The 62,608-nt window shown below is 39.0% G+C and overlaps 1 protein-coding gene across 11 annotated transcripts; it reads left to right on the top strand.

Annotated features, from left to right (window-relative positions):
• The first annotated feature begins 6,881 nt into the window (after window positions 1–6,881).
• On the top strand, window positions 6,882–55,894 carry rbm47 (RNA binding motif protein 47). 11 transcript variants are annotated; one of them, XM_047365089.1, is made up of 8 exons: window positions 6,883–7,087; window positions 8,491–8,641; window positions 43,562–44,429; window positions 44,744–45,074; window positions 45,460–45,483; window positions 46,244–46,450; window positions 50,784–50,968; window positions 51,700–55,894. In XM_047365089.1, the coding sequence occupies exons 3-8, from the start codon at window positions 43,593–43,595 to the stop codon at window positions 51,949–51,951; spliced, it is 1,836 nt and encodes a 611-aa protein (XP_047221045.1). In that variant the 5' UTR covers window positions 6,883–7,087; window positions 8,491–8,641; window positions 43,562–43,592; the 3' UTR covers window positions 51,952–55,894. The 11 variants fall into 11 exon arrangements, with proteins under 11 accessions (XP_047221049.1, XP_047221045.1, XP_047221050.1 ...); XM_047365083.1 differs by having other exon boundaries at window positions 6,884–7,087; window positions 46,241–46,450; XM_047365084.1 differs by having other exon boundaries at window positions 6,884–7,087; window positions 8,494–8,641; window positions 46,241–46,450.
• Window positions 55,895–62,608: the final 6,714 nt, after the last annotated feature.

Here is a 62,608-nt window from a genome sequence, read left to right on the forward strand (position 1 = left end):
GGCCTCAGGAATCTTTTGCAGGTGTTTAGAGTTAACTCGTTGATTCAGATGATTAGGTTCATAGCTCGTTTAGAGACCCTTTTAATGATATGCTAATTTTGTGAGATAGGAATTTTGGGTTTTCATGAGCTGTATGCCAAAATCATCCGTATTAAGACAATAAAAGACCTGAAATATTTCAGTTAGTGTGCAATTAATCTAAAATATATGAATGTTAAATTTTCATCATGACATTATGGAAAATAATGAACTTTATCACAATATGCTAATATTTTGAGAAGGACCTGTATATATATATATATATATATATATATAGAGAGAGAGAGAGACAGAGAGATATACACATGTTGGGCCCAGGCAGGGAGAACAGGGAGAAACGTGCAGTGAACAAAAAAGACTGACCAGAAAAAAGACCAGAATGCAGTATTATCACTTTTTATGACAGCTCCAAGAAGGACACACGCATGAATGTCTTATTCTCGCTGGCCAAGTAAAAGACTACATCTACGAAGAAAACCTTGGATCCAAAGGAAAGTATGGTCTGCTGTTTGGGTATCCAGGGATGATACCCAGGCCAAAAATAAAACTATCCGCCTGCAACTGGCTGTTTGGGCTCCTGCAGAAAAGAAGTTGAGCCAAAGATTCTCCAAGAAGAGACAGTGTCTCTAATTATGAAGTGGTTTTCCTTCCACTGCCCTGTGGAAACGACTTTTGAAACAGTAGCTCCACACGCCTGACATTTTCACTAGTCAGAGCAGAAGCTCGCCCTAGCCACCAGACCAAGAGCAGCCGTTTTCTCTGTTCATCGAACCTAGTGAACTCGATGTGCTCTCTTATTCATCAGAACGGTTCTCTCTAAGAGGTTGTATCTGGGGTGACAAAATTAGTTTAGGGTAAAACAATTAAAATATTGTTTATTCCATTTTGTTTTGATGCTTAAGCTCTGTTGGGCCAGAGCTGAGGCTATTAGAGATTCAAATATCTCAACCATTGGTTTGAGCACCGATGGTGAACTTGTTCCATTTTATGTGTTTTCCCTTCATCTCCTCTCACTAACTTGCATACAATTTGGTTAATGAAATCCGTTTTACTCTCATTTGTTCTTTTTTACAATGTTTTTGTAGTTTATTGAGTTTCTTTATTCTTTTCATTATTACTTAGTAGTTTTGTTGAATGTTATTACCCTAGTTAAAGACTTTTTTACCTGAAAGTTGAAGCATTTTGTAGATTAAAAGTTGTTTGTGTTTATTCTGTATATATGTATAGGGTTTGCTGTTTGAGAACACAGATGTGCGAGTTCACTCCTTCATCGATTGTTCTATAACACCACACCTCACCAGACAGGTATTCATAAAACAATGCCTGACAGAGACTGAGAGCTGTTTGGCTACAATGTCCTGATTATGAGGTGGTGACCTGAGATGATAATTTTTATTACAATTACTAACTTTAATAACAATTGCCTTTGACACTTATGAATAGTCATTAATAGGCAAACCTATTGTTCCACAACACACACATGTGATGAACAACCAGCTGGAGACACTTTTTGGTGGATTTATTCCATATAGACAGGAAAGTTTCTCCTCCTGTAAAGCAAACCAATCTAAAACCAGATAAGAGCAGCCGTGTAATGATGGCCACACAATAATTGTACTTAAGTGCAAACATATATCTGAGCTTGAAATTTTAGCAGGAGACTGCAGAATAATGGTTTCGTTTAGAGCACAAGGTACCTGACAAAAAAACTCTCCCTTTGTATCAAAGATAATGTCATGAAAAAGAAACAACTAAAAACCCATAGAGTAGATGTAAAAGTGTGTGCAGGAAATTGATTTCCTTGGGCTTCTTGCATGTTCTGCTGTTTTGTCTTCTTTTTGAAGGTTTTGGATGAGGGTAATGTCAAGGCGCTGTAGGATCAGGGTAAAACCTTCAACTTGTACCTTTTATTCTTCCATCATCCAAGGAGATCTTACTAAAGCTGAAAGTTGCAGCACAAAGTCCAAAACATGACTGATCCACACATACGTTTCACATTTGTAGATGCATTGTTTTTATGAAATTTTGCATTTGAGTTTCAGCAATCTTTGGTGTCTAAAAAGCATCACATTAGTCTACAGGTATATTTGAACCTTTTGTCTCTGTGCTTAGAGATGACAATAACAGACAAATCTCTGATTGTTCTTATTTTTTTCTTTTATGAAGGTTATATTTGTGCATGCAAAGTAACCTCCAGAACACACCAGACTCACTAAATCTTCATGAAGGTTGTCTGCTATCAAACAATGTTTTTTTGCTCTCGGGTAATCATTTAGCCAAGTAATATCTAAAGTCTCTAGTACATAATTATGGTGTTTCTCTCCTCAACCTGACATCTACAGTTTGTTCCTATTACAAACCCAAAAAAATAAACAATTAAAGTGCTCTTTAATCTGCTGACAGCTGGTCAATTACAAGCAAATTCTGTTAGTTTTATGTAAACTTCCATACAATTTTTATTAAAGATCAGATGTGATGTGATGCCCAAACGTTTGCCAGTAATTAGGTGTTTTTGTAGGATTGTTGGGGTTTATGCCTATCTCTAGCATGGCGAGAGACACCCTGTGTACACCCTGAATAGGTTGCTATTCCATCTTAGGGCAACAGAGACACACAGGATAAGCAGCCATGCACACACCCTCACACACGCACATTCATACCCAAGGACAGTTTAGAATGACAGATTTAGCCCACAGGGATGTTTTGGACAGCGAGAAAAAGCCAGAGCACACAGAGAGAACTCATGCATGCACAGGGAAAACATGCGTACTCCACACAGAAAGACTCCAGACCGGTGACAGTTCTTGCTGCAAGGCAACAACTGTGCCACAGAGCAGCCCAGCACGAAAAACAATAATAGTGAAATTTAAGCATCACATAAAAAGAAAGAAATGGTAAAACTGCTAATAAATAGTTAAGATATGATAAAAAGGACCAAATACCCTTTATGGGAAAGCTGTAGTAAACTTGTAAAATCCTGATTTAAAGAAGCGTAAGATACCTGCACATGTCAGGCAGTCGGTTACTGAGCTGAGGAGCATAGAAACTAAATGTGAGTTTCTTTGCTTCTCTTCCAGTGACTGTCAGTGTGTAAAATGATGTTTTGCTCACCACATATTGCTTTGTATAATTTGACTTTATGCATCCAGTTCACCACCACATACAATTGTGACACGATTGAAGTTTTCCTGAACCTGCTTGATTGGATCCACTTGTTGCGAGTGAATAGCCACACCAACCCATCTCTTTGTCCGCCTTTGTTTTCAGTCATAGGAGTATCGATGGAGTATTTTCCTGGGAATCCATGCTCTCCATGTCTCACATCTCCATTGTGTAGCAATGAGGGCAGAGTTTGAGCTGCCTATTGTGGGCAAAGTTTACTTTGTTTACACCTTGTGAGAAGAGAGTGAATGCTTACTTGACTTGCTTGTATTGTATTGCGTATGGCTCGAGAGCTGTAAAGGATAACACAGAAGAGATTTTGTATCCGTGGTCCATACCAGAGGCCAATTTTCTGACTGGAATCTGTGTGCCTGGTTGTACCTGTTTGCCAACTTGCAGATATTTCCATCTGCTGGAGCTTTGGTAAACTGATTTTTTAATTTTATGATTCACTTGCCTTGGAATAAAACATTTTCATGACCATTTGCAATTTAATACACATATTAAATCTGTACAGCATTTTACAGCATATGGACAAGACCTGTCTTGTCCATATGCACGCTGCAGTGTCCAATGAACTGTCATTTACCACCAAAGATGAAGTATCTCTGTGGAACTGGATGTTTTCATAATTTTTTGTGTGGTGCTTTCTGCCAATTTAAAAGAACAAACAATGCATTAGCAAACCCCAAATAACCACTGTGACAATTCCAAGTAGGATTGTTCAGCAGGGAATCACTTATCCAGGCACTTTACCTCTAAAAAACAAAGATCACACTACTGAAACAGAAAACATTGATCAGTAGCCAAACATAAGAAAATCTATCCCTCCAATGCACAATGCTTCATTTGTTCATTTTTGTTTACTATGGTAGCTGCCAACAGTAAAACTGCCTTAAGAAATGTTTAACTAGTGTTTTTGTAGGAGAAGCGTTTTCTGGATTTAGCTGATTTAGAAGACAAGCTGCTCTTTGGCTGAGGCAGGTATATCAAGTATCATGTTGACATAGGAAGGTATAAAGGACCAATAAAATCTGGATGCGAGGTTTTTCTTATGTCTTCTTTCTGTGGTTGTTGGCTGCTGTGTTCCATCTGACCTGGCTTTGGCTTCAGTTTTGGACTACGAGAAAATCCTTCTGCTGTTTATGGCTAACAAAGGTCCTCAGGTGTTTGATGCTTAGGGGTGGAGCCCTGTTGATTAATGATTAACTGCAGGTGGAGTACTCATACTAATGGACTGTCTCTTTAAAAGAACTGCTGATGTATTGTGATTTTTTTGACTCTGGTTTATGCTTCAGAATTGCTTAAGTCCATGACGTGTCAATAAAGACATTTTAACCTGATTTCAGGTTGTTTATGGTTTTATCTTGCAATGTGTCTAATTGCAAAACTGGATTTTACGTCCCCTGCCATCTATACAGCTGATGTCTGTCTTGAATGAAATGGTTTTTCATTCTTTAAAATGGTGAATAGTTATTTGCAGCATTTCACAGTGAGTGTTGGTTTCTTATTTGTGCACATGCCTGTGGTAATACTGAACAGTATTTACCTAAAAGCAGTTATTGCACTCATTGTTTAAGTCTTTGTAATGATCATGGTGGGGGAAAACAAATAACACCAGGAGCTATTCTTAGATATGACTATATAAATGTGGGTTTGGTTTTGGAAAACATTTCTAGAACATGATTTGATAGTTTGTTGTCAAATTTATTTCAGCTCAGTTTACACATCTCAGCCTTAAAACTGCAAAGACACTCTGGTGACAATCTGGGGATGTAAACAGAGATGACATGTGTTTAATTTAATCTTTGTATAAATGCAGCTGTTCTGTGAAGGCCTCCAAGACTTTTTCAAGAACGAACAATATCATGAAAATCAATGAACACAGCAGGCAGATCAGGGAGAAAGCTCTGAAGAAGTTTAAAGAGTAAGAATATAAAACAATATGCCAGGCCTTGAACATCTCACATCATTATTTAATCCATTGTCCGAAAATGGAAAGAGTATGGCAAATGTACCAAGACATGGCCGTCCATCTAATCGGAAAAGGTCAGGGAGGAAGAGTACTAATTAAAGATGCAGCATAGAGGCCCATGAAAACTCTAGAGGAGCTGCAGCGATCTAAACCTCAAGTGGGAGAATTTGTCCACTGGACAACTTATAGTTGTGCCTTTCACAAATCTGGTATTCATGAATGAGTGGCAAGAAGAGAGCCCTTTCTGCCATAAACCCACAAATACAGGACGCTTCTATGCTCCCTCTGGCCATTTATAACGAGTGGAGAGGATAAAATCCCTCAAAGCTATGAGTTTTCAAAAGTAAAGCTGATGGCAAGGAATTACAGAAGCTGTGGCACATCATCAAATTCAGTTCTTTGCATTAAATCTGTTTCAAGTTCTCCCTATAGCATACTTGTCCAAAACAATAATGGGGTTCAAATTCAGTGTCAAAATCCTGAGGTTGGCTGAGCAAATTATTTAAAATTAAATTGTCACAACCCGAGCCTTCTTGTCAGACCTGATTTCTGGGTCTTATTTGGCTTTTAAATCCTGCTGGTCAACCAAACAATAACTTTTTAATACATGATGACCTGTAAAGCTGACCTGCCCCAGCCTGACAGGTCAGCGGATTTCTATCCCTCTCAACGTATTGGTCCTTTCACAAAACACCTTATTCCTGCCTTGAAGTATTTTGTAGAGGGCCAATGGATGGAGCTAAATGCAGGAAAAAAAGATGTATAGGCTGCAAAAGAATTATGACTGGGATGAGGGTTTACCTTCAGGATAACAACTCTAAAGATCCACATCAGCCACAGTCACACTGGAATGGATTAGATCAAAGCTAATTCATGTCTTAGAATGGCCCAGTCAAAGTCCATAACTAAATCTAATAAAGAATCTGTGGCAAGGCTGAAAACTGATTTTTAGAGATGCTCTCCCATAAAATCTAATTTCATTTTCATAGTTTGTACACAAAAACAAACCTGGAACAAAACCATCCTCTAAATCTACACAAACAGTGCCTTGCAAAAGTATTGAAAAGTATAGCACCCTAAACACAGTAAAACATGGTAGGGCAGCATCATGATGTAGGAATGATCCTGTGTCAAGAAAATTGATTTTCACATGATTATCTCCATCAACTTTAAATGGGGTTGAGCTACTTTAATGGGGACAGTTAATATAAAGGCACATCACACTTAAATTATACACTTATACTTTTATAAATTTTCCTTTCACTTCACAGTTATACACACATACTCTGTGTTGTCTATCTCGTAACACCTCAATAAAAAGTGACAAAATGTGGAAAAAATTCCAGGGTTTAAAATACTTTTGCAAGGCACTGTACCTGCGGTGTGGCTTTTTTACTATTGTGAGTGCATGTTTTCCTGTATCTGGCCTTTTCATTTAAGGCTTGTGAGATGTGTTAAGTAAGCATTAAAGTCAAACGCATTGAGCAACTAATCCAACGGCCCAGCCTCCTCCCTACCAGAGTTCAGGCACTGTGTTGAAACGTTATTTCACTGTGTGAGCACTTCTGACTCAATCTCAGTTTCCTATACACACACACACTTGCAAGTTCCCTACTGTGTGAGTGAGTGTTTGTGTGGGGGGGACTTTATCTGAATGTTTGCTTGTGTGTCAGTGTGTGTGTGTGTTGTTACTCTAAACAGGGATCGTGCTTCCTCACTTCTCTCTTCTGTCCTCACTCTACTGGCTGGCCGACTCGCCGCGGTTGTAGCCCTTCAGCACATCTCCCTCGCCTTCTCCGTGTCTCCATGACAACCTGCTGTCATTAAGACGTCAAAAGGTCACCGAGCACCTGAGATCAGGAAGAGGGAAGCGCCTGGTCCCACCCGCATCCAACTCTTTAAGGAATCTAGGTAGGCAGACGCATTGGGAGACACACTGTTGCACAATGTTGAATGAGAGATGAACACTGCTCTTTTCAGGAGTGTTGAAACAGAGCTACATGATCAAACAAGTATCTTTAGGGAAAGAAAGAGAATGAAGAGTGAAACAAGGCTGCATGTGAAGAAGAACGAGAAACTCTAGCTGTGTCACTGTTTTACTTTCAGTTCAGTTGTGAAGCAGCAATCTCTTTAAAAGTGGGAGCGTGTTGATGTTACACATATAGAGCTTCAGATTATTGTGCAAGTCATCTAAACGCTGACAGTAAAACACAAGAAATGGGACTGGGTGTCTGAGAGGGGCTGTTATTACAGAAGGTTGTCATTATGGAGGGATCCACTTTGCTGACGTCAAAGAACAAGAACAGTGGCCAAAAGACAGCGTGTCATCATGACTTCATATATTCATGAGGCAGTAATAAGCAGGTGGTGGATCAGAGAAATCATGTGGTGTGAGGTTTGGGATCAGGTGTGAAGGAAACCCCTTTGGAGGAATGCTGCTCTGGCTATTAGGACACACACTGACACACACACACAGGCATACATTCAGGCAGGTTGAACAGGGGCACAAGAGGATAGCATTTCCCATCCGGAATGATAGGAGGGAGGAGGTGTCCCGGGAGTTTGAGCCGTTCTGAGTCTGGTTTGGTGAGTTTCAGGGGCAGGTAATGTGTACACCGTACACACAGCAGCAGAGGCAGAAGGCAAACGGAAGGAACGATAGGATAAGATTTCTCACGAAAGGGAAGGAGAGGGAAGAGAGAACTGAACACTTCAAAGAGTTTTATTGAAGATCCAGAAGCGTTAAGGTTGAGTTTAGCATCACATGCAGCCCTGACTGGAGCGCTGCATCAGCTATGGTTTGCTGTAAAGGAAGATAGATTCTGGTGTCCCATAGGATCAAGAAGGTATTCACTGGGATGATTAGTGGGACTGTGTGTGTGTACTCTGAACTTTTTCATTTCTTCTACCTCCCTTTGGTCTCTCCCCCAACCCAGCTCTGAGGAATGTGGGGCTTATGTCAGTGAGAGTCAGGTACAGACTCACTAATTACCGCTGCCCTTCCTCCCTCCATCCATCCCTCCCTCCCACTCTCTGTTCTCTCCTTCTTCTCTGTCACCTCCTGCTCTCTCCTCCACTTGGAGACCTTGTGCCTTCCCCCCGTTCTCTTGTCTCCCACTGTTACGTCTACATGTGTTGTCGTGACTGGAGCAGAGGAGAGGACAAACAGAGAGGATCTGAGTCAGGATCTGAAAAAAACACCAAAAGGAGAAGAGAAACTCTGACTCGTCCACTCTGGTTGTATGAGTGTTTGGAGTTGGTTTCAAGTGCCTGAGATTTGCTCTCATTGTTCTTTTTATGGGGCCCTGTCACAGAAGACAGGAGACTCCTTGACAGCCAGCACGAGGTGAGAGACAAACCTGACGGGCAGCGCAGAGGAGGAGGCTAAGAGAAGGAGAAAATGAGAAAGTGACAACTTGATTCGTTGCTTTTTGAGTGGTGGAAGAAGAATCAACAGCAATACAGGTTGGCTGAAAATTCATCACATGAGTTTCTTTCTGTTCTGCTTCTCTTTTCACTCTTGAACCCAAACAGATCTGGTGTAAGAATATCTGTTGGGGACATTGTGTGTTTTCTCACCTGGATGGCTCATACCATACACACACAGACATACACACAGTGGGTATCTGGAAGGACATTTTTTCAGCTGGTCAAGTGATCACACTGACCCAGCTGACTGCTGTAACCTTCACGGCAAGGTTACACGACGAGGTCTGGATGTTTATTTATGTGTGTGTGTGTGTGTACGGGTGTGCGTTTTTAACTAATGTCTTGTCTAGCCATTTTATATGTGTGTATGTGTGTTTGAAAAACTGGTTGAGCAGGGCGCCAGTCAGCCTTGGGTGTCCTGTTGTTGTACAAACAAGATTTAGTTGCGTGCTTATGTGTGTGTGTGTACATACTGAATCTGCAGTGTGTCTCTTTGGGAAAGTTCATATCCAGCTGATATTTTCAAGAACAGATGTCTCGTCTTTCTCCATATGACGATGTACAGTTTCATGGCAGCTCTCCTTAGCCAAAATCTGGCAGTTTCCCAAATAATGTCTAAAACTGTGGTATGGTATGTTTTTCAATGTAATTTAAATTTCGATACAGCTTTTAATCCAAACAAAAATTACACAACAGGTAGGATACAAAGCAAAACTGAGACTGAATAGAAAACTAGAGGAAAAATTCAAAGGAATATGTCATATGTTTTGTCAAATAACTTGCAGACTATAGCAATGATAGAAGATGACTTTTAGGAAAGATTCAATTCAAATCCAGTCCAGTTAATTCCAATAGAATCCAATTATATATTTAGATACGGGTCCAGCTAGACACAGTCCTATTCATGGTTGCATCAGTGGCACTGTTCAGGAGAGACAAAGTTAAATACAGATGTACTAAGCCAGAAATACGTTCTATGGAAAAGAGAGAACACAAAGGTAATAACAGTAACAGATCTATCATTGGCTCTATCCAGAAAAGAGACCTCGCTAAACACATTAGCGTTGAGCCAAAGGTACTTTCTATGAGAAAGAAGTGCAAAGAGAGGAACCTAGTTAATGTCGATAATGGATACATCAATGACTCTGTCCAAGATTCACTTCTAAACACAGACACACTGAGCCAGGATGCACTTTGTGGAAAAGAAAATCACAAAGTCAATGGCAGCAACAGCAACATCAGTGGACGCATCTAGGAGAGATCTAAACACAGAAGCACAGATTCTGGCTGCTTTCCATGGAAAAGATAAAGCAAAGTGAATACACAAAGTTAGAGGCTGTCATATTTCTATTAATGGGAATTTCTAAAAGAGAGACAGGAACACTGAGTCAGAAGTACTTTTTAGAGGAAATAAATACAAAGAGAGTACACAAAGTTAATGGCAGTATTTATTATGTTAAACCATGTTGATTCTGATTTGTATTGCAATGTCATTGTGTTGTTACTTTCATTGCAACCAAACAATTGAGGATGGGGAGGAGAATATTATACATAACATACAGTAGATGTAGTCCTTGTCTTGAATGAGTTTTTAGGACAACATCTGTGGCACATCATATGGACAATCTACCTTGGCACAAAGAACAAAACTTAAGTGTGTAAATCAGGGGTGCCCAAGTCCAGTCCTCCAGTGTTACCATCCTGCAACCTTTATGTAGATGCATCCCTGCCTGGACTGGACTTGGGCACCCCTGGTATAAATGACTGTACATATAGGTATAGATCTGTTTTATTTTTAAGCTGCACATTGATTAAGACACAAGAATGACTAGGAGGGTCTCCAAGCAATCCCTGTAGACTGAGCCTTGAGTTGTTCCCATCAAGAAAATTACCAAAGAATGGTGATACAGTTCCAGCTTCTACAATTTTGACATATTTTTTTACTGACCTTGTGTCTCTTTGCTGTTTTGTCAGACAGGTTGTTTAAATTTTTTTATTTTTTTTATTTTAAAAGCTAAAGGCTGCTTTGTTTCCATATCTCCTTAGGAATTTCTGAGACTTTAACAAGATACTTTGTTGGCCTGCCTCTGTGACATTACGTCACACATGCTATGACACATTTCTGAAGTTAGAATTGTTTCAATTTGTCTTAACGTTTTCAGGCTGATGTTTGAATTACTGCAGCAGATTCCTTGGAAGTCAGTCTGTTGTCCTCTACAGTCATGGAGGTACCGATTAGTACTTACTGTAAATGCTTTTGCTGGTTTCTGAAAGGTGTGTTTCTGTTGTAGCGCTGGTCAGACCTGATGAGGTGGTGACATGTGGTTTCTTCATGCTACATCATGCAGGACCAAAATTAAAAATAGATAAAGAGAAATCGGCTGACGTGTGACACTTTCTACTTAAACTGGCCTGTCCTTATGTTCCCTTCTCAGTAAACCACGGCTAATTAAGCAAGTTCAAAAACGTGACCCACTTTTCAGAATTGATCCTGATATTCCACAGTCTCTCAGACACTCATTACAAACTGAATCTTTATTTAAGCAGTTTTCTGAGTATGACCTTACTGGTATATCGTGTTTGGGCCGTTACTGGTTTCAGGAAAACAAGGCCGAGGATTGAATCAGACTTAAACAGGAAGAAAAATTTGACATTTCTTTCGATTTTAGAAGCAGGATCTAGAATATTGTTTAAGAAACCTCAAACATAAGGAAGAGAAACAGCTTTAACTGCATGAATTAGGTACACACAGACACATGGTATACAATCATACCACATGATCATCTCATGCTGATTGTAAGAAGAACAGATTTAGTGTGCTGTGTATGTGACAAAGCCATAAACCTAATCCAGAAACACAGAGTCAGAAATCCAAGGCTACAGCGTACAGAAACTCATGCAGCTCAGGGAGAGAAGGGAACCTGTTAGCACTATTGTGCTGTTTATGAAACACCTGTAACCAGATCTGATCTCCTCTCTCTCTCTCACTCTCTCTCTCTTCAATTCTTTCTGTTTGTCACAAACATACACATACCTGGGGAGCACAATGGTCACATTCTTCCCGTCTGTCGTCCCCCCCACCTTCCTCTTTAGCAGCAAACTCGCCGGGCCAAACACAGAGTGGCAGTAGGATGAAAAGGAAGTAAAACGGGTCAAAATTACTGTAGCGTGGTGTGTTACGAAAAAAGAAAAATATTTATAATATCCTCATTTGCAACAGGAGTTACATCAGACTATGGGGAATTTTAAGCCTTTTGATATTTGTTAAAAGAGAACACAGGTTTTAAGCTACAGGTCCTTCTCAAAATATTAGCATATTGTGATAAAGTTCATTATTTTCCATAATGTCATGATGAAAATTTAACATTCATATATTTTAGATTCATTGCACACTAACTGAAATATTTCAGGTCTTTTATTGTCTTAATACGGATGATTTTGGCATACAGCTCATGAAAACCCAAAATTCCTATCTCACAAAATTAGCATATCATTAAAAGGGTCTCTAAACGAGCTATGAACCTAATCATCTGAATCAACAAGTTAACTCTAAACACCTGCAAAAGATTCCTGAGGCCTTTAAAACTCTCAGCCTGGTTCATCACTCAAAACCCCAATCATGGGTAAGACTGCCGACCTGACTGCTGTCCAGAAGGCCACTATTGACACCCTCGAGCAAGAGGGTAAGACACAGAAAGAAATTTCTGAACGAATAGGCTGTTCCCAGAGTGCTGTATCAAGGCACCTCAGTGGGAAGTCTGTGGGAAGGAAAAAGTGTGGCAGAAAACGCTGCACAACAAGAAGAGGTGACAGGACCCTGAGGAAGATTGTGGAGAAGGGCCGATTCCAGACCTTGGGGGACCTGCGGAAGCAGTGGACTGAGTCTGGAGTAGAAACATCCAGAGCCACCGTGCACAGGCATGTGCAGGAAATGGGCTACAGGTGCCGCATTCCCCAGACCTGGGCTACAGAGAAGCAGCACTGGACTGTTGCTCAGTGGTCTAAAGTACTTTTTTTGGATGAAAGCAAATTCTGCATGTCATTCGGAAATCAAGGTGCCAGAGTCTGGAGGAAGACTGGGGAGAAGGAAATGCCAAAATGCCAGAAGTCCAGTGTCAAGTACCCACAGTCAGTGATGGTCTGGGGTGCCGTGTCAGCTGCTGGTGTTGGTCCACTGTGTTTTATCAAGGGCAGGGTCAATGCAGCTAGCTATCAGGAGATTTTGGAGCACTTCATGCTTCCATCTGCTGAAAAGCTTTATGGAGATGAAGATTTCATTTTTCAGCACGACCTGGCACCTGCTCACAGTGCCAAAACCACTGGTAAATGGTTTACTGACCATGGTATCACTGTGCTCAATTGGCCTGCCAACTCTCCTGACCTGAACCCCATAGAGAATCTGTGGGATATTGTGAAGAGAACGTTGAGAGACTCAAGACCCAACACTCTGGATGAGCTAAAGGCCGCTATCGAAGCATCCTGGGCCTCCATAAGACCTCAGCAGTGCCACAGGCTGATTGCCTCCATGCCACGCCGCATTGGAGCAGTCATTTCTGCAAAAGGATTCCCGACCAAGTATTGAGTGCATAACTGTACATGATTATTTGAAGGTTGACGTTTTTTGTATTAAAAACACTTTTCTTTTATTGGTCGGATGAAATATGCTAATTTTGTGAGATAGGAATTTTGGGTTTTCATGAGCTGTATGCCAAAATCATCCGTATTAAGACAATAAAAGACCTGAAATATTTCAGTTAGTGTGCAATGAATCTAAAATATATGAATGTTAAATGTTCATCATGACATTATGGAAAATAATGAACTTTATCACAATATGCTAATATTTTGAGAAGGACCTGTATATTATATATTTAGAATTCGTTGGAAGAGGTATATATATATATATATATATATATATATATATATATATATATATATATATAAGAAGGTCCTGGGTTCGATTCCCGGCCTGGGGTCTTTCTGCATGGAGTTTGCATGTTCTCCCCGTGCATGCGTGGGTTCTCACCGGGTACTCCGGCTTCCTCCCACAGTCCAAAGACATGCCTGTTAGGTTAATTGGTCACTCTAAAATTGACCTTAGGTGTGTGAACGAGTGTGTGCATGGTTGTTTGTGTGTTGCCCTGCGATGGACTGGCAACCTGTCCAGGGTGTACCCCGCCTCTCGCCCATAGACTGCTGGAGATAGGCACCAGCTCCCCGGTGACCCACTATGGAATAAGCGGTAGAAAATGACTGACTATATATATATATTTGTTTTTTATATTAACCTTCAAGGAGTGTGTGCTGTTTGTCCTACATTTTGATCGACAGGACATGATTACTTGGCTGTGCCCTCCAGATGTTATAAAGTTCTTTATTTATAGATCAAAAAGCAGTGTGGCTTGTTTTTGATAAACCACATTGCTTGGTTGGAGTAAGATAGAGTAAGGAACAAAAATGTATCTTTGCTAAATCTGGGAGGCATTAATCATAACAGCAACAATAAATAGCTGTCTCCCATGTCATACGCTCTGTGGACCAATCCGTACACCCTGTCTCATCCATCGTCCATTATGTAGTTATGAAGAATCTCACATTTAACATTCTTTGCAAAAAAATTTTTTTGTATGTACTCAGAAACTGGATCAGTCATCTTTTTATATCAAACATCCCACTAAAGTTTACACTAAAAGTAGGATGCATGCATTACATATTTTCAGGACTCAATAAGACCATTCAAAACACTGCTCTTGGTTCCTGTTTATGGTCTGTGTGTTCAGGTACTTACCTTGGTATGTCTCCATTTCTGGTAGCATGCACCTTTTTTTATAAAGGGGAGTTGTCCTAAATAAGTTTATAACGAAACAATATGTTAATATGGGATATTTCATTTTAAGTTTACTTGTAAAGGTTTTTGGTACCACAACAAGTTCCTAGAACTTGTGCCAGGAATCTATACCACTTTAGTTATCAACACTTTGCTAGAGACAGTTCCAACTGTGTGCTGAAAAGTTCCATTAAGATAAAACTTTGTCTAACTGTTGTTCTACTGTCAATGTAGCAGCACTATTGAGTGTGTAAACAGGTGACATCCACTCTCTGCGAAGGCTGGATAAACACTCCCCCTTCCCTGTTTTTCCCCAGTCTTCTTTCCGCTGTTCAACCTTCGACCCCTGCGTAACCCCTGCGCCCCCCGGTGCGGTGACACCAGTGAACTCTCCATCCTCTCCTCTCATCCTACGTCCCTCCCTCTTTCCCTGCTCGCTCCTCTAGCCTGCTCAAACCCTAATGCTATTATCATGCTTCATTTCACTGTGAGTTTCGTAAGCCACCTCTGCAGGAGAAAATGAGAGAGGAAAAAAGCATATCAGAGGACAGGACTTTCACTATGTACCCATACATACACTGCTCTGTGGTAGCTCTTGAAGATATTTCTTGAGAGGTCACCTTCTTTAATTAACGTTGAAAGTAAATCAGGTGATACAAAACATGTTTTTTACCCAATGACATTTACCCATTAACAACTTATTTATTTTATGTAATGTTGCATTAACTCATCTTTGGCATTAATTTAATATTCATTTGAAAGTTTTCATGGTGCATGTAGACTATTATATTTCCAGGCTGGAATGGTTTACCAAAAAATAACTTGAATTATTTATTTATTGTTTCAAGAATTAGGCAGAATTAGGAAGTTTGAATTTATATAGCTTTTTATTCAATTCAGGCAAAATGGATTCATACAAGCTCACATTTATAGACACCCATATTAATATTTGTTCAAGTGTTCCATAGGAAGCTGCAGAGAAACCACTCTTTTTGTAGCCATCAGCAAACTGATCATCAGCTTGATATATGATTACTGTTCTTTTCAACTAGTTGGTTCCTGACATGGATCTGGTTTTTGAACATAGTCAACAAATTTCCAATATGAGTGAAGATGGGGCCATTCCAGAAGCCTAATGTTAGCCTGCTTAATCTATTACAACCTATTTTGAACTGTGCTTGGGATCATGGTCCTGTTGAAACATGCAGCTGTATAGCTGTTGATTTGAGGAGACATTCAAGACTTTGGAGGTTGTCCTCTGTTTACAGTATTCTACCCATATTTGGCAATTCACCAGCACCATTGCCATCTAAATGGACCTTTAGCATAATGCTGCTACCACCATGCTTGACAGTAGGTACAACGTTCTTAGGTCTGAAAGCATCATTTGACTCCCATTAAAATCATTGCTATTGTGGCCAAATTGCTCAATCCTTGTCTCATCTGATAGTAAAACCTTTCACCAGAAGGCATTTTGTTTGTCCATGTGGGCAGCTGCTGATTTCAGTAGAGCCACAAGTTGTTAATTTTGGAGCAGAGGCTTTCTTTCTTAGTCAACACCCTCTTAGTCCATTTATTGTTAAACTCACTTTATCATAGACAGTGACACTGGTGTTTGAGCAGTCCGTGAAAGGCATGGGCCTTGGTGGCTCATAGGTTGTTCTTGCCCTTCCTGAACAACATTCTTTTGCTCAGGATGGGGAAGGTTGACAGTTTGGGTCAGGCAGATAGAACACAATTTTGTGTTAGAATAAGACAGTTAACCCAAACACACATTAAAACTGGCTTGGTAACGGATAAAGCAGGCTAACATTAAGCTTCAGACATGGCTCCAACATTAGCCCAATTGAAAATGCAAAAACTATCCTTAAAAGCCAGGTTCGTGCTACAAAACTCCCAGTTTAAACGAGCTCTACCAATTCTGATAAGAAAAGTAGGTAAATACCCAGCTAGAATTATGTCTTATGTCTTATGAATTATGTCTTATGTCTTATGAATTATGTCTTAACCTTATTAAGGGCCTGTGTGTTAATTGTATCATTTACCAAAGATTGGTGGGCACATACGTATATATTTCAGCCTGTTTGTATAAAAATATAAATCCGCAATAAATATGAACTTGTGCGCCAATTTCAAATTCAAATGTATTGTTTATTTGCTTATACCAACCCCATAAAAAAAGATGATGAATCATTTAAAGCCCAAACTTAAAACTACAGGGTGTGCCGTGAAGCCCAAAATTATTCTTAATCCTTGCAGATTTAGATTTAAGATGATCTTTTGATTTTACCAACATGTTTCTTTTGAGAGATATCTGTCTCATTTCCTATTAGAAACAAACTTGTTGGTTCAATGCAAGTCATTTTTAATCTAAATCTGCCCAAGGTATGAATAAGTTTGGCCTTAATGGTATGCAAACGTTTGACCAGACCTGTACATGCATCCTCAGATTTCTGCTCGCTGGTCACAAAGATACTCTTCTATGCATACCTGGTGCTCCACACAATGGGCCAGTTGTCCGGACAGCAGGCCATGGCAAGGTGTGTGAGCCTGTGGGGTTTGATTCTGGTGAAGAAAAGAAGTAACTATGGATGATGTGTGTGTGTGTGTGTGTGTGTGTGTGTGTATGTGTGTGTGTGTGTGTGAAAGTGAGCATTTCTAAAGGAAAGAAACTACACGTGTACTCTCTCCTTTCATGTTAAGGTTTCACCCACAACCCCACACACTCAAGTATTGCCTCCCTGCACTGCACCAGAATGGAATGTTCCATATGTTGCATCTGATTATGAACCTGTTCAATAAACGGACACAAAGTAGTCACATGGAGGCCCCGTGTGCACACGCAAACACATCTTATGCACGGACTCATCATTTTCTCCTTCACCAGTCTTTCACATGTTTTTCCTCTGGTCTGTTCCCACACTCCTGTCTTTTGTTGGTTTAGTAGTGTCAGCGTGCAGGCAGAGGAACGGGTGTGTTACACAGCTTTGGTTTCTCAGGATGATTTCTTTTTTTTTTGTGTCTTAAAGCACCTGTTTGTGAGGTTTGTGTGACATAGTTTAGCAGTTCTGCCTTTGTGCAGCCCTGTTGGGGCGTTAGCCCGAGTTCATGGGCACTGAATTCTAGCAACTTTTCATTCAGCTCTTATCTGCCTGCTATACTTTTCCCTTCTCACCTTACTAAATGTGGGTGTGAGAGGCTTTTAGGTGAGCGGTGAAGGGGGACATTTTGTTTTTCTAAGAAACGGGATGACGAAGATTGTAGGTTTGCTAAAAGATTAAATGCTTGTGCATTAAAACACAAGTACATGGATTTGTTTAAGACCAAATTCTATGACAAAAGAATAAACTGTAATGTAGGCTAAACATAGGTAACTATAACTGCCACCGGCGACAGTGGTGACGGTGGTAGGGTTTCATCCTGTAACCAGGGGGTTGCTGGTCCTCGGACTTGATAAAGCGCTATACAAGCGCAGGCCATTTACCATTTTACCATCCACCAACTGTTAGGAGTTAGGTGAATTGCTAAACCACTCACTGATGCTGCGGGATGATATTTGTGATTTCCAAAAAATACATGTGTATGACTCATCCAACATTCAGGTGTGTGTACCTATTTTTCATCTAATGACTGTCCCATCTCGTTTCCCTCCTTTGTAACCAGAGGTTGCGCTAGACTTTTTCATGACTGGGTCAAATAAATTCTGTCATTATCTATTTTTACCCGTCACTTACTTTTTAAAATGTTAAAATTTCAAAACGGACCGGGTGGGTGGTGATTTATGCATGTCCACAGATCCTTGGACAAATCCGTTTCTCATATTGGCTTTTTAACACGTCGCAGAACATTTTTCAATCCTCCCTCCTCAGTCAGAAGAACTTCTGCTCCCACTAAACTCTGTCCTCCTGCCTAATCTCTTTGCTGTTGCTTACTCGCTCCATAGTTGCCAAGGGCTAATTACTTTTTTGTTCTTCCATGGCATCAATCCCTTTTTTTTCACCTGTTGACCAGTTGACGGTCACATGATTATGGACTGACTGCTGTAACCTTCACAACAATGTTGTTAGTGCATTTTTATTAACACCATCGTCGTTATTGGGCTTTCTGAACAAACTTCAGACACTCAACTCTCGTGACATTTTTCAGGGCGAAGCCAACGGGTGTGTCCCAATTCAGGGGCTGGATCCTTTCTGTCGCTGCGCTGTGACGTAATCGCCTACAAATACGGCCTTCGAAGGATCCAGCCCCTGAATTGGGACACACTCACTGAGGTCATGCATCAAGTGAGAAAACAACTAATTAATGTGTTAACTCGCCACCAAATGGTCGGGATTGTGAATTGCAATCTGTCAAAACTGACAGGTGGCCATCAGATTTTTTTGTCACTGTTTAAAAAACCCCGTCAAAAACAGAAAATATTTGGTTAACCCCTGCTTGTAACTATCATTAACTGGCAGAATCAGCACACATTCTTGCATTTGTTCATTCAGAGATTAACTAAAATCTTATGAGAGGTTAGTTGAAATAACTGCTGTTATTAGAGAAGTCATATAAATACTCTGAAGCCCCTGTCAAAGCAATTTTATTTGCATTTTATTTATTAAGTTAGTGCTCAAATTTAACCTGTTTAAGGATTTTAGATTTTGAAATTTTTTTTTCAAAGATCCTTTTGATTTTACACGCCAATTTGAAGCTGTAAAACAGATGCTAACTTTAGCATTGTTAGCATTGATATTGGCTAGCCAGTTGTGGAATCCTTACAACTGCTTACAAGTATTTGGATCTTGTCCATCAATCTGTCACTGTTCCTTTCTTTCCCTACCATGTACCTGAAATGGTGCCACGCAGACTGTGAAGGCTTCTCTTTTGTAACCGGGTCTTGTCCACAAGTTAACAAGTAGCCCTTGTTAGGTGACTCCGTGGATAGAGCATGGTTAATCAAGAACTACTTCCTGTCATACTTAAAAATAAGAGTCTCAACCACAGGTAAGCAACAGGGACTCAACCATAAAGTACTAATTTGTACACCTGGGGCTCATAATAATAGTCTACAGATATTTGTCCAGCTCTATGGAGAATAAGATAAATAAGATTTACTAAAAGTTTGGTTATTACTTTTTATTGATTAATTTATTTTTTAAACATGGTGATGTATTACAGTCATGGAAAAAAAAAATCTCATAGCTTAGTGTATATAAAATATGTGATAGTTGATGTTCTATGAACTGTGCAAAGAATGGGTTTTAGTATAAACTAAACAGTGTCGGATTTAGGTGAGTTTCTAAAGTGTCCCATTCAGGAGTAATGTTGGTTCATAATAGCTCGTTGTGTCTTCTCTTCTTTCCCCCTCACCAATGCTATTTTCACAAAATCTGACGATTCTGATAATGTTTTTGTCTAGACAAAAACCAAAGTTAACCAAGCGAGTCATTTACAGATACCAGGACAATGTTACTCGAAAGATGCTGCTCAGCGTAACATGTTTTATACATTCTAGGTTAGCCTTCCAGCTACACCTCTTTACTAATATAATGACAGTGGACTCTTAGAAAACTTATTTTGGCTTACACTGTAATGTGTTCACGAACAAATTCCATTGTCTGCCTTATTTTTTGCAGTCGGTGACTTGTGACTGCCTCCAGCAGTCAAAGGGTGACGAGAGGGTAACATCCTGGATAGGTCACCAGCTCAGCACAAGCCAAAAAAGTGACACTTAATACAAACAACTATAAACACACACACACACACACACCACACACACTCAGGCACGCACACACATACTCACACTTAGTGTTGGTGACTTGAAATGCATATTTTTGGAAGAGAGTACCCAGAGAAAACCACACATGCAAGTGGAGGCAGCTTTGTTTTCACCATTCCATCATGCGCCATGTCTTCTTTCAGTACTTTTTTTAACTGCTTTTGACATGTTTCACATGTGTTGGTATATTTTGTTGGAATTTACAGCAACATGTTGTCAAACGTGTCACTGTGAAGCTCTCTTAGCTACTTTGAATAAAACAAAATTAAATGTCAAAATTGATTTTAAGCAAAACCGAACTGAAAATTAATACTTAATTACTATGTAATTGTACTAATGTTCTAATTTCAATAATACTGAGTTCTGTATGTCACAAAATGACACCTAAATTTGAGTAGACACGTTAGTAACAGTAATATCTCATCATGCTACAATCAGCTTCTACAGTTCTTAGCAAAAGTATTTACATCCTTTCAACTTTCTCTCATTTTGCCATAATATATCCACAAGCAGGCTGCATGGTGGCGCAGTTGGTAGCACTGTTGCTTTGCAGCAAGAAGGTCCTGGGTTCAATTCCCGGCCGGGGGTCTTACTGCATGGAGTTTGCATGTTCTCCCCGTGCATGCGTGGGTTCTCACCAGGTACTCCAGCTTCCTCCCACAGTCCAAAGACATGCCTGTTAGGTTAATTGGTCACTCTAAATTGCCCTTAGGTGTATGAATGAGTGTGTGCATGGTTGTATGTGTGTTGCCCTGTGATGGACTGGCAATCCGTCCTGGGTGTACCAGAGACTGCTGGAGATAGGCACCAGCTCCCCCGCGACCCACTATGGAATAAGCGGTAGAAAATGACTGACTGACATCCACAAGCTATTTTCTAATTTAATTGGGATTTCATGTGACAGATCAACACAAAGTAGGTGTTGGCCTATCATAGGTTTGAAATGGAAAAATCATTTTGAAGTAAACGTGATACAGATTGAATGGGAACATTAATTTTCAACTTTCAGTAAATGGGCAAAACTTATATAGACTTTAATCATACTGACAAACTACTTTTATTAACACAACTGCTTTTACCCAGTCACCCTTACAACCGAACATTCATACTTTAAGTTTAAACACTTTTGAAAGGCACTGTAATGTAGATTTAAAACAGGGTTTTGTTCTGGATTTCTGTGTTCAAATAATGTAGAATTGAGTTTGGTGTGTCTGTGTTTCATTTTGGCCTTAACGTCACCTCCTCATTCTGCCATAAAATTGAAGAAACTGTCTTTTCTAGAAGCAGACAAGAATTACAAGTTAAGTTATCAAAATGCAGCAATGCACAACCCAAATAATTAGAACAAGGGCTTAGCTACAAATGTATTTAAGTAATTTTCCAATCACATCTGTTAAACTTTGAGCACCACTGTATTCTATTTTAGTGTATGTTTATGATGCTTCCACTTATCACATGATAGGTAGGATTATTTGCCGGTACAGGGAGTTAGGACAGTCATCTATGTTGACGTTAAGGTGGTTAGTGTTTATCAGGCAGAAAATAAGCAGCTGCACTGCGGTTTACATGTCATCAGTATGACAGCTTTTCTTTTGTCCTCAACTTTTTGAGCTGCTTCAGTGATTTTTGTTCTATCTCTGCAGCCCTGCCTTCCTCCTTCCTTGTCTCCTTGAACTTGGCAGTGACTGTAGCACAGAAACATACACGCCGTGCCTCGTCCTCTTCTGGTTAGCGACAAGCCACATGACTGCGTGTAGAGCGTCAGCTGACCAACTTCTAGGCAAAAGGGGAAATGTCTTTCATCAAAATGAAGAAAAAAATTAGATTTCATCGTCTTGTATTTGTGTGTGCATGGCAGGATGGCAGAAAGGTTTTGCTTTTGTGCTGAGTCATTTTGCCAAACATAGGTAGGAGCACTAGGATTGGCTGATAGCAGTTACAGGATTTCTGGTGCCTGTTTTGTTGAGGAAGTGCTAAAACAGATTTGAATATTTTATGTCGGCTCACTGTCTTTCTAAGATTGATCATACAGAACACTGAAACTGACACATTTGAACCTTTTGTCCAAACCCATACGGCAATCTTTAATGAAGCTATTCTGCATCCTATTCTCCCCACCTGTGTCGTAATAACTAGTAGTTTGAGTCACTGCCAAATGATTTCTAAAATATTTTTGTATCTGACTCATATGAAGCATATTAGACTAAAATGGCTACCGTACGTTGTGAGAAAAGCGTCTCAGTCAAACTCAGAACCTCTGATGCTGACTTTATTGGAAGTCCAATCTTCTTTCTCTTGAAAAAATGTTTTGAAAAACAACCGGTTTCACGTGTCCTGCAGCGTTTACACACACATTTCAGGTCATTTCTGTACTGTTTATGTTTCCAGTAAAGGGAATACAGAGTATGGAGTTTATAGACAATACAGTGCAGTCACCCAACACCTGTGACATTCTTTCAGTTACTGTCTTTTCACTTTGGTTTATAGTATATAGTTAATGTGTCATGATGTCCAAGGAAGAACAAAAGTAGATTTGTATGAACATGGATTAGGGATCTTTAAACAGAATTAGAAGTGTGTCAAGGTTCATATGAGTTTTTTTTTTATTCTGCACTTCCACACAGATCCAAATTTGTCTCAAAACTGGAGAAAGGATTCTTTCTCCAGTTTTCATCACGTTCAAATCATTTCAAGCCAAAGCCTTGGAAATGTTAAAGTAGTTGCTTTATCTGTATGTTCCACAAGTCATAAACAAGTCAAGGCTTAGGATGTGTTGAAGGGATATTTCAAATCTTTTTTGGAACTTAGACTAATTTAAATGAGACAATTTTAAAATGTACAAAACATGTCAAATCAGGACAGAATTATCCTACGTTAAATGAAAACTCTTTAAAACACAGTTCATAAAATTTAATACCTTTATCCTTCTAGTAAAAGTTACAAAATAGATGTTTCAGTCCTTTTTTGGCATTTGAAGATGGAGTTTATAACCTTGTTGTTTTGAGGCCACAAAAAGCTGTACATTTTCCTTTGTGTTCTCAGTTAGCAATCAAAAAATCTAAATAATATCCTCTTCAGGTTGGAGGGGAGTTCCTGCCTCAAGTGGAGGAGTTTAAGTATCTTGGGGCCTTGTTCACGAGTGAGGGAAGAATGGAGCGGGAGATTGGTGCGGCTGCTGCAGTAATGGGGGCGCTGTGCTGGTCCGTTGTGGTGAAGAGAGAGCTGAGCCGAAAAGCGAAGCTTTCGATTTACCAGTCGGTCTGCGTTCCTACCCTCACCTATGGCCATAAACTTTAGGTCATGACCTAAAGAACGAGATCCCGGATACAAGCAGCTGAAATGAGCTTCCTCCGTAGGGGAGCTGGAGGTGGTGTCTGGGGAGAGGGACGTCTGGGGGTGTCTGCTGAGTCTGCTGCCCCCGCGACCCGGTCCCGGATAAGCGGAAGACGACAAGTACGAGAAAATCTAAATAATGATGGGCAAAGTGTTAAACTCAGGGAAGATTGAAGTTCAAACACATAAAAAAATATTTTTTGTGAGGTTGTTTGTGAGGTTGTTCAGGTTGTCTTGTAGTAAGTGAAATAAGCTAAAGTCTGGAAACCAAAACACTTTTCCATACTTATTTTATTTCCATACATATTTTTTAATTTTTTCATACTTATCCAGACTTGGAAAACAACTAAAGGACATCATATGACCCCTGATGTTTATGTGTGTTTATGCTTTGAAAAATAAACTAAAACATAAACTGTTAAAACACTCATCCATTTTCTGCATCTGCTAGTAATTTCTCCCTTTCATCAATTCTTACTATTTCAGGCTGGTTTATTTGGTTCCAGACATTTTTGTGTATGAATAGGAGCCAAAGAACAGTTTCATGCTGACCATTAGTGGTGGTTTTTGATAAGTGTCACATAGGCAGTTTGGCAGGGGGACAGTAGAAAGTGGGGCACAGAAGCACCAAATAAAAGTTGCTGAAGTCTCTGTCTGCTGCACCCTGAAAAAGGTTTTCTACTGCTGTTATGCATGTGCAGTCAGTTTAGAATGAGCACCCCATGCAGGCTGCTGAGAATAAGAGTTGTGAGGGACTGCACTGTATTTTATCCCACCCCTGAATTTAGATGATTCCCTGCTTGTTGATTGGTTGGAAGGTGACAGAAGAAGGGGTATGGCCCATGGCGCTATTAATGCAAGAGCTGCCACTGCTCGCTATGTGTCAGTTCATGTTTTGTGGAGACATGTATCCCCTTTGACAACCAGGGATTTAAAGTAATTTTCTATAATCATGTGACGGTCAACTGTAAGGAAATGTGGTTGTGTGACTGTGACAAATGTTAGCTGTCAGCAGGAGGGCCAACCTGTCCAATAACCCTATATTTTTACTTATTGATACTTATTCTTTACAGAATGGTAGAGGTTTCTATTTTACGTTTAATATACATTTTGACTGAGTGCCTGTAAAAAAAAAAAAATTTTCAACAATTTCTAACCCATTGCAGTCCATTTCAGTCCAGTTTCAAATGTTTACAGAAGTCATGCTGCCGTTGAACAATATTTTTCCATTACTGTGATCTGGGAAAAGTTTTGATGCTAAACAACGGGCTGCCACCTGTCCCAGTCTCTGCTCTGTTTGTGTACAGCTTTTATGGTTCACAGGAGACCTGCAGGGCCAGTTCCTTAATATCTGCTTTATACAGTGTGGATGTGAATCACTAATTATTCTGTAATAATTCAGATATCATGTTGTAGGTCTAAGCAAAAAAACTAGGCTAAAAGTGTTTTTATGTATAATCTCTCTTGTTTAAAGTGTGCTGACCATAAAGATAGCTTGGTGTTTGTATGCATTGCCACCAACCTTAACGTAGGTTTATGATTCTGTGTGGCCTTCACTTCAGGCACAGCAGGCCGTGCCATACAGCGATTTCACCATGTAAAACTTTGAACGGACCATCTACACTGTTTATGGAAGTGTGCAGCAAAAAAGGTGCCAATCACTGATTGCTTGTCCTTTATTAACAGAGTTGTTGGTTAATGTTTTACTAAAGATCAGCAAACATCCACACTTACATTAGTGGAGTGGCAACCCATCTGATAGCCGTTCAAAATCCCGTTCTCTTTAGGGTTGTTAGAGGTTATGTACACTTCCACACATTGTCAGTCCTTCCTATTCTGTCTGCCACTCAATGTGTTTCTGGTCTGTACAACTTGAATGTGACAGCTTTGGTCTGGTTTGCATTATCCCTCTGTTTGCTGTATTCCCCAGTATGTGTCTACCAAAAAAACTTGCCAGTTTTTATTTAACAGTGTTGTGACTATGAATCTGAAAATATAATTTAACATTTATATTAATATAATAAAATAATATATTTCGGTCTGTTAAGGGTTATCCTGTGAATATCAGCCCAGTAAGGCGGTGGTATTAGGACAAGATCGAAAAGGGTGAGCCAAGCTCTGATATTATTGTACAGCAAAACTCTGCACACACATGGAATGAATTCACACAATTTCTTAAAATACAAGAATTTACTAACAAAAATAAGTCAACTCAAAGTCAAACATATTTCAGTCAACCAACTCTTTACTATGCTAAAACAATCCAACTAAACTACCAAGCAGAATTAAAGAATAACGAAGACTAATGGGCAATCTACAATATAAACAAGTTGATCAAAGAAAATCATGACCAAAAGAGTGATGCAACATTACCATGCAATGTTATTTATGTTTGAGAACCAAGGATTATCTTGAATAATCTGGAAGTGAAGTTAAGTTAGTCCTGGAACCAACTTAGGCAATGATTGACATACCTTTAGACAACCATTCACTGTGCAAGATCAGATAAAATATTATTTTAATATAATAATGTTTTAAGAATGATCTGCTGAATAAAACCAACTTTCTGAATGACTAATTTTCAATGGTGTCTCATTAGCTGCCTTTATTTATTGAAATAATATTTAAAGAAATATTAAGGAAATAGTAAAATATTGAGAGGAGGTATTTTGGAAAAGAACCAAATCTTTCTGGAGAAATTGGCTTAAGTATGCAAGCACGTGTTACCTGTTAGCAGTTGAAGCTAACAAAAGAAGCTGATAGCTTAGCACCAGAATCAAACACACTCCTTTAAAATACCGTTAATAAAAGGGTTAAAGTGCATAAGCGTGGACAGCGCCTTATGATCAATCTTCTGTGTTTAAAATCACCCTTCAAGTAAAGTTTGTCTTAACTTTAAAAACACAAAAACAGAACACAAAACTGAGTACGTATGCTGCAGATAGCCCTCTAGCACTAAGATAGCTGAGTTTCACACAAACAAAACCAAACTTCATAAAATGAAAAACGTTTAGATCATTTCATCCTAAATCTCTCTGCCCAAACCCTAACCTCGTTTGAATAGTGTTGAGGAGGAGTTGTCCGGGCGACGACGACGTTTGAAGAAAGCTCTGTGAACAAAGGGTTAGCTTCAGCTAACCTCCTTAGCTGTGGATGAAAGACAGCTCGGTCTGTCCGCCAACCAACTGCACAGTTACTGTAACCACGGTGATGCGGTCCCGTTGTCCTTCCTTCAGACTGGGAACACCGCTCCACTCGGCTTCGTAGAGACAGTGTCTCTGCAGGGAAATCTCTGGAACACAGTTTGCTTCTGCAGGCCTCAGAGATAAAATAAGGCAATGCTTGTACCTTAATTATTCCTGTTCTTTAATGAATACCGGATACACATACAGCAGTTCATCCGTACTTAACTTTATGCATATGATCGATGATCGTATGACACCCTTGGATCCAGTTGAAGAGTTATGTTTGTTTGCCAGCAAAGAGACATTAGCGCACTGTCTCCTGTCCCGATGATCACCGGCGTAGAAGAGATCGGTTCCTTGGGAAGGTGGGAGTTTGATACGGCCAGTGGCATCATGGGAAGTCCACTGTTACCCCCAATTCCCAAGTTGTGCCAGAAGTAGGTTTATTGCAATTTATTTTGAAAGTTCCAGAAAAGTTTGTACCACATCTTTCATGTTGTATCCATGGCTGTGGGTCCTAACAACAGGACAATGCAAACTGTGTACCAACCAGGTTTACCATGACGTATGGATCACAGCGTATTATTAATGCTTTGGAATATGTTTTATTCACACATTTTTTTCAAACACACACTAATGAGCAAATATGTTGTTAAGTTGAGATTCACTGTTTTAAAGACATAAAGGGGATCAGCCACCCAACCACAGACAACCAATAGCAGAGATGTGTTACAAACGTTTTTAGTAAACACCTTAAATTGTTTTTTACAGGTCCATATGCTCCTTTTCTTAAAAACAATAAAAAAGAAACACAAATTCTATGTTTTGAGGCTGGATAAAAAAAAAAAAAAAAGATTCTTAAGTAAAACCCCCAGCAACACAGAAATCAAAGCTTCTGTTAATGTTTTTTAAGTGGTCAGAAAAAAGGCCAGAAACATACTAGTAATAGTCCTTGTATTCCACCAGAAAGTCACACTTTTTACTGTTGAGTATTATATATTTAAGCTTCAAATCTAGAATCTGGATCTTGATTAATTATGTGTTTAATTAATCATGGGTATGTTATTAACTTGAATGATTGTTGAATCTGGGGCCACCTATTATCAAATAACATGACTTTCATTATGTCATCAATGATGTCTTCAAAGCTGAAGTTAAAATTTTTCTTCACAACAACATAACATTTTTTTCCACAAAGGATTTTCTGCAGAACAAAACAATGTTTTATATATATATATATATATATATATATATATATATATATATATATATATATATATATATATATATATATATATATATATATATATATATATATATATATAGATCCGACTAGGCACATAAATGTACAGTCATGCTCCTAGTGCTGATGTTTTCATACAGGGCAGTGTCTTCAAATGCTAGGCAAATGCCAGCATGCTTACTCTCTGTTTTGTTCTGACTCAATTCTACTCATACCAAAGTATTTCATTGCAGTTGCACTGAATCATGCACGGAGAAAACTTACAGAAAGGTGTCCACCTAATTTATAAACTTAGCGCATCGCTTTGAATGTCTCTGTCCCCCCCCCCCCAGGCTTTAAAATGAACCGTGACCCCATTTAGACCTGGTATTAACATACTGATCAGATTAAAAGGAGATGACTTTACCTAGCATTAAAATCCATCCTGCGTGATTAGATCACAGCTACCCGCTTTACATACAAATAAACACGTTAGATGAGCAATCAACAGGTCTATTGATGCTTATTTGATATCACAGATTAATTTTACCTCTTAAACTGCGTCATTATTCAGACATCAACATGGTCGAGATTCATCTCCTATTTTTGTGAAGTTATTTCAGTTCCAAACAGTTTTGTGATAGTTTACCTGTCAGGCTTAACAGACACAAGACATGAAAGAAGAAACAAATTAAATAATGTTCACATCAGTAAACAGAAGCTGTTGGCAATAACACAGCACTGCAGTAAAACAGCTGAATGGATATTTCACAAATTTCTTAGCTTAGGCACACATGTGACTTTACATTCCTGAGACCCTGTACTTTGCATCCCCATCAATAATGATTGGGGATTAAGTTTAGCTAGGGATTCCATACAAACATTTAAAAATACATGGGATCAGATCAAGACATTGCTACTACACACCAACTACACTATGGAATGTTGTAGTATAGTGCAACCATTAAGTTAGTGGTCATAAGTGAGTCGTCTATACAATTAGTAATCAACTTTTGGATTAAAGATATTAAGAGTGCTTTAGTGGCTGATTTTAACTGCAGTGAGAAACATGGTAATTTATGCTCTCCTTTCTCCTTATAAATTATCATTTATTTCTATTCGTCACACCCTGTGCCCTTTCAACCCTTTACCTTGCCTTTTGTCTAATTTATTATCAGGTGAGCGATAGGGATATTGAGGAAGATGAGAGAGTGTGTGTGTGTGTGTGTGTGTGTGTGTGGGGGGGGGGGTTTACCTGCACTGAGTGGCCCCACCTCTCTGGCCACTGAGAAAGAGTGAACACTAAACCACCTTTGCTTACATCTGCACTTTCCCGGTCAACACCAAAGCTAGGTGAATGGATAAAGTTAGAGAGAGGTTTTAACAAGCCTGTGTGGATTTCCTGTAAAATAAGACACATAGACTGCATCTCTTTGGCCTGTTCGTTAGTATCTGCGCTAGGATACAGGTAAAGTCTTAATGCTGCCTTTCTTTGTGTGACTTTTTTACTTAAATGTAAACAATAACTGCTTTTAACTTGCCTTAAAGAATTGTTTGAGCTTTTTATTAAAACCACTTTAACATTTTACTGTACTTTATGTAGGTGGTAATGTTTGACTCATTTGTGCTGTCACATCCATTGTCAGGAAAGAATTTCAGCTTCTTCCCTTGAGAAGTTTACCCGATTTTCCTGTTTTACCACCTCAGTGTAGCCATGCTGATTGCCAACAAAGGCAATCAGTGATGGGAAGGGTGATCAGGGAGTCTTTGCAATGAAACCAGTGGAACCAGTGGAGTGGCAAGACGTGTGAGTTCAGGGTTGGGGATAAAATTAAATGCTTCATCGACTACACAGAGAAGTTACTATTGTCACCTTCATTCTTCCGGGTTGTTATTCATATAATGTGGACTTTTGCCCTGGTGGGGTGAGCTGTTTGTTCAGTGTGTGTGCATGTGATCTCCGTTCATTCACTGCTGAAGTATTCAGTGGTAGAATTACAATGATACACATGGTTTCTTTCTGATTTGGTTCACTTTTTTTCATGCTGATACCAAAAGGATATGTAAAAAATGGCTGTATAAGCCATTCCTGGAGTCTGACTCGATTTAAGCATGTTTGTCAAAAGGGTGGGCCCGAATGTGTACAATGGTTAGCTCATTTGTCAGCCTAAGAAGGTGGTGGAAATGCTGAAATAAAAAAAGGTTATTGACAGTTAAATGGTCCCGTTTAAATCTTGCTAGTTTAGTTCACACCAGAAGGATTTGTGGGATACGGACAGAATACCTTCCTGAATGGGAAAACCACAACCATTTCAGGCATCTGTGGGAAATATTATTTAAAACTTGAGGCAAATTCTGCGCTTTATAGAAATTGATCAAACTCAACAGGGAAAACATAATAAAATCTAAATTTATTTACATAATTTCACACACTTGTCCCAATCCATCAGTGGAGTGTAACAATACATTCAGCTCATGAGACAAGATGATACACAATATTGAATTGACGAGGAAGATACAAGAATTTAACCAATATTTTCAGCAAAATGAAGAATCCCTCCTTTTTTTTAGTTTTAACCAAGAGTAGACAAACAAAAAACTGTCCACATATTGCAGTTTTTATGCTTGTCAAACACTTGTCTCAGTCCCATTAAAAATATTCATCTTTTTTTAGTTTTCACAAACAGAAAAAAGGTTTCATAAATCTCAAACCTAATTCTCTTTAAAGATTTTCAGTTCATTTCGAAGCTCAAGTTTAATCAGTTTTAGGTGGAGAGGAACAGATTGAGTCTAGGCTCTAAATGTTTGAATCGAATCGTTTCTGAAGTCAGTGTTTGGACACAGAAATGGTATCACACCTAAGCAGAGATTTTTGTAGTTGCGAATTAGAAAACTGGAATTTGCAGTTTGTTTTGGTGTTTATATTAGCAATACAAGATATTGCTACACCTAGCTGCCTTCACTGACATAATTTCTGAGTCAGTTCCGTAACTTGAGCTCTAGCAATATAGTATAATTAATGCTAACATTTACCAAAAAACAGGCACTTTTTTGTTTAAAAAGTTCTACTTTTTCTACTAACGCATACATTTACCTTAAGAAATACTATGGGAACTTTTTAAATCTACCATCAAATCTTCGAAGTCTGGCTTCTTTTAAGGATTTGTGCCTGTGCCACCCATGCCGCGGCACTCCGAGGAGTGTCACCAAAGCCTTTACCAGGAGTGTCACACAGTCGGCATCAGGACTAATTGTTTGAAACAATGTCAGCTTTGGCCTTGAGCAGGCTAGCTGATTACCTTGAGGAATGTGTTTATGTTGGGAAGCAAAGCCCCTAAATCCAAAGCAGCTCTTCTGATTAGTGATGACTGTGTAGCTGAGTGAGAGGTCCCTTTGTAACTTTTGCCTTGAGTATGATAAATGTAACTCTCAGGCTACTTTGTAATTATTGTCTCAGATTTTGGTGTTTGAGTCAGATTATGCTGTTTTCTGAGACATTTGATATGGATGTGAAGGTCTTGGAGGCAGGTTGAGCGGAGGAGGCTGGGGCTCAGACTAAATGAACTGGAATCATCCCTCTGTGCTGAAGTTAGAGCGACCTGGAGTCACCTACACACGCCGTCTGACCTGAAATTCTTCACTATCAAGGGCTTTGCAGCTCTGATGGCAAACATTTCTTTCGTTAGTCCCTCTTATTTTCATCCTCCCTTTTTCCTAATTTCATCTCCTTCTCCGCCCCCATTCACTATTCTTCTCTCCTCCCCCTACCCGGCTGCTTGTCTTTGAGGTTGGTTGGGCCGGAGGAATGATGGTGACAGGTACATCGACTAGAGGAAAGCAAAAACAAAGAGGAAAAGTGAAGAAAAGAGGGCAAAGTGGATAACGGAAGAAGAGAAAAATATGAAGGGGTTCATATTTTACAAAATGGACCATAGTTTAGATAATAATGTACTCTGAAATTCCTCAGATAATGAGAATTCCTTATTTTCAGTCAGCACTGTGACTAACCTCTCCATTGATCCTGCTGCGGTCAAGGCGCTGACAGCTGAGATCCTTTGCACGTGGACGTCATGTGTCCTGAAAGTGCAGCCACAGGGATCACTTCTCTCTTATCGAGTTGTTTGGATGGTTTGCCTGCAGCTCAGTTTGTTAAAGAAACCTAACACCGAAAGGACGCTGCAAAATTGACTGAATTTTTACTTTATGTTGAGTAGGGTAATTGTTTTACAACAGGCTCTACCCTGTAGAAATCTTTTAGTGATAATGATGTCCAGTTGTGAGGGCCGCCTGAAGCAATTAAGCAGTCTGAGATATTGGAAGTCTATTTTACATTCTTGAGGGAGTTTCTACACCTGACTGAGAGGAAAATGTTTCCAGGAAACCAAAATGTAGTCTGAGCAAGATCAAAAGGTCGTACTTTTCAGCAGTAAATAAACAGTAGAAGTATTCTGGTCTTGTGACATGCAACTCATTTACTTACAGTAGCTTTACAAAATGTACACACTCTAATGTGTTTTTCTAATGAAACATGATCAAATATTTTAAAACATTTAATATAAAAAATATCCTGTATAATTCACCTGAAAACAAACTAAACCGTTAAAAAGAAAAATAGGTGAAGTAAGCTGGTTGCATATGCATGCACACCCTTGAAATAATACTTTATTGAAGCACCCTTTGATTCATTTGCAAGATTCAGTCTTCTTGAATTCCCACATACCATCAATTTTATCAAATCAGATTAACCTGAAAAAAATGTTCAGTTGGTCTCGAAGATATTTTTATATTTTCTCATTTGCATTCTTCAGCTGAATCTATTGGTTGCAGATAGATTATAAAGGATCAGAAGGTTGTGCAAAGGTCTCAATAAGGTGAAGGTTACACTACAAACTCCACATCATTATATGACACTTTGTGACTAATAATTGGAGAACATATGGGACAAGAAGGACATGACTAAAACACGAGGCTTCTCCATCACACTGAAGGAGCTGCTATTGTTTTTGCCCAGTTCTGCTTGTTTCTTTCATGAGACAGAAAATCTCCTGTTATGTTTACATGTCTAGACCTTTTCTTTTAAAGGAAAAATAAATCTCATGTAATCTTGGGCAGAATGTGTCATGGTTTGATGAAACCAAATGTGAACTTCTGGGCAACAGCTCTGTTAGGTGTGTTCGGCAAAGTAAGTGCATCTTGCGTCACCAAAAGAACACCAAAATGACAGCAAATGAGGGGTTGACAGCATTGTAATCTGGGGTTACTTTTCTACAGATGTCAAGGTGAATGAAGCTATGAACAGTTACAAATACCAGTTGGCTTTGGCCCAAATCTTTCAGTTATCAGTAAAGATGGCTGAAGTCAAAGAGGGATATTATTTTTCAGCATCACAGCGAGTCCAAGCATATACCCAAATCAACAAAAGGATGGCTTCTTAAAAGGAAAATTATAGTTATATTGAAGGGTCTAGCCACAGATTTAAACCAAATTTGACAAAGAATCTTTGGGGCTATCTAGGGAGGGCTGTGGATTGAAGATCCCTCACAATCTAACTGATCTGGAGATTTTGTCAAATCAAAATGTGAGATACTGATACGAAAGTAGACTGAAAACAAGTCAAAATATGCTTCAATAAGTTATTACTTCAAGGGTATACTCACTTACTCAACCATGTTACCCCTCCTTTTATTCTTTCTGAGATTAGTCTATTTTTCAGTTGAATTGTACAGGGTATAGAACCTGTCCTACAAAAGAAGAACTTTATAGCATCACTCTTGGATGTCTCCCACCTCATACATGACGTGGTTGCAGAACTGGAGAGCTTCTTCAGTGACAGACTGCTGCGTCCTAGGTGCATTATCACAGGTTCTTTCTCCCCGCAGCTGTTAGACTATACCCATTACCCATCACTATTACCCAAGTGTTTACTTCTCCTTTTTTTTTTTGCACAGTTTTTACATGTCTTGCACAAACGTACAGGCGCATTTTTGTACATTTTTAATCATCCGACTCAGGTGCATATTTTTTTATTTATTTGAGTATGCCATTTTCAATGACTTTAGAGTATTTTTTTTCTTCTGCTGTAAATTTGCCCTTACTGTACAGTCTGTTATTGTTATTTTTTGTTTTCATATTTTTACCTTTGTGTGACTCTGCAAACTTCCATTTTGCCTGTCACTTTGCTGCTGGTACACCTGAAAGTGTTCTATTCTATTCTATTCTATTCTATTCTATTCTAGTCTAGTCTAGTCTAGTCTAGTCTAGTCTAGTCTGTTCTAGTCTATTCTATTCCAATCTATTCTATTCTATAAATGTTTTATTTTACATGCCAACAATTGAGAGGCACTTTATACAGTATGTGGTACTTCTACTTGGTTTTTTGAGTACCTTGGCAGCCATTTTGCAGAGTTTATTCCCAGTCATTTACGGTTTTGCCGATGTTGCAGATTCTTTCATGTACATACATGTGTACACCTGGCTGACCCTGGCCTCTTTAAAGAGCCAGCTTATCTGAGTTATCAGCAGAATATCTATTCTACCTTCTCTGTGTGATTATTCTTGATGTTGTGCTGAGTAAGTGTGCTCCAGTCAACAGTGGCAAAACTGTGAAAGTCAGTTGGCTATGATGATCGAAGATCCATCAGAAACTGTTTATGTTCTTGTCCATAACAGAAGCTATCCCCTGATTGGTTTAAATGGTAAATCTGATTACATTACTTTTGTCTCGTCAACAAATACCGTGAACAGACAAGATTAAACAATGACCCCTCTGTGCCTTTGTGATGAAACCCTCCATTATTAATGGTGCTGTGTACTCATAAGAGAGCCCCCGTGCTGTGCTGGTATTAGTTATTTTTAGTGCTCAGTGTTCTGAACCAGATTTGTTTCTCCCCAAAAATGATCCAGGTCTACTAATGATACAACCTATTGTTGATAGTATGAATCTGATACATTTTTCCTGCCTTGTACTCTGTTTACTAAGTACCATAAAGTTATATTATATATATCATACGTATATCTATATATATAGATATACACTATGTAGTAGTACCAATGCTTTTGTGTTCTTTTATAAGAGGAAAAGGTGCTAAAGCTTTCTTTCAGCCAGCTGACCTGACAGTATGCAGCAACAGGTGGAGGAAGGGCCCTGCAATCTCCAGTCACAATGGTGCTTTCTCTGGTATCTTATTAAAAGGACTTTAAACCTTAGGAATTGTGAGAAGAAGCCAGAATACCTGGAGAGAAACCACACATGCAGAGGGGAGAACATGAAACTCCACGCAGAAAGACTTCAGCCTATTAGAACCCAGGACCGTCTTGCCACAAGGCAACATTCCTACCAGCTGTGCCACAGTGCAGTCCAAGCCAGTAGAAGTAATATCATTACAGATAATGGTGAATCTCATCTAGCTTAGTGCTGGGAGGATGTACTGTGACTAGCAGTTTTGTAATGTTCTGTAATCCCCTTTGCCTTATCAATATCGCTCAGAAAATGTCTCTTTCTCTTTCCTCTAAAGTGCATCTGTTCCCTTTACACATTGCTTTTGCAAGAGGTGATTGAACTACTTTCATTCTTTGTTGTTTTATCATAGTTCGTCATTACAGACATGTTACAGTAGCACATTCCATTGAAAAGTCTCTCAGCAGCAAATGACCGTAAGACTACATATAACCCGAGACAGCAGGTATCCGGACTTGAAACCAATGCATTTGGCTGCCCTGATACTGATCATTTGAAATTGCACTGATGTGGACCTCAAACTAATACTAATTTAATCATTTCATTTAGGTGTCTATTTTTAAGTTGAAGTATATTTACATTATATTTCTGTCCTTTTTGTTAAAAAAAGATGCATTTGTATTTGCAATAAGCTGATTTTCTGTGAAATTCTTCACCAAATATGTTCTCGCCCTCTGATGATTTGTTGACCTTATTTATTATTTGTGTTATAGTAAAATCCGTCTGTATTAGTATAAGTCATGGGGAAAGAACACTGTCTACATGATGATTTAGTAGCCAGGTTCAGTGATTGAGTGGACGAGAATTTATTCTTTCAGTCCATCGCTCCTGACTGGCTGATGGGTTTAAAGGTTAACCGTTGACCTGATGGGCTGATGGTCCTGCTGTGCAGGCACTGGAACGTCTGAAACTCTCTGAGGTGTGCCAGGCTTCTGATTGGCTCACACTAATGACTGACAGTTAATCTTTGATTTTAAGTGACTTCTTTGATTCATAAAAAAATGCCTAACTTCGTTTGCTCCCCACCTCTCTGCCTCTCATTTTTTGAAAGATTTTACACACAAGCCCACATACACCTACACATTTTTTTTTACACAAACACAGTTCAGTCAAATTTCCTTTTTTTTTTTTGAATTATTGCTCTGTTTTTTCATTTAAATATGAATTCAGCAAGTGCACCATCTACTCGAAGATCTCTTTTCCTCCTGCAGCAGTAGTTGAGGTTGAAGTTACATGAATATGTTAACCCTCCACCAACTTCTAAAACCACTGTGACATCCAGTTTTTAGTACTTAGTTGTCTTTGTCTTGTAATCCAATTACATAACCTGGGTTACGTGAGATTCATTATTGCCCAGTTCTATTTATACATGTCAGGGACACTCCTTCAGGTGTCATGCTAATACATTTGGCATTTCCATCATTGTCCACCCGTTAATCACTGATCTTTATGTTAATAAACGCTTTCTTCTTAGGTGTTTGCTCAGCCCTTTAGGAGCCAGTTGGTTTCAATGGCGGCTGAAACTGAACACACGGCTGACAGCACATTATCTTTCTTTCGTTTTCCCTTACTCCTTAATTTTTTTTTTTTAGTTTTCCAACATAGACTCTTCAGGATTACATGGGTTTTTTCCTCTCTCTATCTGCTCTCTTAGCTGCCCAGGAAGGTGTGTGTTGCTTGTTTAAGTTAAGCTGCACCAGAAGCACGTCCACAGTTGTTATGTACAAAAAAACAGAAATGCCTGAAATCCCACTCACATACACTTGCAGTGTTGTGCTGACTGGACATTTACTCTGGCGGTTACTTCAAGGCAGGATTTCCAAATGTCCCTTTGCTGTGAAACAAACATGAGGAAGTATTCAAACCCCACATTGAAGATTTCCTGCCACTTTCCCCAAATTTCTGCATCTCTAAGCAGAAAACCATTTAAGGCTGTTAAAACTACATTTCCCATCATCCACCTTTGCATTTTTTTAAAATTCAAAGGAACAGCTATCATAATTCTGTTTCCTTTTTATTATTACATCTTTCCTGGGCAAGGATTGTTTTTTTTTCCACTCATAAATGTACACTGACAATAAAAGCTCGACATTACAACACAATAGCAAAACAACTAACTGTGACATGTGGTTGATTTTAGTTAAAAGTCTGGCTAGTAGCTTTAAATGTTTAATCAAAGTAATTAGTAAAAAATAGAGCCATGAAAAATAGAAAAAATGGGCACTGCACCTTCTAAAACTGATTACTTATGTTAAACATGTCACAGTTGAACTTGATCTAAGTGACATATTAAACACAGTGCATAATGTCAGGATTACAGCCCAGTCATTCCCAAAGCAAAGGGAACAGTTCTATTAAGGGGGAAGAAAATGGTACTGTCCATTTCACCTCTTCCCTCAGGGTTTTTAGGACTATTTATATCCATAAAATGCTATGAAAAATAAACTGATAAACATTGGTCTTGATATGGTTACAAAATGGTTTGTTTAGAGGTAAGAAATACAAGAAGGAAATGGCAACAATTGACACCCGTTAAAAGGTCAAATAGCTATTTTTGGGATGTACATTTTCTTTTTTTATCAATTTGGCTGTAGAAAATAATGCCAGAGTATGTTGTCATTTGGAAAAGGGAGAAAAAGAAAAAAAAAATGTATTTTTACAGTTACATGTCAGACTTCTAAAATCAATCAAATTACTTTAGCTGTACTTTGGCCCCCACAAAATCTAGCACATCTTAATCCAGTTTCTAGTGAATCATTATTCAATGAAGTTAAAATCCCCCTAAAAAACAAGCTTCCACACTCACGTGCCTCTGGTGACATCACATAAGGTATAAGGCAAACAGTGAGAGATTATTATAATACTTTTATTTTATTTAAATAGACTCATAACATACATGCTTAAGTCATATTTTGGCAAATATGTGTTCAGTTTTCTACACTTGTGCCTCTTGTGATGTCATTGACACAAACAAACACAAAGTTGAATTTGCAGTAATCAAGTAAATTATTTTCTTTTTATAGCATGTGGAATACTTGAGTTCACTTTCATAATTCGTTTTCAACATGGTTGTGTATATACTTTTTATGCATTATTAAAAATTAAATAGTGCACAACTTAATAAAAAAGGTTACACTAGTATCCACCACTATCCACACTCACTGCACACCATAGTACCTGTTTTAACTCCACCCTCATCTGCTCTTATGGTTGAAGCTTTGGTTCAGTGTGTGTGTGTGTGTGTGTGTGTGTGTGAGTGCGTGTATGTTTGTGCGTGTGTGTGTGTGCGTGTGTGTGTGTGTGTGTGCGTTGGTGTAAAGGAGGCTGGACTCTGTGCTCAGTGCCCTGCTGTACCTGTCTCTCATGGAGGTGAACAAACACTCCCTAAGCAGGCGGCCAGGCAGCGGAGCGCTGTGGAGCAGCAGGGGTAGATATCCTCCTATCTGAACCCTCTCTGCTTCTACTTCCTTTTCTCTTTCCCACCACAATCTCTCTGCTTGGTCACATCTTTCTCAATATTTTTTGCTGTGTTCCTCTCTCACTTCTCCCTTCAGTTCTCTTTGTCTTTGCTACGTGGAGATCTGCTGTCCTTGAGCGCCAACTTTCTGTGGCTTCAGATGGAATGAGGATATTTGCATCATAAATTATACCTCTGAATGTGTCAGACATCTGGCTTAAGCTTTGTTTGTGTGACTCTTTAAGTATTCATTGTGCTGTTGGTTCATGTTGTGTTTACCTTCAGCAGCATTGGGACTTACATTTAAAGCGTTAGTGTTGTGGTTGATCCCGTTCGGCTGATTTGTGATGCTGCTGTCTGTAGCTGCAGGCTGGATACTGCTAACCAATTTGTCTTCCCGTGTCCATGTGTGCATACAGCAAAGATAGCGCCTTCCTTTGGCCTGTTCCTCTCAGTACACTGGAGCAGGATCAGTCAATGTAATAGTCATCTAAAGATCTGTAGTGTTTCCCGCTATTGCACATCCTTGAGTTTGGCATGGGAAGATATGATAATCTCAAGATATTGAATTTTATAAAATACCAGAACTATAGAAAAATAATATTAGCTGGTTAATTAGTTTGATTATTTCCAAAGTTAGCCTTTTTTTCATCAAGGGAAAAGTTTAGTTATTTTTTTCAAGCAACCAAGCCACAGTGGGTAGCAACAGATGAGGAAGGGCAGTGCAGTGTTACTCTGCTACATACAGCCAGAGAATACTCTGGTCACTTCTGCACTTTCTTTGGTATCTCATTAAAAGGACTTTGAATCAAACAGTATGGTGGAACAACTAACTGGCTTTGAAGCCGTTACTTTTTAAAACCTTGGTATACATTGATACCTCTTGCCTGCCCATGCCTAGTATGAACAAGTGGGAAATTTGTTGTTTTGCATGATTATGTGAAAAAAATAAATCAATGACAGAGGTGATTTAATGTCACTGCTTTGGTTCATTTGATTATGTATAGGCAAAATGTTAGTTTTCAGCAGCAGCCAATCTATATTTATGAAATAATTACCAAGAAAGCATATAAAACCCTCCTTGATCACTCATAACACAATCCCGTCTCCAATAACAGGGTTAATATGCAGAGAATCAGGTGCCTCTATCAATCATAAACATAAGGTAATGGGCAATCTCCTTAGCAATAACTGGAACACTAACTACCTTCACATTTAAGTTCATAACCTTTGACCAGGTTAACTTTGTGTCTGAGCTCTGATTATGTTTAACCTGACCAGTGCTAGCTCTTCCTCTTGAGCTCCAACCTCAGAGGTTAAGATCAGAGTTGAGAAAACACGCCTTGGTGATCATAATTTTCCAAAAGAGTCATCATCTGTAAATCTTTATGTCCTCTGAATAATAGGCTGCGATTTGCGTTCACCGAGGTTAATTATCTACTCGGTTCTGCCTCGTATTTCCTCCTTGCCTCTTTCTCTCACAAGGGCAGTTTGACAGAATGGATATCCTGACAATTTCCTTTTTTATTTTTTCTTGCATTCATGCCCATCTCACTATTTCTGGATGCCTTTCATTTTTACAGCATTTTCCAGACATAATTAGATTATAAATCCACACTAACTTTTCTGTCTTTATATTTTTTCAATGCACTTTGTCACTGTCAGACAAGAGGAAGTAAGGAATAGTCCTGGGTCAGTATAAGATTTTAATATTGTGAAACTATTACGGTGTTCACGCAGACACTGATTACAAAAATATGAAATTATGCCAATTGCTGCTAGAATAGCATATATGTTTTCAATATAATTTATTTATTAATCATAAGATTTTTACACTGTGATGTAAAAAAAAAATATTGCATAAACACCTGCTTAATTTAGTAGTAGTTTTCAATTGATTACTGTGCAAAATAAAGTTACACCAGTAAAATGAGTTGATTTTAGCAGGTTAATTAGTTTCTGAATATTTAGTATCTGGTCAGGTAGCTAGCCTGCAGTCTACTGCTTGACAGGCATGCTGTTCGCATTTGCCATCCGTAGTAATAAAACAGCATTAGCAAAGCAACAGTAATGTGTGGCTTAGGTTTTGCCTCCACACTATGAATGACTGTGTTTTAACTACTGGAAATACTTGCAAACAGAAACAATTGTTCACTGGCTGGTATCCAAACATCAGCAATTAGAGTATATTATGAAAACAATCTAAATCACAGTTTTCATCACAATAATGTTTTTCACTCAATTATGATAATTAGGAAGATTTCAGAGCAGTATGTAACATGAAAACACATTATCCCATGCTAAAAACAAGATTTATACCAACGAAAAATAGCAAAAATAAACTAATTAGTGTGTCCCATAGAACCCCAAATTCTTAGTGTCACAAATCTTTGTTTTCTCATCCAGCAGAATTCCCACAGTGCATTTCCTCCTTCCTTTGTGATCAGCCTGGTAGGATAACGCTGATAAGACATAGAGTCATGTTAGCACCTCACATGATGGAAGGAACAGTGGGAGGGCATGTAGACACTGACAAACTTAAGAAATGACTTCTGAGATGTTTAAATGTAAGAAGCTGCTGTTAGAAAGTAATTTAATACACATACTCTCTCCATACATGTCTTTTTAAGTAGGCTAGTGTACAAAGGGCTGGAGGTAATTGCCTATGAAGGACAGATGAGGATATAACTGTTTCAGTTATGTAATAATGCCTTCTAGCACAGACATACATTACTTTAAAAGGGTTCATACTAACAACAGTTAAGTTTTTTGCTTTACATGAGATTTGCAGTGTTTCCCTTTTTATTTAAACTAATGTTTTTGTAAACTGAATCCTTCTGGGAGTTACTTTGTGGTAACTCTAAGCCCTCCTGCCTTGGAGGAACGACCAAATGAACAGGTGCATGAATGTGTGTGGGTGAGTAGGAGAGTTGGATGCTGGGTCAGGTCAAATGAGTGTACATGTTACCATGGCTGCTTGGCTTTGAGGTGATTTCACCTCTGTTGACAGCTTTCCCAGTCTCCATCAAAGTCAAGGGCATTATACCTGCCTAACTAAGAAACTCCATTTTTATTTTCACTCAGGAATTTTACAGTAACTATAACAGAGCAGTATGGAGACTTTGATAGGCTGCTTCGGCGTTGTCTGCTGCAAGGAGATTTGGGGATTTAAAATTATGTGGGGTTTTCCATTCTCAATGCTGGCTGTGTTGGAAAATAAGAAAGTAAGAGGTTTATGTTTGGGAAGCCGATTTCTGATTGTTCTCAGTTGCTCTTTTAGGGCTGGGCCTCCTAATAAAAGGACACACACAGAGAAACACACACAGTGAAACTGCACCCACACGTGTATCACATTCATATTGATAAGAGGGTTGAAAGTCCAAGTAGTATGTGTGCGTGTGCAACAGGTTAATATGTATAAATAACCATTGTGCATAGATTTGTGTCACTGTATGGGGTTGTATTTCACCCATAATACCTCACTTAGCTTCACTGTAGCATTCCTAGCTATATCTTACGCAAGCGCACTTGTGTCGCACATACACATCCACCCACACACTGAGCATGTGACCAAGTCATACTCGGTGAACCTTGAGCTGGTGTTTTCATGGTTTACAGCCCTTCTTTCTCTCTGATAGGGGTCGTAGGTCATCAGAGGATCTGCGGGACTCAAAAAAACAAGGTTGTAAAACCACTGATAGGGGAAGGAGCCCTTAGGATTTATAGTTGCTGTATTTTTACTTGTGTATTCAAGTCACATAATGTGTCTCTGCCACTTTGATAGAAAAATCTAACAGGCTTTTTCCTTCACATCAACAGGCAACTGTTTTCTGAAACTCATATTATACCGATTCCTTGATGATGTATTTCAAATGTTTATTTCGTTTATTTTAAAAAGAATATGTTATTGCTTACGAAGATACCTGTATCCAAGCAATTTAATGAAAGGTTCAGTGGAACAAAAAAGTTTGTGAACAAAGATTACAGACGTAACATGGACCAATAAAGCCACCGCCTTCAGACAATTTTAGAGTAGTGTTTTAAGAGTTTGAGGGATTTTCACTAGATGTGGTCACATTTGAAGTCAGAGCTTTAAGATCCACAACACATACATATTTAGGACATGGGCCACACCTGTCCTCCTGGACCAGAGTCAGTGTCTCAAGTGTATTACCTAGGCTAAAGGGAAAGGGATCAGTGGTCCAAATCATCTTTTGAGTTAAAATTAGAGTTTGCATTTTATTAAAAAATCAATACCTCGGAGTCTGAAAGAAGAGTTGAGAGACACAGCCTCTAGGGTTGGTTGAGGTTCAGCGTGTAGTTTCCACAGTCAGTAATGGTTTGGGGAGCCATGTCATTTGCAGGTGTTGGTCCAAATTAAAATTAAACCAATTTAAAAGTCAGTGCAGATGTCTACCAAGAAATTCCTGAGCACTGTGTGCTTCTCTCTGCTTAAAATCTCTATGGAGATGTTGATTTCATTTTTCAGTAGGACCTGGCACTTGTCTGTGCTGCCTAAAGTACCAACACCTGGTTGAATTACCATGGTATCATTTGCTAGCAAATCGCCTTGACCTGAACCCCATAGACAATCTGCTTTCCAGTATGTCAATAAACTGTATTAAAAATATTTTTTATTGGTCTTATGTATTGCCCTGCGTTTTTTAGAAACTGAATTTTGGGTACTTACTGGCTGAAAGCCCCAATCATCAACAATAATTGTTGAAATTTATCACTCTATGTTATGAGTATACATATAATAGCTTCACTTTTTAGGTTGAAAAGGTGAAATAAATAAACGTTTTGATTTTATTTATTTTTTGAATTTAATAAGATACACCTGTATCTTTGTTCTTGTTTTGCCTCTCTTTTTACAACTTGCTCTTATCAGTTTATTGCAAACCTAAAACCTTGTCCTTCTTATATGTCTTCAGGCCCAAAATCTGATTGGATGGTTTTGTCAGAATGACAGCGGAAGATCCCATTTCCTCATCAAACATGAGCAACAACTCTGCCCCGTCCAAACCCTCCAAACCTTCTGGTGCCTCCCACCATTCAATCCAAGGACAGGTCGATCTCCCAGAGGGAGTTGCAGGAGCTCCCAACGAGGCTGCACTGTTGTCTTTGATGGAACGCACTGGCTACAGTATGGTCCAAGAAAACGGTCAGCGTAAATATGGGCCCCCTCCAGGTTGGAGTGGTCCAGCTCCTCCTCGAGGATGTGAAATCTTTGTTGGCAAGATCCCACGAGATGTATATGAAGACGAACTGGTTCCGGTGTTTGAGTCCGTAGGCCGCATCTATGAGATGCGTTTGATGATGGACTTTGATGGGAAAAACCGAGGTTATGCATTTGTTATGTACACAGAAAAACACGAGGCCAAGAGGGCAGTGCGGGAGCTCAATAACTTCGAGGTACGGCCTGGCCGACTGCTGGGGGTCTGCTCCTCGGTGGACAACTGCCGCCTTTTCATAGGTGGGATTCCCAAAACCAAGAAACGTGAGGAGATCCTGGAGGAAGTCTCCAAAGTGACAGAAGGTGTTTTAGATGTGATTGTCTATGCCAGTGCTGCCGACAAGATGAAGAACCGTGGCTTTGCCTTTGTAGAGTACGAGTCACATCGAGCAGCCGCCATGGCTCGAAGGAAGTTAATGCCAGGACGAATTCAGCTGTGGGGTCACCAGATTGCAGTGGACTGGGCTGAGCCAGAGATTGATGTAGATGAAGATGTGATGGAGACAGTTAAGATACTCTATGTTAGGAATCTAATGATGGAGACCAGTGAGGAGACAATCAGAAAGGTAGGACATACACTCTAGTCCATGTTCATAACTTTTTTGGTGTGCTTCTTTTAAAATAAACAAAAAATGTCGCATTAATTTTGTAGGAACATAAATTATATGTTTTTGAAGTGCTGTCATTAAAATCAGCTCAAAAATAGCAGAATGTGAGGCACTATGTATAAAACCTGTCTTCCTTTAACCATATGTCTTTGCAGCTTTGCTGACCATTTGTACACAATAAAACAGTAGAAGATCCAACAAAGTGATGGCTAAAAAGTGACATTTTTATTAATAAATGAGATGACATTGCCATTTCTTTTTTGGTTTACCAGATTTTCAGCCAGTGGAACCCCGGATGCGTGGAGCGTGTAAAGAAAATCCGTGACTATGCTTTTGTCCACTTTACATCCCGAGATGATGCTGTGCTGGCCATGGACCACCTCAATGGCACAGAGATCGAAGGGTCCTGGATTGAAGTGACGCTTGCCAAGCCAGTAGATAAAGAGCAGTACTCACGTCAGAAAGCCTCTAAAGGAAGCACTTCTGCAACCCCAGAGGCTACCCAGCAGAACTACATCTACCAGTGTGACCCATACACATTGGCTTACTATGGTTACCCCTACAGCACACTTATTGGACCCAACAGGGAATACTTTGTGAAAGGTAAGTTATTTTTAATGCTTGCAAAAATAGTGCTTTTGCTTAAAGAATGAAATTTCTACAAATATTGATACTAGCTGAATATCTTCGGACCAATGCCCTTCCAGAGATTTCTGTTGACCTAAAAAAGGCATCAGTGTTTGTTAATGTTTACAATGACTAAAATTATAATGATTTAATCTTTGACCACTATTTTGAAAAAATTTTAATTGTTTGTGGCTCAAAATCTGAAACCTATTGTTCCAAGGCAAAAAAAAAAAAACAAGTTGATGGACCAATGAATGCTAATCCCATTACCTTAAATGATTGACTGACTGTGGTCTTGGGTGGAAGTAGGAAAATCTTTTTGACTATCAACAATCATTGTGTTTTGGTTTTCTCTCCAAAGGATCCCCAATGATACAGAACAATGGTAATCCCTTACATACATATTCCTACTTACACCTCAAATGAACAATTAGTTTTCCTGCCGTTACATTTTCTAACACCATTCTTTTCCTGCTGTCCTATCAACTCCCATTTCATGCTGGGTTATTGTTGGGTTCTCGCCAAAGCTCCCAACACCTTAAAGTACAGTTTCACTGTGTTACAGGAATGAAGCTAGACTTCACCCTAATGCTTCTCAAACAACTCCTGAGCAAATTATTTGAGAAACTTCTGGTGACATCTATTTTGTACTAGTAAACTATTGCTATTAAGATGGTCCTAATTGGATTAATCAGAATTTTTGAAGTGAGGTTCTTTCTGAAGGTTATAGGCTAGTAGTATTTTGCCTGCAAAATCTCTCTTCGTATCTTCTTTTGGTACAAATCCAGATTACTTGGTTCCGGAGGATAAATCTATTGATTAGCCTGAAAGGGGCAAAAGTTGATCTCTACGATCCTATAAAGCCCCAATCTCATACTGATTTATGTAAGCTCTATTTTATGAACTTTAAGATGTTGTGGCGTTGTATTGGACAAGTAAAGGCCTATAATTATTTACACAAGACATAGAGTTAGGAGGCGGTGCGCCATCAGTTAGCTTCCTGTGTGAAACAAGTATTGAAAACTAAACATTTCATGGCTTTAAGTTAGAGTTGCTGTCAGAGAAAGTAAAGCCCTGCAAAAGTTCTCCAAATCCCAGCCCAGAACCCCTGTCATTATATTATACTGTAACTGTATTTTAAGCAGGTACCGTGCGAGGGCGTGGTCGTGCTGCAGCAGGTAATCGTACCCCTGGACCTCGAGGGTCTTACCTAGGGGGTTATTCTGCCGGTCGTGGCATCTACAGTCGCTACCATGAGGGCAAGACCAAGCAGTCCGAAAAGCCCTATGAACTGATGCCCAGTCTGGAGCTTGCTGCCTCCGTCAACCCAGTTGGCATCAAACCAGGCACAAGTCAGTGAGACAGACGTTCTCATTAATGTCCTCGCCCATCTCCAAGCCTTTACTAAACCTCTATCCTTTGTGGTTTAAGGAATCTTTCTCGAATCAGCATGATAGCTGTTGCTGGATGGTCATGTGAAAAAAACTTGAATAACACATAATTTCCACTCTTCTAAACATGACCAGAAAGTAGCTGCTTTAGTACAGTCCCTTTTCTATCTCTCATCAGAAAATTGTATTGTCTGGTGTTCATACTGATAACAGTGCTGTGTTAAGGGAAAAAAAACAGTGGGATTCATTGGTCAGCAGTTGTTTTAATTATTGAGGGAATTCAAACAATGCAGGCAAGTGATGTATTTATTGGTTTGAAAGCAGTTATGGATTAAAAACATATAACAGAATACCCCAATCTGGACAAGTCACACCAAGCTTTTAAACTCAAGGTTTATTGAATTAGATGTACTTGATGGCATCATAGTCGAGTTGAGACTAAATTTGATATTCTTTTGAGTATTATATATTTTCCACACAGCACTTTTATTTGTTTGAACAGGCTTGTACTTACAGAATGTGCTTCCACAATTACACTTTACCCATTCACTCAGTTCCAATTTTGACTTTTCTTTCAGACTTAAAGACGTTGAAATAGATCAAATGGAAAATTAAATTACCTTTCACAAAATTAAAAGGTAATTCACAAAAGTATTTTTCCATTCAATAGTTTCAGTCAAAATGGAGCTGAAATGCAAAATTAATACACAAATTAATATGCTATTTTAATCAGCTAAAGGATAATGCCAGTGTTGGAAAAGTTGATCTTCATTAACAATAGGCTCTGATCCAAACAAGAAGGACATGACAGCCACATTTTATGAAACTTGTTTGCCAGAGAGATTTCTACTTTGTTTCCTGCCAGTAAGAAGAAGGAAATGCTGCATCAGTAATGCTCGGAAACAATTCAGCTCTTAAAAGAACATTAATCACAACAGACAAATCTCAGCCCAGAAAATGTTAGCTCTGTAGCCAGAAAATTGTAAACTAACAATGTTTTGCTTATTTGATTCAGTGCTAAGAAACATCTCAACCTGTTTCCAGTACGTGAAACCAGTTGGGCATTTGTTATACCTTTAGATACCATCAGGCAGCTGAACAATTTGAACAACTTAAAATTTAAGATTTTTAGGGCTCTCAAATGCAAGTGGAATAAATATTTCTCCAATGTTTCCTTTAATTAACCATTAAAGTTAATATGAGGGAGGCAGAACTGAAGTGTCAACAGTGGGAAACTGGTTAATTATGAGATTACGACAAACGTGTTTAAACATGAGGGTTGTGTTCATGGAATAAAAAAAAAAAATCCTTTCAGTTTTCACACTTAACATGCAGTTCCTTCAGTGTTTGAAAATCATTCAGCTGAATTATATGTTTTTATTTCCTGGGCTGCAACAATGACAAATGAAGTCATGTTTGAGTTGAGAAGATGTTGACTTGGCCAAAAGCATGCAGTTAAAACAAGATATTTACACATATTGTGTAAAGGAACTCAACTTTTTCTGACATTAAATTAGAACATTTATTTCCTGTTTTAGGTCATTTAGTATTACCAAAAGTATTTGTGTTTTCTAAATCCCAAATGAATAAGAGACATTTTGTAGAGAATTTTTGTCATTTCTTCATAGTCAAAGGTTAGATTAGCATACCTTTAAAAAAGTTGATAAAGCCATGAGTATGATATCATGCCTCTTTTCACAACATTTCAGTTAACTGGAGGTGCACCTGTAGATGTATTTTGAGGTAAAATCTCAACACACTTTTTCTTTTTGCGACATCATGGTGACATTAAAAGAAATTTAGCCACAAGATCTCCACAATTATGATACATTCTTGGTTATAATTCCCCAGTGTGTGAAGGTGCTACGTTCATCGGTTCAAGCAACCATAAACACCATGGCAATGTGCAACCATCCATGAAAAAAATGGGTTCTGTGTCCAAATGATGATCGCATTTTGGTGCATATCAATTCCAGAACAAAGCCAGACCTTTTGAAGATGCTGGCTGAAGCTGGTAGGAGTGTCATCATCCACAGCAAATGAGTCTTGAACTGACTTGGGTTGAAAGGCCACTCAGTGAGGAAGAAGCAATTACTCCAAAATGAACAACAAAACCCAGAGTACAGCTTGCAAATACACACCAGGGACAAGGACCTTAATTTTTGGAGACATTTCCTGTGGGCTCGTGAACCTAAAGAAGTGTTTCGAAGTGTTTGGTCAAAATGACTATTTTGAGGAATGTTGTCAGGCTACCAACCCCTGTTGCTAGCCTGACAACAGGGGTGGCATCATGATGTTATGCAGGTGTTTTGTTGCAGGAGGGACTGGCGCTCTTCTCAAAATCAATGGCATTATGACGAAAGAACATTATGTGAAAATATTGAAACAAGATCTAAATACAGAGCCAGAAGGTTTGGGTGCAACTAGACAATGACCCTAAGCAAACCAAATTAGTTACAGAGTGGCTTAAGGACAATTAAATAAAGGTTTTGGTGCACCCATCACAAAGCACCGATCTCTGTTTCATAGAGAATTAGTGGACAGAGCTGAAAAGGTGTGAGTGCTTATAAATCTGATTCAATTACATCAGATTTGCCAAGATTCCAGGAAACTATTGGAAGAATCTTGTGGAAGGATACCAAAACCTCTGACCCAAGTAAAGAATCCTAAAAAACATATTAAATTATTATTACTTTGGCTTTTAGCAAATAGACACACATAATTGTGGTATTCCTAAGTGACCCTAAATAAGAAAAAAGTTGTTTGATGAGAAAAAAGGATTATGCAGATTATACAGCATATTTAAACATCTGGTTTCAGCTGTATTTTATTATAAAAGCTGTATATATTGATGATAAAATCTGTTTGATATTTATCACAGCTTTACATTAAGGGTAGATGATACTGTCTTCAAAAGTTAGAAGAATAAGTGTGCATGATAGGGCTTTTAAAGGCTAAAAAATTTAGTCTATTCAAAGCTTTTATTGCAGGCATAAAAATAAAGTGCTACTACTGCCCGTCAACAAGCCCCTGTATACTACCGGTCAAAACTTTTAAATAAACTTGGGTGGGTTTCCTTATTTTCATGACTATCTACATTGTAGATTTTCACCAAAGGCAACAAAACTATGAAGAACACACATGGAACTATGCAGTAAACAAAAAGTTTGGAATACCTTTAAACATTTTTATAATTTAGATTCTTCAAAATAGCCACCCTTTGCTTTGATGATTGCTTTTCTCTCTTAGCATTCTCTCCATAACTTTCATGAAGTGGTCACCTGAAATGATTTTTCAAAGAATCTTGAAAGAACTTCCCAATGAGAAACGACCAAAAGTTAATATTTCAGTTGTCACAGCAAAGGGCAGCTACTTTAATGAATCTAATATAAAAAACATATTTAAAGTTCTTTTGCAATTTTTTGTTTGCTACATAATTCCATATGTGTTTATTCACTGTTTGGATGCCTTCAGTGAGAATCTACATACAATGGAAATAGTCATAGACATAAAGAAAACCAATTTAAACCAAGTGTTTCTAAAACTTTTGACTGGTAGTGTATATTATTATGTCTATTAATGGATGTTGGCAATAATACATTTTACAGATGTTAACAAAATTAGCTATTATACTAAATAAAGCAAACAATTATCTAGAGTTTTATGTTGTTTTTGGTAAATCACTACATTCTTTTTAAACGGCACAAGGAAGAATTTTGTCCCAAAATAACCAATGTCAACATGCAAACACTGGTATTATTTTTCTGTTCTCTAAAACTAAGCTGCTTTGTCAACATTGTCTTAAAATTTGCCGTATTTGTCATTGCTTTTAAAGTCATGCATTTGGTCAATACATGTCAATTTTCTAAAGTAGTAGCATAACTGACCAAGACCTAGGGGTCAATCTTTTAGTCCATGTTTATGTCGAATCACAGGATCAGCACCAGATTGAAAAGCCTTTTGTGTTTTTAAAACAATGACGGATGTTGTATTTGCAACGTGGTACGCAGATGTGTGTGTATGTGTGTGAAGGAGTAAGGGGCTTAATAAACAGCTGAACACCGTCATAATCCGAATCACACCCCAACGGCAGTTTGTGTAACTTATCCTTCCCTCTTGCTTTACTCGTGTCCTTTTCCCCCTCTGTTTTTCCTTTGTTTCATGTTCCTACATATCACCTGCAAATCTAAGCATGATGGCGTGCATGTTTAAACATGGCTGTATGTATGTGGCTTACTCTGTCGTGGCCAGGTCTGTTATCCAGGCTTTTATTTTTGTATCTCTCTGTGCACAGTGGCATTGCCGGGTCTGGGTGCACAGTACCCAATGTTCAGCGCTGCTCCTACAGGCAAAGTGATAGAGGAGGGGAAATTGCACACAGTAGAGCATCTTATGACCATGCAGCACCCTGAACACAGTGCTGCCACTGCTGCTGCTGCCACTGTCCTGCCTGCGGTGTCCACTCCTCCACCCTTCCAGGTGAGTCTGATAATGATCAAAAGGATCCATATTGGTTACGTTTTTTCGCATTTTGTCTCAATACAAGCAAAACCTTAACAGTATTTACTGGACTTTTATGTGACGGACCAATATAAAGTAGTTCATTATGGTGAAGCTGAAGGAAAGTGATAGATGGTTTCATTTTTTCACATTTGCACATCTTGAAACAGAAACTTTTGCCCACTCTTCTTTTACAACATAAGTGAAGTCAGACTGGACAGAGAACATCTGTAAACATCAATTTCAAAGTCTTGTTGCATATTTAGATTTTGTTCTGGATCTTGACTCGGCCATTCTAACGCACAAATATGTTTTGTTCTATAACGTCCCATTGTAGCTGTGGCTAGATGACAGCGGATTTTAGCAAAGGCATTAGAAATAAATACATATGCACTAATAACACACTCTATAGTGTTATTTGTGAATAATCTTGAAAACCATTTACCATTTTCCTTCTACTTCCAAATTATGCACTACTTTGTGTTATTCCATCACATATAAGCCCTCCCCACCACAAAAAAAGAAACATTGAAGGTTGTGGCTGTAAAACGTGAAAAAGTTCAAGAGCAATGAACTCTTTTGCATGAAAATGCAGATGTATGTTCGGTGTAAAGCTCCGGAATGTTTACGGGATATGTACATTTAAAACCTTGGTTAATTTGTCCTTTTCCACTTTAAATCCAATTTACTGTTTCCTTCTCCTTGCCTAGGGTCGTCCAATCACTCCTGTCTATGCCATGGCCCACAACGTCCAGCGCATCCCAGCGGCCACCACCCTGTATGGAGCTGGGTATGTTCCCATAGCTAACTACGCTGCTAACACAGCTGCTCTGGCTGCCCTGCAGAAAAATGCCGCCATGGCAGCCACAGCATATGGAGGTTATGCCAGCTACGCTGTGCCCCAAGCCTTCCCCGCCGCGGCCTTTTCACTGCCCATCCATGACATCTACCAGTCATACTAATGTGGAGGCTCAGACCGAGTGATCTGGTGACTGAATCTCAACAGCATCTGTCCACGATACAAAAACATCTCCTGAACTTGAGCTCCGATGGAATTTGTAGCAAATACTAAGACTGCAGATGGGGACGAAATGACGGCCTGGTATCTTCTATTAGTCCCTGTCATCCTCTGTATATCCTGGGGCTAGAAAGGGGACTAGCTATGTTAGACAGCATCACTGTTTTTTTCTGAGTTTTGTAGCAAACTTCCCCAGCTTCCCCTGCAACAGTAACCACAACTCCAGAAACATTCAGATTGTATCTCTTTCATCACACCACCTTGTTACTGTTGCAGCAGGAACTTTTACGGTACTTTTTAAAGTATTTATGAAGCAAAGATGCATCATTAATGCTTTATTAATTTGGTATTTTTTCTCTGGAACAGATCTTTACACTCTCTAATATGTAAAAACAAAGAAAGAGAAGTAAATAGAAGAAGGAAAAGGTAACCAGGAACTACTGATAAGAGGATACCACTGTCTTTGGATATCTACATTTTTGTAGTCTTTTTTTCATTAATATATCGTATTCTAGCCAGTTTTACATACTGTAGGTGATGCTGTCCGTCCACGCTGGTTGAATGTGTATTGCTTTCCATGTGCCCACTTGGTACTTTTTGGTGTAGTTGGTTTGATGCTGTTTTAAATGAAGATTTTAGGTCTTTTTTTTAGTTCTCCGATTCTTTTGTCCCTGGTTATGACATTCTGAAACACGTGTCCTAATGTTGATTCACTATAAAACTGCTGGGTTAAAAACAGGCTTATTTAGGGGTATACTGCTAACCAAAATGTTGATCAGATATACACCAGTCCAGGTTTGAACATATAATATTTGGGTTAAACTTAAGGATTTTTAGCTTTAGCTTAGTTTTAATCACCAATTCTTTGGATGAAACATTAAAATTAGCACGAGCGTGGTCTGGCTACTTAGCTGATAGAAGGCTAATGCTAATAAACTTGTTCTATAACGCTAACAATAGTCATTAACACAACCCACTGACATGAACATTGTAATACAGCTTAAATTTACCGTCTTATCCTTTCTATTTCAACACTTGGAAGAGGTTCAGTGAAGTCTGATCAGGTGGTTTCGTTCAAAACAACACTCTCTAAGCCAACAAACTGGGTCAGAACCTTTGTCCAAGTGTTTGAATGAAGCTACTCAACCACTGTCCCAACAGCAAAAACCCAACATTTGGAGTAGAAAAAATAACCCTGCAGTTTTTTGTGTGTGTACCTTTTAGTGATGGGAATCCGAAATGCATGAAAAAGAAGAGAAAACTGGAATTGTGTGCCTTCAGATGTTCCCCATCATTAGAAACTGTATTAATAGGGGACTAAGACTGAATAGACATTTGTTTTTCTTCATTTTAGTATATTTTATTATTGGTTTTTTAATCCTTGAGTCTTGAAAGGTGAACAAATATGTTTTTTTTTAATAACTGGGTGTCTTCATTGCTTGTTCCATTCCCATTTTTGTCAACCAAATACTTAATACACTCCAGTCTGATGACTTCAGAGAGACTCTTTGCACTTGACTACAGTGCCTTACATCTCCGTACAGTTCGCGCCTTTAGTAACAAAACAGTAACAATGACTCTGCAGTAACACTTCTGTCTCCCTCTTTATTTCTCATCCTCCAAAACGTGCTAGACCAAGGTGCACTTAAACATGTTTATAACTGGCATGGAATAGCCACCTTGAAATGAAGAGGTATTAAACAGAGCTAGAACTCATGAGTGGATATGACTAGTTTGGTTGTCTGTTTTCCAGTGTTTTAAGTAATGTGTGAGTTTTACTTTGCCGACAAAAAAAGAAGCCTTTAAAATATGTTTTTGGGCACTTGTGAAACTTCAAACTTTGTTTGCAAGAAGTGCAAAACTGGAGTAATACCTCACTCTTGAATATGCAAGTAGGCATGCTATGTGCTGGTTGTAGTGAAAGCTCTAAACTATTTAAAATAGCTGCTAATCAGGAAGTCACTCGCATTAACATTCACATGGACAGCGGAGAAAATAAATACTGACGCTGCATGAAATTGGTGGATACAACCCTGGTGATCCACACATACAAAAGACTACAAATTCAGTCTATAAACAAAATGTAATGTCTCAGGGAATAAGTATTGAACATGTTTAATAAAATGTATTAGTTCCTCAATAGATACGTCTTTTATTCTTACTAATTACTACTTCTCGATGTTGTCTTGGCATGCTGTCTTTCAAATCCTAAGGTTTCTGAGGGCCTTTTCTATGCCATCTGATGTTCCATTCTTTTTTATAGATATTCCACCGGATTAAAATCTAGTGATCAACCTCGTCAGTCTGGAGGTTTTATTCTCTTTCTCTGAAACCAACTGCAAGTGTCCTTGGCTGCTAGTTTTTGGGATCATTGTCTCTTTTTCAACTTCAGATTCTTATAAAGAATTTTGCAGTAAATTAGTGTAATTATTCTTCCTTTAATGGTGTGAAATCTCCCATTATTATATGCTAAAAACAGCCCCACATCAATGGTGCTCACTGGACCATTCAGATGTTTAGCAATATGTCTGTAACCAACGCAATCCATATGTTTAGCAACAATAAGGTTGCAGAGGTCTTGGAAAGCTCTTTGCTTTTACCCATCATGAGATGCTTCTTGTTTGATACCCTTGTATTGAGAAACGATTTTATAGAACAACAATTAGAACTTAACCACCCATACTAATTTGCGCAAATAAAGAGCAGGATTGCTTTCCATATACTGACAGATTGCTGCTGTTTTCTTGGCTTTCTACACCATTTTTCACTTCATTTTATTTATACGTTCAATATTAATTCCCTAGGGAGTTTGATATTTTTGTATGCATGGAGCACTTCACTGTAAATTTGTGTCAACATGGCGTTAAAATTATTTTGATGTATTGAATAATTATTTTCTCCGCTGTATGTAAACTTGTTTATTTTTCAATCTAGGCTTATAGTTTCGGTCTAGTTATAATTCCCCCTTTTTTTGTTTTGCCATCTTTCTATTTGGAATACTACTAAATTCCTCACATTTTTGATGACCACGCACAAATCTGAAATTGTGGATTTCATGAGCGTTGATGAAATAAGTTATTTGCTCCAAGAGTTTAAGTGAAAAGGATCCATGCTGTTTGGAGCTTTTAATCTCACTCCATGTTGTCCCTTATCGCTCCGATTAAACTGGGCTTTACATAGAGAACTAACTGCTGTTAACTGCTTTTATGATGAAGACGGTCTGGATAAATATTTAATATATGCATTACATTTGTTATGTATGAAGTGAAAAGAAAAGGTATAATATATTCCGAAAACATATTTCTTGACGTATTTACAACTTGAGTATGGATAAAAGTCAGAGTAACAAAAGTAGAAAAAACATTTTTTTTCTTTTTCTGTCTTTGTATTACCTTTTTGCCAAAGTGAGCTGTAGTTTTTAGCTTTTAACATTTGGTGTAATATTTTAATCTGTAACCTAATGTACTTGGTGTTATGAGTGGGAACACAAAGAACCTTCAAGTTCTGCTACATTTTAGCAGTTTCAGCAAGCATTAAAAGCTGGCTCACTGACGTTTTACAGCCTTGGCACCTTGAGCTGGTCGGGTTGCAACTCTATGTGTCAGTTTTGTCCAGAGAGTCCAACAATAATTTAGATGCCTTTACTGTTAATGAAAAGGCAAAAAAAAAAAAAACAACATGTGTCAGCAGAGTGCAGCCTAGCTTAACATACGTGTAACCTTTTAGCTCCTCCTAGAGTGCCTTATTGCCAAGATGTTTTTGCTAAAGCTTTGTAGACTCATGCAGACTTTTTTCTATCTAGAGGTTTGTTAAAAAGAAAAAAAGCCTTATTCTGCATTGTTATATTTATAGTGACAAACACAGCAAATAAAATGCTTTTCAAAAGATGCAGGCTCTTTGACAATTATTTTGATTGTATGCCATATTTTTCAATGTTTTGTGCTCACAAGTAAACGGTTTATCAGCTGCTTTGGTTTTAGATCACTCCGAATAATAGCAGAGAGTGGTAGCAGAGTCAAAGTCCTCTGAAAGTTTCAGAGGTAGTAACCCATCCTGACCTCATACATCAGCGATTGTTGAAAAATGTCATGGCTAAGAGGGGACAAGAAGCACGTGGTTTGGATAATGTTTCATAAACTCTGGTGTGACATGCAAACTTTACTCCGGTTACAAGTTCTTCACTAGGGAGAGCTTCTGGACAGATCTGGGTCTAATCATCAGAATCAGAATCAGCTTTATTGCCAAGTTCGTACATACAAACAAGGAATTTGACTCCGGTACACTTTGCTCTCTGGTTTTGTTTTTGCATTACAGAATATACATATATACAATATACAAATATACACATATATAAATAAAAAGGTGCATTTGCAACATCTGTATGTTGTTGTTTGGTACTCTATTAAATGTTCAACAGAGAAACAGCCTGGGGGAAGAAACTGTCTCTGTGGCGGCTGGTTTTAGTAAACAGTGCTCTGTAGCAGCGGCCTGAAGGTAAAACCACACCGAGATGGATGAAGACAGGACAGACTGAATTATAGCAGTGTGGAAGATGACCAGCAGCTCCTGTGGAAGGTTGTGCTTCTTGAGTTGCCTCAGGAAGTACAGTCTCTGCTGGGCCTTCTTCCAAACAGTGTCTATGTGTGAAGACCATCTCAGGTCCTCAGAGATGGTGGTTCCTAAGAACCTGAAGTGGTCCACAGCCGACACGGTGTTGCTGAGGATGGTGAGGGGGGTGTATGGGGGTGGTGTTTTCCGAAAGTCCATCACCATTTCCACAGTCTTGAGTGGGTTGAGTTCAAGGTAGTTCTAACTACACCAGTGTACCAGCCGGTCCACCTCCTGTCTGTATGCAGACTCATCACCGTCCTGGATCAGTCCAATGACAGTGGTGTCATCTGCAAACTTCAGGAGTTTCACGGACGAGTCCGATGAGGTGCAGTCATTTGTGTACAGGGAGAAGAGGAGTGGGGATAGAACACACCCCTGGGGGGCACCAGTACTTATTGATCTGGTTTGGGAGAAGATGCTGCTGTTGGTCCGTCAGGAAGCTGTTGATCCACTGACAGGTGGAGTCTGGGACGTTGAGCTGGGTGAGCTTCTGGTGGAGGATGTCTGGTATGATGGTGTTGAAGGCCGAGTTGAAGTCTACAAACAGGATCCTGGTGTACGTCCCTGGGTGGTTGCGGCATTGCAGGATGAAGTGTAGGGGACCTCACACTTCTCCAGTGACTTGTTGAAGATCCGGGTGAAGATCGGAGCGAGTTGATTTGCACAGGCTTTCAGGTATGATGGGGAGACGTTATCAGGTCCTCCAGCTTTCTTTGTTTTCATGTGCGGAAAGAGCCTGTTTACATCTTCCTCGGAGATCTTTAGTGCAGGCGGAGGATCTGAAGGTAGGGGGGTGGTAGCTTTGTGGGAAGAATTTGTTCCTGAATGGGATGTGGAGGAGATGATTTGAGGCGTGAACGGCTTCCTGTCATGTCGGCAGTAGAAGCCATTGAGACGGTTGGCCAGGCCAGGATTCTGTTCAGGGTGGGTGGGGGGGCTCCTGTAGGCAGTCAGGTTTCTCAGACCAGTCCATACGGTCGAGGTATAACTGGTAGAAAGGCTGTTCTTCAGCTTTTCACTGTAGCTTCGCTTGGCTGCTTTGATCTTCTTTGTTAGTTTGTTCCTGGCCTGCCTGTACCGCCCCCAATCTCCACTGCTGTGAGCTTCTTCCTTGTCCTTGCTCAGATTCCTGAGGTGTGGAGTAAACCATGGCTTGTTCTTCCCAAAGGTGCAGAAGGTCTTGGTCTGCACACACATGTCCTCACAGAAACTGATGTATGATGTCACCACATCAGTTAGTTGGTTTAAGTGGGACAATCATGTGGAACAATGGTAGAGTGAAAGAGTTCAAATGTCTTCATCGTCAACACAATTCAATCAACTGACCATCTGTTTTGTAAATGTGTAAAAATCCATCCATCCATCCATCCATCCATCCGAGGTCTACATCACTTTGCCTAGCATCACCCTCCAGCTCATTCTGGTGGATCCTAAGGTTTGTTCGATACAAAATGAATACAGCAGAGACCAGATACTGCATTTGCATGCACTGCTTTCTCACTGACTAATGTTAATCAGACAAAACTTGTCCTTTAGGTCAGATAAGTTTAGCAAAAGTATTTGTTTTTGCTAAATGCCAGAATAATAGGAGAAAAGGAGACTTTTAATATCTTTACATTCTGAGGTTTACACCAAGAGTATTGTGCCGTTAAGACAGCTCCATTCCTCAAGGGCTTTTATCATCCATATTTTGGAAGTGTTAATGCTCCAACACAGCTGATTAAAATGGCTAAATTGTTATTTTTAGCATTATTATTTATTTTGGCATTTCAGGTATACCATATTGAGAAACAGGGTGCCTACATGGGTCAGGGCAGATTTGCTCTACAAAAAGGACATCTCAATACATGATTAACTTTATTAAATCCAGGCCAAATCCAGCATCAACGGTAGGCAGGCCACATTGATGTAACAATAATCTGTGTTCAACAATTTGGACTATTTATGTGTCTGTGTGGGGGTAGGTGGGTGTATGTATAGAAATAAGTGCTTGTGTTGAGCGGGTGAATGTGAGCGAGTTTGTCACCTGGAGTTGCACAGTTGTTAGAGTGACAAGTATGGGGGAAGGCTTGCAACACACAGCACCCAAGAGCAGCAAAGGATGTGGACTTTGTTCAGGAAGGCTGCAGCAGCCCCTGGTGGACTTACACAGGGTGTCACCCCAGGACAGCCATGTTCCCCGCACATAGGTAGATTGTCAGTGAAGCACAGGTGCAGCAGACCCCAGGCCAAAGAGACACAGGGTGAGACGTGGGGCACCTAGATGATTTATTCCTTTACTCTTCCACGTTGGAAAGTTAAGAGCCCTTTTATTTTGCAAAATGTCTGGGTTGTTCCAAATGGGTGTTCTTCTGCATGGGAGAATTAAGGACCTATTAATTTTGAGATATGCCTACCAGGCTCTCAGATATAAACTGATTTTGATGCTTTTAAAATAGCTGTTCTGCCTAATTAAAGGGCAGATAAATGGAAAATCTGAGATAGAGATTTCCCTACATAGCATTTGTTCAATTTTTATCCATAGACTGTTTGATGGATTATTCCATATCCCTTTTAAGCTATATTGTAATCTATGTGTCAGAGAGATGAATATTGAAGGAGAAAGATAGGGTCTTTGATTTGTTTCAATTCATTGTCTGAAATTTTTGAAAAGTTATTTATTAGGGTTATTGTATATGTAAGGGGTTTGCCTTTGCCACAGAGAGCAACACATCATCAGCATATAAACAAATTTGGTGATTTCTATTAGCTGTTTGAATCCCATAAATATTTTTGCTTTGACGAATTGCAGCTGCTAGTGGTTCAATTAATATAACCAACAGACAAGAAAGCCAGCAGGACATCAAGAAGATAATTGTGTACTTACACAAGTCTGGTAAAATTGCCAGATGCCTGAAGGTGCCACAAAATTACACATGAGAATAAACACCATAGGAACATGAAATGTTTTATCTCCCAGCGTTTAAGATTGTTTGGCTTAATACTGTAGAATATTTTTAATACCTTTCAGATATAATTCAGTAATATTTTAAAGAAAATAAGATAAAGACAATAAATAAATTCTAAAACTAAGAAATTCTTGTGTTTGAAACTAACAACAAGGCAGTCTTTGAAAACTATCACAGGACCTTAAAGGAGCTACAGTGTGTATGTTGTTGTTGTAAAGAAGAGCAGGTCAAAATTGTCCCACTATGATATGAGAAATTTCTTGCTTAATTACAACCCCAATTGCTAATAATTTGTTTTTTGATAATATGGAGATGTACTCAGTAGAAGACAGGGCTAGGCTGCAGGCACTTCTTTTATCACAGAGCTGTGGTGTATAATGCTGCAACAGCAGAATGTGGTTCTTTTAGTAAATATGATTTGATGATAAATCCTTATAATTCTAATTTTTATGTAATATTTAAAACAATATTCAAAAATTGATTTCTTATTGCGCAGGTTTTTGCATTTGAAACTTTTCATATCGTTGATTTTGAATAGGCCAAATTTGTTACTCTGGCTACATTTATTTTGTACCTTTGTAAAATGTTCTAAATACACATGAAGCTTCATCAACTGATATTGTAGGTCACTGAATCATATGTGTGGTTTACTACATTTTACATATCTCCAAACCCTGTAAAATTGGGGCTTTACTTGTGTTCAGATGCAGGGCACCAAGTTGATCCTGTTCCCAGTAAAAGTTAAACTCTGCCAGGACTGCTTCTCATCGCTGACCTTGTTTGTGCTGTTCATAGAAAGCATCTCAAGATACAGTCGGACAAAGAAAGGTGTCTTGTCAGAGAACCTTAGAGTCTCAATTTGAGGTTTCCAGGCAATGTTGTTATGTTGCCTTTTTCTTTACGCTATGACCTCCAGCATGCACTGGAACGGTTTGCAGCTGAGTATGAAGGAAAGTCAGGTCCACTATATGTAAGTCCATGGTTATCAATCGTAAAAAGGTGGAATAATCCCGCCAAGGGCATCTCTTTAGGATGCCTCCCTTTTGAGGTGTTCCAGGTATGTCAAACTAAGAGCAGAGCCTGGTTCAGACTGAGAACCTGCTGTAGAGGCTATGCAAATAAAACAAGATGTATGAAACTGTCGGACCTTAGATCACAATAAAACTTTCTTGTTTTCCTGTTTCAGTTCAGTTGGGATTACAAAACTTTTTTTAAATTACTTTTTTTTAGAACCACAATTTTACATGTCTTTGCTTAGTAGTTGACAGAGTTGCCTTTTAAACTGCATGACTTGCATCAAACATGATTGGTACCCTTCCAACTTTCTTACAACAGTTTGTTGGAGTTTTGACAAATTTCTCCTGACAGAACTGAGTCAGGTTTGTAGCACACCTGGCTGACACACACATTTTCCGCTCTGCACACAAACTTTCTATGTCACTGAAATCAGGACTTCGTGATGGCCACCAAACAATGACTTTAAGCTGCTTTGTAACTAATTCATTGGTATTTTAAGGTCTTTGTACATTTGGAAGAAGAATTTGGGCTTATGCTTTAACTTCCTGGCTGATGTTTTGAGATGTTGCTTCAATATTTCTACATAGTGGTCTTTCGTCATGGTGCCATCTTATTTGTGAAGTGCACTAGTCCCTCCTACAGCATAACACCCACAAAACATTATGTTGCCACCCCTATACTTCACGCTTGGGATCATGGTCTCAGGCTTGCAAGCTTCCCCCATTTTCTTCCTAATACAATGATTGTCCTTATAATCAAACTATACAGTGTTAGTTTCATCAAACCACAGGACATATCTAAAAGAAATTAGGGTATTTTTCTCCTGAGTACATATGCAAATTGTAACCTAATTTTCATGTTCCTTCTGGAGAAATCACATCTTCATTCAGGACTCATTTCAATGTGGATAACAACCCTCTTACCAGCTTCAGTCAGCATTTTCACAAGTTCTTTAGCTTTTATTCTGTTGATACACAGGTTTGGGGGATCAACAGAATACACAGGTGTTAGGTATATAAATACCTAACAGAAATACCTTTTTTGTTAGGTATCCATAAGAAAACACCTAACAGAAAAAGTTAATTCATATAAACAAATTATATTAGAACCTACACAGAAAATGCACCCAATGAAATTAAAACTATATCTACTTTATAATTAAAAAGTTATAGTGTCTTAGACCATATACAGGGGTTAGACAATGAAACTGAAACACCTGTCATTTTAGTGTGGGTAGTTTCATGGCTAAATTGGACCAGCCTGGTAGCCAGTCTTCATTGATTGCACATTGCACCAGTAAGAGCAGAGTGTGAAGGTTCAATTAGCAGGGTAAGAGCACAGTTTTGCACAAAATATTGAAATGCACACAACATTATGGGTGAAATACCAGAGTTCAAAAGAGAACAAATTGTTGGTGCACATCTTACTGGCGCATCTGTGACCAAGACAGCAAGTCTTTGTGATGTATCAAGAGCCACGGTATCCAGGGTAATGTCAGCATACCACCAAGAAGGACGAACCACATCCAACAGGATTAACTGTGGACGCAACAGGAAGCTGTCTGAAAGGGATATTCGGGTGCTAACCCGGATTGTATCCAAAAAACATAAAACCACGGCTGCCCAAATCATGGCAGAATTAAATGTGCACCTCAACTCTCCTGTTTCCACCAGAACTTTTCCACCAGAACTGAGCTCCACAGGGTCAATATACACGGTCGGGCTGCTATAGCCAAACCTTTGGTCACTCATGCCAATGCCAAACGTTGGTTTCAATGGTGCAAGGAGCGCAAATCTTGGGCTGTGGACAATGTGAAACATGTATTGTTGTCTGATGAGTCCACCTTTACTGTTTTCCCCACATCCGGGAGAGTTACGGTGTGGAGAAGCCCCAAAGAAGCGTACCACCCAGACTGTTGCATGCCCAGAGTGAAGCATGGGGGTGGATCAGTGATGGTTTGGGCTGCCATATCATGGCATTCCCTTGGCCCAATACTTGTGCTAGATGTGCGCGTCACTGCCAAGG

Source organism: Girardinichthys multiradiatus, chromosome 5, assembly GCF_021462225.1.
Source record: "Girardinichthys multiradiatus isolate DD_20200921_A chromosome 5, DD_fGirMul_XY1, whole genome shotgun sequence".
In the NCBI taxonomy this organism is placed as follows: Eukaryota; Metazoa; Chordata; class Actinopteri; order Cyprinodontiformes; family Goodeidae; genus Girardinichthys; species Girardinichthys multiradiatus.

Bases quoted from the DNA above. Each gene is read 5' to 3' on its own strand.
- rbm47 (XM_047365083.1), top strand. From the start codon at position 43,593: ATGACAGCGGAAGATCCCATTTCCTCATCAAACATGAGCAACAACTCT. The intron at 45,075-45,459 runs GTAAGTTATTTT...TTCTCTCCAAAG, and splicing joins CAGGGAATACTTTGTGAAAG to GATCCCCAATGATACAGAAC. The intron at 50,969-51,699 runs GTGAGTCTGATA...CTCCTTGCCTAG, and splicing joins CCACTCCTCCACCCTTCCAG to GGTCGTCCAATCACTCCTGT.